The sequence below is a fragment of the Primulina eburnea genome, chromosome 15 (assembly GCF_022965805.1).
Source record: "Primulina eburnea isolate SZY01 chromosome 15, ASM2296580v1, whole genome shotgun sequence".
NCBI lineage: Eukaryota > Viridiplantae > Streptophyta > Magnoliopsida > Lamiales > Gesneriaceae > Primulina > Primulina eburnea.
The window spans coordinates 9,867,633-9,939,721 of NC_133115.1; the positions used below are offsets into that span (position 1 = coordinate 9,867,633).

Below are 72,089 nucleotides of genomic sequence, written 5' to 3' on the forward strand. Positions count from 1 at the left end.
AGTTGAAAAATCCTTTGGCCTGGATTTCATCTCTTTTCATGATGAAAAATGAACCTCAAAACTTCAAGGAAGCAATGAGTTAATCTGAGGGACCTCTATGGAAAGAGGCTATCAATTCCGAAATGGAATCTATTTTACAAAATCATATGTGAGAATTAGTAAATCTTCCTCCAGGAAGCAAACCACTAGGCTTTAAATGGGTTTTCAAAAGGAAACTGAAACCAGATGGAACCATAGATAAGTATAAATCCAGATTGATAATCAAAGGTTACCATCAACGTGAATTGATTGATTACTTTGACACATATTCTCCTGTATCGAGAATAACCTCTATTCGTGTGATACTCGCGATTGGTGCTTTCCGAAATCTTGAAGTACACCAAATGGACGTAAAGACAGCTTTTCTAAATAGAGATTTAGAAGAGAAAATTTACATGGAACAACATGAAGGATTTTCTGCGACTGAGCAAGAAAACAAGGTTTATAAACTGGTGAAGTCTCTATATGGCTTAAGGCAAGCACCAAACCAATATCACGAAAAATTTGATAAAGCCATGATAAAAAAATGGATTTAAATTCAATGAATGTGACAAATGTGCATACATAAAAAACACTGAAAATGGATATGTCATTTTATGTCTTTAGTAGATGACATACTTATTATTGGTAGTATTGATGAGATGATAAAATCTACCAATAAGTTACTGAACTCAAGATTTGGCATGAAAGATTTGAGCTTAGCCGATGTATAATTTGGAATAAAAATTCATAGAACATCAGCATGGCTAGTTCTAAGTCAGTCACATTATGTGGACAAATACTTGAGAAATTCAATGATGATGACGACTATGCATTGGTTAGAACCCCGATAGATACCAGTCAACATCTATCAAAGAATCGAGGTGAGAGTATGTCTCAATTACAATATTTTCAAGTCATTGGAAGTCTAATGTACTTATGAGTTGTACAAGACCAGACATAGCTTATGCAGTAAGCAAATTGAGTAGATTCACGAGTAATCCAGGAGTTGAACACTGGAAAGCAATTATCAGAATGCTAAGATACTTAAGGTTCACTTGTGATAATGGGCTGCACTATATCAGATATCCTGCTGTTATTGAATGATACAGTGATGCAAATTGGATATCTAATATGAAAGACTCAAAATCAACAAATGGATTTGTATTCACTTTAGAAGGTGCAGAAATTGTGTGGAAATCTTCTAAACAAACTGTAATAGCCAGATCCACGATGGAATATGAGTTTATAGCTCTTGACAAGTGTGCTGAAGAGGCTGAATGGATGCGTCACTTCTTAGAAGATGTTCCAGAATGGGAAAAACCAGTGCCGGCTATATGCATACATTGTGATAGCCAATATGCAATTGGAAGGGCACAAAATAAAATGTATAATGGTAAGTCTAGGCATATACGTCGTAGACACAATGCCATTAGACAACTATTCTGAACTGGAGTTATCTCTGTTGACTATGTAAAGTCAAAGGATAATATAGCGGATCCGCTAACCAAAAGATTAAACAGAGAGTTTGTTGGATCGTTTGCAGAGCACCTTGAGGTGCTTCAAACAAAATATTATCCAAGAGCTGTAATAGCTCGTGTTCTAAGAATATATACATCGATAAATTAGATCGAGTTTGGTATAGAACCAAGCGGAAAACACTCGAAATAATTATTCGTTAAGAAACACTGATATATTTGTATATCTTGTGTAACTGAATAACCAAAAGACTAGATTAGTTTTTTGGTTATTTAGTTACACAAGATATACAAATAGTTTTTACATTTATTAGTTCAGTTATGGTGAGAACTGAACCAACGTATGCTCTAACTAGTTAAATCAGTTTGAAAACAATAGTTAAATAGTTAAATACACAAGATATGTTTATGGATGTTCGGAGACTTCAACTGCTCCTACATCATCCCTTCTACCACCTCGGGTAGGATTCAGTAGAAGATTTTGATCGATACAAATATTTGTACAGACCCACCCAGCTTAGGACTTAACCACTGCCTAACTGAACTCCTAGACTAGACTGAAGGCATCACCTTCCAGTCAACACTTCTTTAACGTCTATGTGAGAAAGATTACATACACAAGTTTAACGTTTTTGTACAAGCCTATAGAATAAATTGGTGCGAAGGAAAACCCAACCTACGCTGACTGGAGATCCCAAGAACTAGGTTCAATGGGACAACCTAATCGCACTAATTTGGTTTATCATTGTGGGGGCTATCCCTAGTCAATTCTTTATGAAACAGTGAATGTTAAGGATAAGCTTACGACCTTTAATGATTTTGATGAGAATATAGAATCACCTATGTGAGAGAGAAGTGGGGCCGCTTTGAATGAATTGTAAGGCTCAATTCTAGACCCTATCGCAGAACCAGGCGTGTGTTCATGGCCATATCGAACACAATCATGAGAACTGAATAGTACCAGTGAGAGTCTTGTGTGAAGTATATCTTAATTTATATAAACGACAGAACAGTTCAAGGACATCATGTCTACTGATCAGCTAGTAAAGCAAATATATTTCATGAGGGAAGGTTCAAAGAGTAACACCTACCTATCCTATGCAGGATTCAACTATAGAACTTTGTCACCAAGATTTGTATCAATTTTCATTCTTGTGGAGGATTGTTGGAAATTTTAATCAAATTTAGAGGTTGAATAAAAATTATGTCTCATGAATGTGAGAGTGTCTTTTGGCTCTCCACATTCTTGAGTTAATTGAAAAATTTTGGCTCTTCATATTCTTGAGTTAATGGGAAGATTAATTGAGTTAATTAATCTGACATGACTCTTGGTGTGGATTTTGGAGCTTATAAATAGTGTGTACATTTTCTCATTTCAAATATAGAAAAAATTTATCTCTTTCAAGCACTCTATTGCATTTCATATTGTTTTATTTCCATTTGGCCTCTATTAAATCTCGGTGATTAAGTAAATATACGTTTTCAGTTTGTCGTAGTAGTGTCTCGTGCTAAGTCACTGCTGGTTGTTCCATTGTATCCTAGGAAACAGACGTCCGCTGAAACCTCGAAGCACATACCAGAGAAGGCGAATCTGTTTTAAGAAAACTGTACATGCTACATGCCTCGGTTTGGTTTTGCTTTCTTTTACACAATAGTCAAACTGTAAACATCACATTTGTTTCGGTTATTGCTTTATTTATTCAAGTTCGTTTCTATGCTACTGTTGTTAGCATTTATTCTAACAAGAAGCCCAAAGACATAATAGAGAGGCCCTAAAAAGATAGAGGGGGAACCGACCAGAAAGGACAGAGGACTAGATGAAAAAGGAAAACCCTATTTGGCGGTGTTCTCAGTACACGCCTTGAAGGTCCCGAAAGATCGATCAGTGCATATCTATGACGAGGTAAAGATTGTCCCACAGCCTCACGGTCCTACTAGGACTCAGGAGAAACCCTGAAATTCTGCACGTACCAATGGGAGTGCTATCACAGTACTAGTGAATGCAAGCAGTTGAAGAGTGTTCATTCCCGACCGGATCATGTCGAGGTCAGTATATCAGTAAAGAGAGATCGGGGAAACCTTTTGACATCTCATTAATGTTCTTTTCTCTTAAAGTGAGTTGATCATTCAGCCCGGGTATCAGTTTCCCAGCCTCCACCATTTCAGAGAAGAAACACCTACTTGATCCGAGTAAATCGTCCACCTAGCTCGTCCGATTTACCCCACCATCATCAATCTACATCTATATTTATTTTCTATTCACAATTTTAAAACTATTTTCTATATAACAACGAATAGTTTTTGAATAATCCGGGTTTGATTATTTGTAAATTTGATAAAGCCAAAGACATATCATCCATTAAACTATATTTTGTGGGTTCAATTTAAATGGCTTATTGGATGAACCTTTTATAAACATAATCGAATTTAAAAAAAAAAAAACGAATTCATTTAATTGCATTTTTCCAAGTAAAAATCGAATTAGTAAGTTTTTATTTATTTTTTATTTTTTTCAAGAATTTAATGCAATCTAAGCTGAATATCTGAAAACAATATTAGTATTCTTGATTTCTGATTTTAACATCTCTTTTTTGAACTTGATTTTTTTGAGGGCATTTTTGAACTTGATTTTAACCTTTTTCTAAAAGGTGTAAAATTAATTTAATAATAATCAATACTTGAGATTGTCCTGATTGAATAATTCTCTTTTGATACGATCTTACTCTTCTATTTTCATGAGGAGTAAGTCTCTCGTAAGACTGTATCTTAAATTTATATTCGTGAGATGAGTGGATCGGTCAATATTTACAAAAAAAAAGTAGTATTGTTAGCATAAAAAATATTAATTTTTATGATTCGGGTCGGTTTTGAGATCCGTCACACAAAAATAATCGGTGACATGACAGTCTCATAAGAGTTCTTGTATTCTATGTGAGACGGATCAATTCGAACTATACTTAAAGTGAAAAATAATGCTAAAAACATTTTCATGGATCAGACCAAGTTTGTGATTCATCTCACAAAATACCGTATACAAAGGACTGGATCTAACTTGGAAATTAGGCTACAAGAAAGTGACCAAGAGAAACTGATCAAATGACTTCTTAGTGAAGAAGGCACATGCTAGCTCGGCAGTATTCAACCTGATTTCCAGATGATAATTAGCATACATTATTTGCAGCAATTAATACCGAATTATTAGATGAAGTACGTACGTCTGCTGTAGAATGAAATAAATATTTAAATTTACAGGGAAACTCTCCTAACTTTCTAACACAATTAGATGATATTCTCTACAAAAAAAAAAAAAAATTGTTTAGCGACGGATTTTGCGCATTTTGGCTTAGGTCTTGCAAAATTTTCTTTCGATCATAATTTGCCAAAATATTGATATGGCTTCGGATACATCAACAATTTGATTATCACGTCAACACTTTCCAATATTATTTCCGTATTTCAATGTAAAAGTACTAAAAGAAAAAATAAATAAATAAACAAACAAAATTCTACGACTAATACCCAATTTTGACTATTTAAAGGATCAAAAAACCCTAAACATGCAAATTTGGATAACATATTTGACTACAATTTGTAGTAAAAAAAAATTGATCTCCATCTTGTAAGTATTTTTTGGGGGTGAGACTATTCTGATATGACACCGAACATTATTGATATCAAGACTCAGGCGGAAAATTGCCAAAAACAAATTTAAAGGACGAATACCAAATTTCGACCACTCATATCAATAAAAAAATAGACAAATGCACACAATGATTTTGACTATTATCCTTATGTCTAATGATTTTGTCACAAGCTCTAATATGTGTTAATAATCTATATGTATATAAAAATCAAATGATTTTCCAATCGCAAAGCAAGTGCAAGTTCAAGCTCAAACTCTTTTTGCTCCAAATGTACTCAAATTCAAAATAACTTATAATTTTAAATACACGATAATTAATTGGCCGACCTAGGAGTGGAAAATAGTTGGGTCAAGCCAAAAATTCTAAAATAACGTGATTTTTCTATAAATTTTTTTTTATATTTTGCATTACAATTTTTTAAATAATAAAAATATTATATTTTGTCAATTATAAAATTTTATTTAATTTTTAATTCATCCAAATTGAAAGTTTTGGCCACACCCCTAGCGACCCTTCTAGTTATACAATCTATACTTGAATAAAAATCTAACATTATTGTTTGTTGATTTGGATTGATTAAACCCAGGTAGGGGCCAAAGTCATAATAAAGGGAAGAATCTTGCCAAGGGACATGATATATGTTGAGTAGGTCAATACTAATTAGAGTTGTCTATGTACTACATCTATTCTCGAATGATCGGCTCAGTCTATGTTACACTAAATATACTATAATTGATTTGAATTCAAATAAAAATATTGCGAGGTTCAATTGATTTTCTTGTCTAAAATCATACTATGTGTAGCATAAACAGACCATAAATGATAATATTAACATATACGAAAAAATTTATGTGAAACGATCTCACAGACTGTATTTTGTGAGACAGATCTCTTATTTGGGTTATCCATGAAAAAGTATTACTTCTTATGCTAAGAGTATTACTTTTATTGTGAATATCGGTAAAAATTCGTGAGACTATATTTGCCTCTCAAACCCTGAAAGAGACCGGACTTCTTTCATTCCTTGGCAACAACGAAGATTAATAAATGAGTTGATTTTCAAGTCATCTCCGATATGGAAAATTCGACCCTAGCTCTCCTTATGCAAGATCCAATCGTCTTTGTTTGTCAAAGTATGTGAGGTTCATAGCGGAATCCACATTTTAAAAAAAAAGTTGGTTAAAATCACTACAAAAAAAAATTCTAGTTGCTAAAACCGTCGCAAATCAAATTAACGACGTAAATTAACACAGTCGCTAGAGTCACCATCGCAAACATATTGCGATGGTTTTTCAAAACTCCTCGCTAATTAGCGACGGTTTTGAGTAGATAAACTGTCGCTATTAGAATAAGAACTGTCGCTAGTTAGTGATGATTTAAACAAAACTGTCGCTAATTAGCGACAGGTCTCGACGGCTCCCTTGTACCGTTGCTAACAAGCGACATTTTTGCTTAAATCGTGGCTATTTAGCGACAGTTTTAATTAAACAGTCGCTAATCAGCGACCTTTTATAAACTCTCGCTAAAATTTGCGATGGTTTTAATAAAACGTAGTAATTTAAATTGCGATTTTGCGACGGTTTTGAATAAAATGTAACAATTTAAATTGCGATTTTGCGACGGTTTGTTCAAAACCGTCGCTAACACCTAATTTTTTTGTAGTGAAAACAAGTCGCATATGTTATACAAAATATATGGAATAAACAGAAAGGTATACTAAAACCAACGAACTAGTAGTATGAACAAAACAGTAGCACAATGCTTAAAATAAAGCAAACCGAGGCCTGTATGAAAATACAGTGTCCTTAAAACAGATTCGTCCCCTCCGGGATGTGCTTCGAGGATGAACTTGGACGTCTGTTTCCCAGGATACAACGGAACAACCAGCAGTGACTTAGCACGAGACACTACTACGACGAACTGAAAGCGTACCTTTACTTTATCACCGAGATTTAACGGAGGCCAAAAGAAAAGCTAACAATATGAAATGCAAGAGAATACTTGAGAGAAAAGATTTTCATGCACTTGAAATGATGAAATGAGCACACTATTTATAAGCCCCCAAAAAGCATACCAAGAGTCATGGAAGATTAATTAACTCAATTAATCTTCCCATTAACTCAAGAATATGAAGAGCCACAAGTTTTCAAGTAACTCAAGAATGTGGAAAGTCAAAAGACATTCCACAATAATGAGCTACAACCAACTTAAGAATGTGGAGAACCAAAAGGCACTCCCACATTCATGACATATAATTTTTATTCAAATTTCCAACAATCCCCCACATGAATGAAAATTGATATAAATCTCGGTGACAAAGTTCTACAGTTGAATCTTGCATAGGATAGGTAGGTGTTATCCTTTGAACCTTCCCTCATGAAATATATTTGCTTTAATAGCTGACCAGTAGACATGATGTCCTTGAACTGTTCTGCCGTTTATGTAAATTATGATATATTTCACACAAGACTCTCCCTGATACTATTCAGTTCTCATGATTGTGTTCGTTTTGGTCATGAACACACGCCTGGTTCTGCGAGAGGGTCTAGAATTGAGCCTTGCAATTCCTTCGAAGCGGCCCCACTTCTCTCTCACATAGGTGATTCTATATTCTTCTCATCAGAATCATTAAAAGCCGTAGCTTATCCTCAACATTCATTGTTTCATAATAGGAATGGACTAGGGATAGCCCCCACAGTGATTCTCCAAATTAATGCGATTAGGTTGTCCCATTGAACCTAGTTCTTGGGATCTCCAGTCAGCGTAGGTTGGGTTTTCCTTCGCATCAATTTATTCTATAGGCTTGAGCCCCGTTCCCCTTGACGATTTCGCAACTAACTCTCTGTTTAACCCTTTAGTGAGCGGATCCGCTATATTATCTTTTGACTTTACATAGTCAACATAGATAACTCCAGTTGAGAGTAGTTGTCTAATGGTATTGTGTCTACGACGTATATGCCTAGACTTACCATTATACATTGTATTTTGTGCCCTTCCAATTGCAGATTGGCTATCACAATGTATGCATATAGCCGGGCCATCGCAAGTATCACACGGATAGAGGTTATTCTCGATACAGGAGAATATGTGTCAAAGTAATCAAACCCCTCACGTTGATGGTAACCTTTAATTACCAATCTGGCTTTATACTTATCTATTGTTCCATCTGATTTCTTTTTCCTTTTGAAAACCCATTTACAGCCTAGTGGTTTGCTTCCCGGAGGAAGATTTACTAATTCCCACGTATGGTTTTGTAAAATGGATTCCATTTCGGAATTGATAGCCTCTTTCCATAGAGGTCCCTCAGATGAACTAATTGCTTCCTTGAAGCTTTGAGGTTCACTTTCCATCATGAAAGTGATGAAATCCGGACCAAAGGATTTCTCAGTCCTAGCTCTCTTGCTACGTCTAGGTTCAATGTCTTGATGAAGCTCTTGTTCTTCATCAATTGTTTCATATAATCTTTTGGATGAACTTGGTTCTTCCTTAGATTTGCATGGAAACATGTGTTCAAAGAACGAAGCATTTCTTGATTCCATTATCGTATTCTTGTGAATATCAGGCATTTGAGATTCATGTACAAGAAAACGATACGCACTACTATTTTGAGCATATCCAATGAAAATGCAATCCACAGTTTTTGGTCCTATCCTTACCTTCTTTGGAGTGGGTACTGCTACCTTGGCAAGGCACCCCCACACTCGCAAGTATTGGTAAGAAGGACTTCTACCTTTCCATAACTCGTATGGGCTTTTATCTAGCTTCTTTCGGGGCACCTTATTTAAAAGGTAATTTGCTGTTAGAACAGCTTCCCCCCACATGTTCTGTGGTAAACCAGAACTTAATAGCAACGCATTCATCATTTCTTTCAATGTGCGATTCTTTCTCTCTGCAATGCCATTTTGCTGAGGAGAATAAGGTGCAGTTCTTTCGTGTTTGATACCATGTTGAGCACAAAACTCAGCAAACGGTGATTCATATTCACCTCCACGATCACTTCTTAGCACCTTAATTTTCTTGCTAAGTTGATTTTCAACTTCACTCTTATATTGGACAAATTTGTCAATAACTTCATCCTTACTTTTGAGGAGATACACATAACAAAATTTTGTGCTATCGTCAACAAAAGTAATGAAGTATTTATTTCCACCACGAGTTTGTACACCTTTTAAATCACATACATCACTGTGAATTATATCAAGTGGTTCACTATTTCTTTCAATAGTTCGAAAAGATGATCTTGTTAGTTTTGCCTCAACACAAGTTTCACATTTGTGTTGTTTGTCAATTTGGAATGCAGGAATGCTTTTCATGTTAATTAATCTACGAATTGTATAATAATTAACGTGTCCAAGTCTACCATGCCATAAACAAGAAGACTCAAGCAAGTAAGCAAAAGTGTTAACTTTATTCATCACGGGCTTAATAGCCATTACATTTAGTTTGAATAAACCATTACAAACATAACCTTTGCCAACAAACATTCCACTCTTTGACAAAACCACCTTATCTGACTCGAAGACAATGCGGAAACCGTGCTTGTTAAGAAGCGACCCGGACACCAAGTTCTTGCGAATGTCCGGTACATACAACACATTGTTTAGAGTCAGTTCTTTTCCAGATGTCATCTTCAGAACAACTTTCCCTTGACCCTTGATTTCAGAAGTGGCGGAATTTCCCATGAATAGTTTTTCACCATTCTCAAATTCCTCAAGAGTAGCAAACATCTCCTTGTCGGAGCAAACATGGCGAGTGGCACCAGTGTCGATCCACCACTCCCTGGTGTTCGAACCCACCAGATTAACCTCTGATATTACAGCACAGAGATTCATGTTCGAAACCTCATGAGCAATGTTCTCTACCACATTCGCCTCTCGGTTTCTCATCGGCTTCTTACATTCAGATGCCTTGTGACCCATACCATCACAGTTGTAGCATTTTCCGGAGAACTTTTTCTTTGACACGCCTCCTTTGGGTCCCATGTTCAACCTTTTGCTGGAGGAGGAAAATGTTCTCTTTTTCGAGCTTTGGCCATGCTCGAAACATTTGCCTTAGCGGCAACAGGAGAAAATAATCGTCTTTCCGAACTCTTGTTGTCTTCCTCGATGCGAAGTCGAACAATGAGCTCTTCAACATTCATCTCCTTTCGCTTGTGCTTCAAGTAGTTCTTGAAATCCTTCCAAGCTGGTGGTAGCTTCTCAACAATAGCAGCCACTTGGAATGATTCGCTCAAAGTCATCCCCTCACCGTGAATCTCGTGAAGAATCACTTGGAGTTCTTGAACTTGGCTTATAACCGGCTTTGAATCCACCATTTTAAAGTCCAGAAAGCGACCAACAAGAAACTTCTTGGCCCCGGCATCCTCGGTTTTGTACTTTCTGTCAAGGGATTCCCACAGCTCTTTAGCCGTTTTCTTTTCGCAAAACACGTTGTAGAGCGAATCTGCCAATCCGTTTAGTACATAGTTTCGGCACAAGAAATCAGAATGATTCCATGCCTCAACCGCACTAACAGATTCAACATCTCCCTCACCCTCGTTGAGTTTAGGAGCATCCTCCGTGAGGAATCTAGCCAGGTTCAGCATCGTCAAGTAAAACAGCATCTTCTGCTGCCACCTTTTGAAGTCCACACCAGTAAACTTCTCAGGTTTTTCACCGTGACTTGCTGGAACAGTAACCGCAGCAGCACGTGGGGTACCATGAGGGACAACTTGAGGAGGGACAACATGACCAGTTTCCCTTTGCACGTTGGTTTCAGTAGCCATATCTGAAACAACACGTAATGAGTAATCTGTTTTAAGATTGTTATACAAAATATATGGAATAAACAGAAAGGTATACTAAAACCAACAAACTAGTAGTATGAACAAAACAGTAGCACAATGCTTAAAATAAAGCAAACCGAGGCCTGTATGAAAATACAGTGTCCTTAAAACAGATTTGTCTCCTCCGGGATGTGCTTCGAGGATGAACTTGGACGTCTGTTTCCCAGGATACAACGGAACAACCAGCAGTGACTTAGCACGAGACACTACTACGACGAACTGAAAGCGTACCTTTACTTTATCACCGAGATTTAACGGAGGCCAAAAGAAAAGCTAACAATATGAAATGCAAGAGAATACTTGAGAGAAAAGATTTTCATGCACTTGAAATGATGAAATGAGCACACTATTTATAAGCCCCCAAAAAGCATACCAAGAGTCATGGAAGATTAATTAACTCAATTAATCTTCCCATTAACTCAAGAATATGAAGAGCCACAAGTTTTCAAGTAACTCAAGAATGTGGAAAGTCAAAAGACATTCCACAATAATGAGCCACAACCAACTTAAGAATGTGGAGAACCAAAAGGCACTCCCACATTCATGACATATAATTTTTATTCAAATTTCCAACAGCATATACGCAGTTAGGACAATGTCCTGACTCCTAATGTTAAGATGGAATCAACCCTCCGATATAATTCAAATATATCATCCAAGTAAGAAAGGGGTTCGCTAAAAATGCTAAGTTTATACTATACAACCAATGATGATAATATTACGATTTGGCGATGTCATGAATATGTGGTAAGCATCGATCCTAAAACCAAATGGCAAAAAATAGAACAAGGGAAAATTGGGTTTTGTTTCTTTAGATAATTTAAGACAAGAACATTTAGTATGGGCTCGTTTATTTCTCAACAAGTAGACAAAATAAATAAACGTATGGAGATGAAAAATTGCCCTACAATGGTACTGCTAAATGACTTAAATTGTGACCACTTTTGCTTGAAAGTATTGAAGATGCCAGCTAGTGAGTCTGGCGCCAATTCCCTTCTAGGACAATGTAGGACATCGTGCGATTTGAATTTTTTAGCCATGTCTATTTCATGGTAACTTGTAATTTTACATTTAAATTATGTTTTGGACACATATGGCCAGTTTTAATAATTGCATATATGGGTAAATTTTATTTTTTTTTACTGTCACATTTTTGAAGAATATATTCTTGTTTTACTATTATCTCATATCATACTATCAGTTAAAAATGAAAAGGATGGTACTGCGAATAGTCTCATTTGGTAACTTTGCATGATTATTTTACAAATCGACGGTATAGGTATAATATTTTATTTAGCAGAACTCATAATATATTGTCATATGTCGTAAGAATGGAAGATGATGGGTTTTTTTTTTTTTTGAATTTTTAATTTCGCGGGAATAAAAAACTCATGGAAGTGAGACGAAGTAGATTGGGAAAGATGCACATTTGAAATGGAATAGAGAAAGGGACAACTGATTCATGTTACATAAAAACTCTTATGAGACCGTCTCAGATGTTAATTTTGTGAGACAGATCTGTTACTTGATCTGATTCGTGAAAAATATTAATTTTTATGCTTAAAGTATTGCTTTTTACTCTATTTATGGATCGGGTCGATCCGTCTCATAAGAAATCTACTCTTCATGTTGTCCCAACCACCACCACCGGAGAACATGTTGGATTTAACTGAAAATATGCTACTTGATATCTCTACTTAATTGAGTACTTGCCCTTTTTTGTCCTACTTATAATATCTTGTGTCATTTACGTCTATGGGGTTAATTGATATATTCAGAATTACGTGAATCTCAAAGGAGGGAAAATAATTTTGTAGTGAGTGTTCATTCCAAAACCATCTTTTCTTATGAAATTCGAAACTTTTAATTCCATCAAGCCATTAATAGTCACTGAGCTTCTTCCCGAAAAAGATGCCTGGAATCCACGCATCTTTGAAGGCAGAAATGTTTTAGCGAACAACTACAACCAAGCCTCTACAATGGTAACACCGTTGTAGTGTTGAAATGTTTGCTCCAATGCAATTCTACATTTGACGCTGGAATAGGTTGACTCCAATTCTCACTCCAGACAGTGCCGCGCCACATATATATATATATATATATTTGAAATTTTTTATATTAGTTTAATTTTTTGATTAAATAATAAAATTTATAAAATAAAATAAATATTAAATTAATTTTTTTTAATTTTAATAATAAAAACTTTAATACTTTGATTTAAAATTAATTAAGTATAAAAATATAAATTTTTAAAAAAACCCAAATTAAATTATTAATGCGTTAAAAACGGTACAAATTACGAACAACCAACAACAATACGAAACAAAAAATAACAACAACAACAACTACTAATAAACAACAAATTATGAAACATAAAAAGATTACATAAAAAATAGATGTTTAGTAATAAGGTAAACCAGAACCCTATCCTCCAATATCTCCCAAATAAGATCCAAAGTTGTCATTATCTCGACGTTCAGCTTCAAGTATTTTTTGCAAAATTTTTTGTTGTTGAGTTCTAGTGTACTCAGGCAGAGTTGGATCAGTAATTTTGGTCAAATCTTTGTATAAAATTCTATCATACATTTTTCTTTCCTCATGTTCAAGTCTATAAAAAATGATGATAGTTATTTTATACCACGGAGTGATGGTTTTGGATGATTTGGGCTATCAACTAATAAAAAAACAACAGCTGCAATTCGATTATTAGCATACGGCTTACCTGCGGATGCGGCTGATGAATAAATCAAAATAAGAGAGTCAACTGTGATTAAATGCTTGCAACACTTTTTCCGAGTAGTGGTGGAAGTTTTTGCAAACCAGTACTTGCGATCTCCAAATGCCAATGATGTTGCTCGACTCTTATATATTGGTAAACAACGAGGCTTCTCGGGGATGTTGGGAAGTCTCGATTGTATGCATTAGAAATGGAAAAATTGCACTACTGCTTGGGCCGGACAATATACAGGTTGTAGTGGGTCACCAATAATTATTTTTGAAGTAGTGGCCGATTATGATCTTTGGATATGTCATGTGTATTTTGATATGCCTGGTTCAAATAGCGACATCAATGTTTTGGAGGCATCCACTTTGTTTTCCGATTTAGCTCAAGGCATTGCTCCACCTGCTCAGTATACTGTCTGTGGAAAAGAATACGATACTGACTATTACTTAGCCGATGGTATATACCCAAAGTGGTCAACTATTGTGCAAACTATTCGTGACCCACTTTGACCGAAAAAGAGATATTTTGCTATGAAACAAGAGTCATGCAGAAAAGATGTGGAGCGTGCATTTGGAGTTCTTCAATCTCGATTTGCGATTGTGGCATCTCCAGCACGATATTGGCATAAAAACGATTTACATTACATAATGAAAGCTTGAACTATCATGCACAACATGATTATTGAAGATGAACGTGATCTTAGTGCACCAATTCAAGATGCCATGGAAGCACCGACTCCAGACGTTGAAATTGTGGTTAGGGGTGGGCACGGGTGAGGTTTTTCGGGTAGTTCGGGTCGGGTACCCGATTTTTTCGGGTAGCATTTTAATTACCCGAACCCGATCCGATTTAGGCCACTACCTGAATTTTTGGGTACCCAATAATTTCGGGTTCGGGTAAGGGTCGGGTTCGGTTCTTTTTTTGACAAAGTAACATTTTATCATTTTGTGTCTAACAAATAATATATGACGAGAAAATAGGCTTATCAAAATAATATTGTCTCGTAATGTGTACAAAAGTTACACAACAAATATTTATCTCAAAACTTAGAATGAATATTATAATTAACAAATCTTTAAATCGAGCATAAACTATTGAAATCCAACTTTGATCTTAACAAAAAAAAAAAAAAAAACCAGAATCAACTTCTTGTTTGACTTTCAAAATATCATCTGGAATGTTTCATCACCTACATAAAGATGTAAATTTATTAACAAAAAAATAAACATCATAAAAAAAAATAAAGTGTACCAACAATTCATGTTTTTCATCAATGCAGGAAACAAAATTCATAATATAAATAATAATGAGTTTCACATGCATAAACTTCCAAACTTGAATTGATTACATTTTTCAAGTGTTGTAGTTGTAGTTGTATCTTGAGAGAAGATTGCCACAACCTCTAGCACATTGTGAGGGACAAATTCTTCTTAAGGAGAAAGTGTTCAACACTTGTCTCTACAAAGCCATATTCTTTGTTTTCTTCTTACTTCTCCTCTCATTTTGAATACCACAAACAACACAATATAGAGTACTAATTTTATAACATATTAAAATTAATTAAACAAAAAATAATTGTTCTCGTAATTGACAGACTTTTTTAATAAAAAAATTTGAATTATATACTTTGGTAATATTCATAATTTATAAACTTTCAATTTTTTTTAAAAAGATATTTGATAAGGTAAAACTGGTCCAATTGATGAACTCTTGAATTTTCTATAATCTCACTTTCTGAGTTTGATAACCGTTCTAAGTAGAAGTCTCGCGAGGTGCTTTGGCTTTGGCCTTTGGAATGAATTTTGGAATTCTGAAACGTAGAATTATAAGCTTGGCCTTTGGACTTTGGCCTTTCCAATTTATTAAAGTGGACCGGTCATTAGAACCCCATATGTTTTTTTTAAAAAAAATCGGGTACCCGATCGGGTAATTCGGGTACCAACTCTATACCCGAACCCGATCCGACTAAAAAATATTCAGGTTCAGGTACTACCCGAACCCGACTATTTACACTATTTTACCCGAAAATTGCACCCGATCGGGATTCGGGTCGGGTGGAACCCGAAAAACCCGACCCAATTGCCCACCCTTAATTGTGGTCAATGACGAAAATGCAAGATTTCAAGAATTTCTAGTTCGTTATAAAATAATAAAAAATAGCGATGCTCACTATGAACTACGAAATGCATTAATTGAGTATTTGTGGGAACAATATAGTTATTTGAATATTTAATGTTGTGTTTGTATTATATTATTCATTTAATATTAAATGCTCGTGTTTTTTTTTTTTTTTTACTTCCAATGACTTGTATATTTTTTTCAAAGAATATTTTGATTAATTTTTTTATATGACACATTTAATTTATATAATTTAATTTTTTATGCGAAATAATTAATTCTAATTTTAATATATAAATTATAAGCTTTAATTATTATCGTACTATCAAACTATAAATATTTATTAAGAAATATAAATATTAATGTTGAAATAAAAAAGAATATTCTGAGAATATTCGATTGTAGTGCGAAATGTAGTGCAATGAGTTGGATATGACTTTGGTGAAATACTAATGTAGCGCGAAATGTAGTGCAATGAGTTGGAGATGGCCTTACTAGCCACAAAAGTCCTGTAGCAATCATTTCTCTTCAATTTGTTGTTGGCCGTCTAAACCGAGACACATAACTTACTATTTTTAAAACACATATCACAAGATAATAATATCATTTTACACAGTAGCAAATTAAAGAGTATATCAACAAATATTAACCGATTTTCCGAAGATAAGAAGAATGCACTAATCTTAAATCGTCATGAAATAATGAGCTCCTACCACATTCATCCTCAAGAGTTTCCAAAAATTAGATGAATTTCATATAGATTCTTAAACTAAACTTTAATCGCGATCGTGTTACGCCCAAGCCCGTAGCACATAACACCGTCGCTTTATCATCATCATCATAGCATATTCTTGCTAGTTGCGGGGTCAGCTACATGGATATTAGTTCTCCAAACTTAGTGATTTACTTATATGTAATATCTTAAATCAAGATCTACGATATCCCCTTTAACCAACTTTATCAAAGTTTTCAATAGTCAACCCCTCCTTTACTCTTTTCTTTAACTGTCAATCTAAGATATATCGAATTAGAACTGTGTTTGGACTACTCTTCACATGACTAAACCATTGTAGATGTCTCTCCTTAATCTTAATCTTATCTACTATAGAGGCTACACATAAATAGCTCACAATCATTTCATTCCTAATTCTATCATTGCATGTTTTTGTCACACATCTATCTTAACATATGCATCTATGCTACCGTCAACTAAATGCTTATGTAGTCCTGTAGTGGCCCAATACTTTGAGCTATAAATCATAGCTGGTCCAACAATAGTCTTATAACATTTTACTTTCCATTTCACATGCATCTTTCTATAGCCCAAGACACCTGATGCAATCCTCCATTTCATCCATCATGCTTTAATTCTATGGTATATATCCTCTCTAATGTTCCCAGTCTTTTGATAATAGATCCTAAATAGCGAAAAGCTTCACACTCTGTGACTTCTCGACTGTCAGTCTCAATTGGACGTTTTATAAAAAATAAAATTAAAAAAAAAACAAGAAACCTCATAGTAAATTATACAACCAAACCAACATATTTCATAAATAAAACATTATCATTATAATGACAAAATAAAACAATTGATTGCGAAAGCGTAAAATTTTAAATAGCATGATACTCACATAACTTAAATATGCAGTAAAAACATTGTGAACGCCTGTAATTTCAAGCAAACAATCATGGTCATACAAAAATCAACAATGGTCCAGTTATTTAGTTCGAAAATTTGTACCATGTTGACAAACATTTCAGCCATAATTCTCATCCATACATGCCATTTACAAGATTTAAAATAGAAAGTGAAGAGGCAAGAGAGAAGCATATTCAGCTGAATAAACATGGACCTGAAACAACCCATTAAAATGTGAGTTAATGGAATTAAGAGGATATAAATGACCATAACTAGATGACTCTTTAGCTTAATATATGAAGAATACAAATAGAGGCTCAAGGTTAGACAAGAAACACAAAAATAAAAAAAATCATCTCTAAAATATTCATAATTTTCGAGAATTACCAGCTGCAAGGATAAAAAAATTTATTATGTGATTTTTTTTCAAGAATTTTGAGCAAAAATGCTGTCAAAGAAGCAAGCTAAAGTTATGTCCAAACATCATTTGAATATACATAAAAAGTTATAGTTATTTTCAAGCCAAGACCACAAAATTTTTGTTACATTTTTTTATTCATGAACAATCAGGTAAGTGAATTTTCTATTTTATCCCGTATTATTTGTTTTAAAATCGATCAACATGTAGTTTATACAATTCTTGAAAATCTGTATATTTGAAGCACTAAATTTTATGAACAAATGAAAGGAATATATATTCTGATCATACATGATTCCTGCTTTCTGTCTTACACTTTAAAGAATTAAAATATAGGAGACTGATATCAGTTAGCCATGAAATTCATAATCTGTTCAGTGCATAATTTTTATACTTGTTTATTTATGAAAATAAGTATTTATGTATCTTTTATTGATGTTATATTTGAAATTTCCGTTGAAAAATAATTTTAAAGACTGAAGATTCCTTCGCTTACTAAGTGACTACCATATAACTCACCTCCTCTCAGATAAGAACAAGGAACAGTTAAAGGATGAGGAACAAACCAAATTTTGGGGATGGTGAAGAAAAATAAGACCACTGCCATTGTTTAATATTGTTTGCGTTAGATTATTTTTTGCATTACGGTATTGTAAAACATTTTGTTATGATTTGAAATGTTGTTTTGAAGTTGTAAAAACAATATTCAAGATTGTTGTTAACAATTGTGTGATTATTAAAAAACATCGGTGTCACATGCCTCAGTTTTGAGGCATGATATTTAAGTTGTATTAGAGACAGGTCCATAATCCAGTTGGGAAAGTTCGTGCACCTTAGCACTTATTTTAGTTTTAAATTGTGCAGACATGGCGCTTAAGAATCATCTACTAGGTGCCTCATTGCTAGAAATTCGAGCTACAGGAACCTCAGCGCCTTTAAAAGGCACCACAATACCAGAAACCTAAGGAACAACACCTCAATAGCACCAGGAGGCGCCTGAATGCCAAAATTCGCAGCATTGATGCCTCAACACCACTTGCCAGGTAGCTAAGAGCCTATTTTTTGCTCCAAATTTTGAAATTTTGTAGGACGCATAATTTTGCGTAGAAAATTCGAAATTCGATCGCGTAAAAGTTTCCGAAAACCTTACGATGTAGGCTATCCATCTATACCAAAATTGCCAAACTTTCCATTTTTAAAAATTCCACAAAAAGTTTTGTTCGACCCATGTATTACACTGAAATACATGAAACTACTTTTGTTAGAGTGCTCTAAGCCCATAGTCTTGATGAAAGCATGATAATAAAAGAAGAATTATTTGAGAATCCGTATCTTTCTTACAATATTGAATAGATTATTATCTTATAACGAATAAGTTATTATTTTTTGGTATTTATGTAAACAAGATATATATATACATATATATATATATATATATATATATATATATATATATATATATATATATATTGATATTGATTAAGTTCCAAGATTCTATATGAGTTTAAAGTTTTGATATAGAAACCGTGATAATTTCAAGATAGAATAAAATCAATATCAGTACACTTATATTAAGTGCCGACTTGAGTCAAATTACGACGGTGGAGTTTGATGTTATTCTTGGGGTAAATTAGTTAACCAATAACCAAGTTTTCATAGATTGGCATGGAAAGACAGTGGCCCTCAAGTCTCAAAGTTTAGAAGAACTCTTATTCCATGGCAAGACCAAAGAACAAAAGGCTTTCCTTTCCGCTTCCCAGACATAAAAAGCCATGAAAAGCGGAAAAGATGTTTACCTTGCAATGATAAGTGATGTTGAAGAAGGATCTGGCCCAAAACTAGAGGATATTTTAGAAGTTCGAGATTGTTCCCCGATGATTTACCATGCACTCCTCATGTACAAGAAATTGAGTGAGATCAGCCTGATGCTGGTTGCAATACCCATTTCAAAGCACCATACAGAATGACTCCAACAGAACTTAAAGAGAAAATTTAAGAGCTAGTTTACAAGAAACATATTCTATCAAGTGCTTCATCATGGGGAGCACATCTCTTATTCATCAAGAAGAAATACGGAAGCATGAGAATTGAATAGGATCAAAATTAAGAACAAGTACCCCCCAAGAACTTATTAACTTTGACCAACTGAAAGGAGCTAAAGTTTTCTCAAATCTTGAATTGCAGTAAAGATATTAGCAACTGAAGATTAAGGCAAAAAATGTTCCTAAACCTACCTTCAAAACGAAATATGGGCATGATGAATGAATAGTGATAACTTTAGTTTACGAATGTCCATGCAACTTTCATGGATCTCATTAATCAGGTATTCAAGTAAATCCTTGAAAAGTTTTGTGGCTTTATTGATGACAATCTTTTCTACTCTCCAAGTTCAGGAAATGTGAATTTTTCTGCTAGATAATGTGACATTCTCGGGTCACATATTATCTGCTGAAGGCGTATCAATTGATCTGAACATTAGCTACCACGCAGGGAAATCCAATAAGTTAGCCAATGCCCTAAGTCACAAGGACATGGGGAAGATAACCCTCACATCATTATCTGCTGAACCATGTTTACACGGAAGGGTAAAGATAATTCAGGACCATGATATCGATTTGAAAAAACTAAAAGCTCAAGTTAAGTAAGGAAAGGATCTTAAATTCAAGACCATTCACAGCGGCATCCTTTGGATTCAACATAGATTGTGCATGCCAAAAATTGAAAGATTACGATAGTAAGTCATGATAGAAACACAGAAATCAAAATTTGCAGTTCATCCCTGAGGCACCAAGATGCAAAAGTATTTAAAGAAATTTTATGGTGGAACAAAATGATGAGATACACCGCAAAGTGTTTCTCTAGATTTCAAGTATGTCAGCAAATAAAAGCTGAAAACCAAAGACCTAGAAGGCCAGAATGGAAATGGAAGCACATTTCTATGGATTTTGTAGTAGGTTTACCATAGTCACGTCAGAGTCATGACAGAATATGAGTGATTAATTATTCCATATGTCAAAGTACAATTATCCAACCATACTGAAGAGAACCTACCTTGGGGTTAGAAGACAAAATGCAAGAAGTATATCCTTACCTCTTCGAAAGATAAGCCACCTAAAGTTTTGAGGCTTAAACTTACAATAATGAGGGAGAAATACGAAGACCAGAACTTTCAAGCAAACAATCATGGTCATATAAAAATCAACAATGGTCCAGCTATTTAATTAAAAAATTTGTACCATATTGACCAGGCACTTCAGCCATTATTATCAGTCATTACCTGCCATTTACAAGCCTTATAATCGAAAATGAAGAGGATATGGAAGGGAATATTAAACTGAATAAACTTGTATTTGAAATAGGCCATTAAAAGTGTCAGTTAATGGAATTAAGGAGGGACAAATGACCATAAATAGATGAATCTTCAGCTGAATACATGAAGAGTATAAATAGAGGCTCAAGGTTAGACAAGAAACACACACAAAAACCTCTCCAAAAGCTTTAGAATTTTCGAGTACCACCAGCTGCAAGGAAAACAAAATTTTGCAGCGATTTCTTCAAGAATTTTGAGCAAAAATGTTCAAATAATCAAGCCAAAGTTTTGTTCAAACTTCGTTCAAATACGCAAAAAAGTTCTAGTTATTTTTTAGCTAAGAAAAAAATTTCTATCACATTTTTATTCAAGAACAATCAGGTAAGTGAGCTTTCTATTTTAACTAGTATTATTTGTTTTAAAATAGACCATCATGTATATTTTTAAGATTCTTGAAAATATGTATATTTGAAGAATTAAAGTTTATGAACAAATATTAGGAATATATATTCTGATTATACCTGATTTTTTATTCCGCCTCACCCTTTAGAAGTTTAAAATATATGGACTGATGTCAGTTAATCATTAAATTCATAATCTGTTCAGTGCATAGTTTTGATATATGTTTATTTATGAAAATAAGTATTTCTGTATATCTATTATTACTGTTACAATTGAAATTTTCATTGAAAAATGATTTTTAAAGCTGAGATGATTCTCTCGCTTACCAAGTGATTACCATATCACTCACTAATGCATATCCTCTTAAATAAGAAATGAGGAAAAGTTAAAGGATGATGAACATACCAAGTTCCGGGGTTGGTGAAGAAAAATAAAACCACTGTCATTGTTTAGTTTAATTTACGTTAGATTATATTTTATATTCCACTGTTGTAAAACATTATGTTATGATTTGAAATGTTTTGAAGTTGTAAAGAAAATATTCTATTTTATGAAATAAATAGAGTGGTTTGGAAATTTTGCACTTCTGATGCTTGTTGTTTATGATTGTGTGATTGTTTAACAATTTCGATGACACACGCTTCGGTCTCGGGGAGTGACAAACATGAACATGACTTCATCACCAACCCCAAAACATATTATACTTCTCTTCATCTAGTTTTTCTTTATTCTTATTTGGGAATAGAATATAAGGGGTGGGTGCTTGGGGAAATACTTTGCAACAACATATAATTTTTTTTTTATAAAATTGTATATATTTAATTTTCGAAACATATCATGATAGAACTTATTCTTCAGCAGAATATATCATAGACAAAATATAATCGTATATCAACGAAATTTAATCTAATTTCTTCATGGATTACTGACCAGTCCTCCATATGTTACTCGTCTGAGGATTGAGACCGTATAATGGTTTTAATCACACCGTGTAAGTGTCATATTATATCATATTTTAGAATCATATCGATTTTGAATCATAAAATACTTAAAACCATACTTTTCATTCAATGAAAGCATGTTCAATCGATTTAAAACTTATATATAATTTGAAAACAATAGGCCCAATTTACTGGTGTTGCTTAAAAAAATTTTGGTGGTTTCGAATGGATTTCGTCTTCTTTGTTAACAATCATGGTTATAAAATTTTCAAGTTAACAATCATGGTTATAAAATTTGTTCCATATTGACCAAGCATTTCAGCCATTACATGCCATTTACAAGCCTTATAATCGAAAAATTTGAGGCAATGGAAGGTAATATTCAGCTGAATAAACTTGGACCTGAAAGATGCCATTAAAAGTGTGAGTTAATGGCAATAAAAAAATGATCATAATTAGAGGAATCTTCAGCTGAATACATGAAGACTATAAATAGAGGCTCAAGGTTAGACAAGAAACACACCAAAAAACCTCTTCAAATGCTTCAGAATTTTCGAGTACCACCAGCTGCAAGGGGAACAAAATTTTGCTGCGAAGCAAATGCTGTCAAATAATCAAGCCAAAGTTCTGTTAAAACTTCATTTGAATACACACAAAAATTCTAGTTATTTTCAAGCCAAGAATTTTTTTTTTCTATCACGCTTTTTATTCAAGAACAATCAGTTAAGTGAGCTTTCTGTTTTAACTAGTATTATTTGTTTTAAAATAGACCAACACATATATTTATAAGATTCTTGAAAATATGTATTTGAACTGAAGTTTATAAACAAATAGTAAAAATATTCTGATTATACCTGATTTCCTATTGCTGCCTCACCCTTTAGGAGTTTAAAATACAAGAGACTGATATCAGTTAATCATTAAATTCATAATCTGTTTAGTGCATAATTTTGATATATGTTTATTTATAACTTAAAATAAGTATTTCTATATATCTAATATCATTGTTATATTTGAAATTTTCATTGAAAAATGATTATGAATTTAAAATCTAAGATGATTCCCTCGCTTACCAAGTGACGACTACATCACTCACTAACTCATCTCCTCTTAGATAAGAATGAGGAAAAGTTAAAGGACGAGAAAAAGACCAAGTTTCGAGGATGGTGAAGAAAATTAAGACCACTGTCGTTGTTTAGTTTCATTTACGTTAGATTATATTTTGTATTTCACTGCTATAAAACATTATGTTATAATTTGAAATTTTGTTTTGAAATTGTAAAGACAATATTCTATTTTATCAAATAAACATAGTGTTTTGGAAATTTTACATATCTGATGCTTGTTGTTTATGATTGTGTGATTGTTAAACAATTTCGATGACACACTTCGGTCTCTGGGAGTGACAAACATAAACATGACTTCATCACCAACCCCAAAACATATTATACTTCTCTTCATGTAGTTTTTCTTTATTCTTATTTGGGAATAGAATATAAGGGGTGTGTGCTTGGGGAAATACTCAGCAAATAGGATTCAAATACAACATATAATTTTTTTTATAAAATTGTATAAATTTAATTTTTGAAACATATATTATTTGGGAATAGAATATAAGGGGTGTGTGCTTGGGGAAATACTCAGCAAATAGGATTCGATCGAATACAACATATAATTTTTTTTATAAAATTGTATACATTTAATTTTCGAAACATATCATGATAAAACTTATTCTTCAGCATAATATATCATAGACAAAATATAATCGTATATCACCAAAATTTAATCTAACTTCTTCATGGATTACTGACCAGTCCTCCATATGTTACTTGTGTGAGGATTGAGACCGTATAATAGTTTTAATCCCACCGTGTAATTGTCATATCATATAATATTTTAGAATTCTTTTTTCATATCGATTTTGAATCATAAAAATACTGAAAACTATACTTTTCATTTCAATGAAAGCATATTCAATCGATTTAAAACATATATATAATTTGAAAACAATAGGCCCAATTTACCAGAGTTGCTTCACAAAATTTTGGTGGTTTCGAATGGATTTCGTCTTCTTGAATGTTGCTTCATTTTGCATGTGTGCTGCTTTTGGAAAATGGATGTGAAATATGTATGCACGATGCTCAACGATGTGTGGATGCTTGCTCGAAATTTATGGTATTTTCATATTCTCTTCTTATTGGAAGTTTTGTTAGCGAAAACAATTCTTTTACTAAATGCAACTGAAATTGAAAGATGAAAATATAGTGTTAAGATTGGTTTGAGATTTCCTTCAAAGTTCTTCAAGGTTGGTTAACAATCGCTTTAGCTATTCTCGATCAAAACTGACCAATCGATTAACTTTATGATAAAATACGAAAATAACTTGAGCTGATACGATGAATATTTTTGTTGAAATGATATAAAAAGCATGAATTAGATAAATAGTGTGTGTGTGTATGTCTCCGAACTGATTATCAAAAACAGGTAAAAAGTTACACGAATTTGTTTATGAAATTTTAATGACCAAATCCCTATATGTCTCTCATTTCTCCTTTTCGAGAAGGTTCTACTAAAAGATTTTAATTATACAATCATGTTGTATAAACTCAATCTAAATAAAGTCACACTCTCACCATACTCAGTCATAGGGACGACAATTCCTAATTGACCAACTACCGATCTGACAGATGACATTGGTGATCAACTCAAACTTCTACAACGTTCTTCTTTATTTTCAGAGTTGAATCGGTTTTGAATGTTAACACGGGGTGTAGCAACAAGTTGTTGCAGGATGAGCACAATGATCATCGTGGATCTGATGTAGACGTTGAAATATTACTGTGATGATCAAGGTGCTCCTTGGTTAAACAAAAATGCGAGCACGTAGATGGATGTATCTCCTCTTCAGAAGATGAAGATCCATGGTGATTCGAGAATGTTGATGTATTGTTATAATGTTGATGAATCTTTCATCATGTTCTTGATCACCCTCTCCTTCTCCTTCGTCGGGATTTATCCTTTTTATATCAGTCTTTTCTAACGGTTATATTTGATCATTTCGATATCCTATACCGTTAAGGTTGAGGTACTATGTTCTTCACTATAGCCGCATTAAATGCTTTTGTGATTTTTGTTCAACTACTATTTTAACTTTGTGAAGTTTATCGATTATGACTTGTTTGAACTTGTTGCTTGGAACCGATAACTAGCCCATGGCATATTTCCTATCTACTAGTTACTCTGCACACGCTTTGCGTGTGTGTACAATCTTTTTTATCATTATCGATGTATTGCGTGTTTGTACAATCTTTTTTATCATTATCGATGGACTAAAGTAAAAATTAACAAATAATGGAGGGACTAAATTGATATTTGAATGATTGAAATAAAAATAAAAGTGTGTGTTGAAATAAAAAAAAAAACAAAAAAAACAAAAGTGTAATATTACTATAACTGTAAGGGTAAAACTGGAAAAAAAAAGATGGTGTCCTCCTTGACAGTTTTTATAAGGTGCTCAACCTTAATAAATAATATAGATATAGATTAGTTATTTGTTTATTTAGATCAAAATTTAATATCCATCATAGAGCTTATTATCCAAATGACATCTAATTTGTCATGACATTTTACCATATCCTAGAACAAAGCTTGAAACCAAAACAAACATCAAAACAAAACTTTAGAGGTAGCGAATTTAGCCCATTCTGCCTTTGTCCTCCAAAAACTTAATATAAGTAGAAAAATAAGATGACATTTACAAAGCATCATGATTTATTAATCATATAATAAAACAAATAATAAACAATCATATCTCAAATGAAACATAAAAAATGTCTAATGGATATCTCATAAAACAATAATGAAATGAGCCATAAGTAGTGAAATGAAATAATAAAAAGAGGAAATTTTAAAATTTAACTCCACAAATTAAATCTATTATTTCTATTAAATATACAAAATCATAGATGTGCAAAACGAGAGAAAAATAGTTATGTTTGAATTGACGGATTTAAGATAAGAGATTTCAAATTCTTTGACTTATTTAGATGCACAAAATTGAATGTTGTATTGGATTGATGATTTTTGATTTGGAGGGAGAGATATCATTTGGAAAAGATTTAAGGTACATATTTCTAATATATTCATTCAAATGATACCTAGTTTGAATGTATTTGAAATTCACAATAATTATTATTGAAATTGTAAAACTTAATATGAAGTCAAAATAAAGTTCACTTGATTTTTGTCCATCCAAAAAAGTCAAGTTTAGTTTGGATTGATGAATTTTGATTTGTGGAAGGATTTCAAATCAAAACATTTGAAATTCAATAAATTTAAATGACTGTATTGAAGAATGACTGACATCATCTGCACAATTGGGATACTAGTACATTTATGAGTATTATCTCTACTTATTGATACTGGAGACCAACATATATAAAAAGAGATGCATCAGAATTGAAGAAGACTATTGATAGATTGAACATCATAAAAAAATTCTCAAAATACTCAGCATCTCTCAAGCAGATTTATCATAAGCTGATTTGCACACACACAAAGTTCAATCAAATCAATTAAAGATCATCTTGTACACACATTTTTTCTCATTTATCATTTGTATACACAAATTTTATGGTACTGTGAGAATTTTTGTAACTGCCAGAAGCTTGTTTCTAAATTAACTGAGTTAAGAAAAAATTACTAGGAGTTTCAGCATAACAGAGTTGGTGAATGGAGTTGAAATGAGTTTATACATGGGGTTGTACCGATCAAATATTCTAATGAAATCCTTTTGGAAATAGAAGAAAAAGATAAATAAAAGCTTAGTCTTCAAACTCCCATTAACAAATTATTTTGATAGGATCGATTAGGGGGGGTAATCGTTGAGCTACAATAGCTCGGTTCTTGAAATATTGAACACCGATGAATTAAATCAAGTTTGGTTAAAAACCAAGCGGAAGATACTCGAAATAATCCTTCGTAGAAACCGATTAAATAATTTGTAAACCATTTAAAATATATGCAAGTTGAATGAGTAAAAGTATTTCAGTTGAAGCATTTTATCAAACACTTGGTATGCAATATTTTGGTATTTGAAGAAGACATAAAATGCTTCAACAATGCATCTATAAAAACAGTGAAAATGATAAGTAAATGCAATAAAAAAATAGACACGAATTTGTTTATGGATGTTCGGAGATTTCAAACACTCCTACGTCACCCCTTCTTCCCCTTGGGAAGGATCCACTAGAAGACTTTGATTCATACAACTCTTTGTACAAACCCGATCCGGAAGGGCAGCACCCAACTAGAACTCCTAGCACTCAAGATTGTAGGCAGCACCTCACAATCAGCATATTGTTTAATGTCTCATATGCAAAGACTACAAACACAATGTTTTACGTCTTTGTGTAAAGACTCACTCAACTAAACTTGTAAGCTCAACTCTCTCATATATGTGTGAGTGATTGTGTGTGCAGGAATTTATCTTTTACAGTGCACATCTCAAATGTATCCTCACACAAGGGCTTGTGCTCTCAACTAGCTGATTTCTTCATGCTAACTGCCCATGCTTTGAATCCCCTTCCAAAGCTCTTATTTGATCTTCAAGATGTTGTATTTATAAGCCCCAATACTGATATATACGTTGGACACAAGAATATGACCGTTGAGAAAGTTTCTGTACTGTTTCTGGAGTTGCAACGGTCAAATTCGCTTTGCTGGACATTTTCCCGAGCTTAAACTGGTTGGTCAACGGTTTCAAACTGGTCAGCGGTTGAACTGGTCAGCGGTTGAAAACTGGTCAGCGGTTCAAACTGGTCAGCATCTCAACTGCAGGTCAACTGGTGTGCTGTGCAGAACCAGTAGCTTCATCGTCATTTATCAGCATCGTAAGCTTCGATTCAGACTTTGACTTATAAGAATGATTTGTAGATCTTTGTCTTATCTTTCCAACGCATACTGAATCGCTTCGTTTCGATAACCGAGCTGAGAGATATGACCAAAATACCACAGCTGCTCAAAGCCAACTGATTGTTGTTTTCGTGCAATCAGTTCGTCACTTCAGCGATCAGTTAGCCCTTGATAACATCCGATTTTGCCCAACTAACGTGAAATACGATTTGTTCCAAATTGAGTTTTCTAATCACTCCAATTCGCGGATTGTCATTTGGATCATACAGTTGAGATATATCTTCAAAACACCGAAGCTCGCCAGAAATTTAGTTTGTGCAAAATTCAGTTTCAGCTTGCTTCTTGTGTTTGCAACTTCACACTTGAGTAAATATGTTAGAAACACAATAACAAGTTTTGTTAACATTAAAATCAAGATTGCGAACTTGAAAAGTTCCAACAATCTCCCCCTTTTTGATGATCACAAAACTTGGATAAACAATCAACTCAACTAACATATTTCTCCCCCTTTTTGTGTGAATCAAAAAGTCATATTTTCAAAACATTTTAAACAAAATTTTCTCCCCCTCAATATTTAAAAATAATAACTCCATTAAAATCTTAATGAGGTCTCCCCCTATATTTTTGAAATTTTGAAAAATGTAAAAGAAGAGAGATAACTCACCAATTTTCTTCATGGCTCATTTTCTGCTGCAGCACATATGCTCTGTCTTCCACGAATAAACTGTATTTTCTCGTGCATAATTAGGCTACAAATTTTATACCGCTGTAAACCTCTATGAGTCTAGTTTGCAACGCAAAAAGCGGTTCGTCATTTGGACACTCGAGCAAGGAGATATGCCATTTTTCCCACGGTCGCTGCAAGCTGCGCGAAAATTCAGTTTTGCATATATATGTGTAAAAAATCTGAAATTTTGAATTTTAAACATCAAAATCAGTTTCAATATTCTTTCAAGAACAACCCGCTCTGATACCAATTGATAGGATCGATTAGGGGGGGTAATCGTTGAGCTACAATAGCTCGGTTCTTGAAATATTGAACACCGATGAATTAAATCAAGTTTGGTTAAAAACCAAGCGGAAGATACTCGAAATAATCCTTCGTAGAAACCGATTAAATAATTTGTAAACCATTTAAAATATATGCAAGTTGAATGAGTAAAAGTATTTCAGTTGAAGCATTTTATCAAACACTTGGTATGCAATATTTTGGTATTTGAAGAAGACATAAAATGCTTCAACAATGCATCTATAAAAACAGTGAAAATGATAAGTAAATGCAATAAAAAAATAGACACGAATTTGTTTATGGATGTTCGGAGATTTCAAACACTCCTACGTCACCCCTTCTTCCCCTTGGGAAGGATCCACTAGAAGACTTTGATTCATACAACTCTTTGTACAAACCCGATCCGGAAGGGCAGCACCCAACTAGAACTCCTAGCACTCAAGATTGTAGGCAGCACCTCACAATCAGCATATTGTTTAATGTCTCATATGCAAAGACTACAAACACAATGTTTTACGTCTTTGTGTAAAGACTCACTCAACTAAACTTGTAAGCTCAACTCTCTCATATATGTGTGAGTGATTGTGTGTGCAGGAATTTATCTTTTACAGTGCACATCTCAAATGTATCCTCACACAAGGGCTTGTGCTCTCAACTAGCTGATTTCTTCATGCTAACTGCCCATGCTTTGAATCCCCTTCCAAAGCTCTTATTTGATCTTCAAGATGTTGTATTTATAAGCCCCAATACTGATATATACGTTGGACACAAGAATATGACCGTTGAGAAAGTTTCTGTACTGTTTCTGGAGTTGCAACGGTCAAATTCGCTTTGCTGGACATTTTCCCGAGCTTAAACTGGTTGGTCAACGGTTTCAAACTGGTCAGCGGTTGAACTGGTCAGCGGTTGAAAACTGGTCAGCGGTTCAAACTGGTCAGCATCTCAACTGCAGGTCAACTGGTGTGCTGTGCAGAACCAGTAGCTTCATCGTCATTTATCAGCATCGTAAGCTTCGATTCAGACTTTGACTTATAAGAATGATTTGTAGATCTTTGTCTTATCTTTCCAACGCATACTGAATCGCTTCGTTTCGATAACCGAGCTGAGAGATATGACCAAAATACCACAGCTGCTCAAAGCCAACTGATTGTTGTTTTCGTGCAATCAGTTCGTCACTTCAGCGATCAGTTAGCCCTTGATAACATCCGATTTTGCCCAACTAACGTGAAATACGATTTGTTCCAAATTGAGTTTTCTAATCACTCCAATTCGCGGATTGTCATTTGGATCATACAGTTGAGATATATCTTCAAAACACCGAAGCTCGCCAGAAATTTAGTTTGTGCAAAATTCAGTTTCAGCTTGCTTCTTGTGTTTGCAACTTCACACTTGAGTAAATATGTTAGAAACACAATAACAAGTTTTGTTAACATTAAAATCAAGATTGCGAACTTGAAAAGTTCCAACATATTTCCTCTTTTATTTTCAGTCATCTTAGATGTCCTATCTTTCATTACTTGTGTTGTTCATTCATTTACTCGAACAGATCTGTTAAACTCAATAATATCTTATTTATTTAGTACTTTGAATTGCTTCTGCACTTAGTATTACAGTAGTTCATTTTACTCAGTCTGATCGGAATATTAAATTGGATTTTTTACTCAGCTTAAGTTTTGCATTATTTGTCATATTTATATAACAGTTCATTCATCTCTCTAAACTGTTATTTTCTATCATAACAAAACCTTTTTCTTAACATATATACATTTCATAATAAATGTGTAACGTATAAAATATTTAAATAATCAAAGGTATGTCATTTACTAAATTACAAGTTTTGTGTAACTTCAATCTTTTAAATTATACAACAATACAAGTTTCATTTGTCGATTCCTCTCCTGATAGAGACAATTATTGCATATTAATAATTTCACCCTCAACAATTTCTCTCTATACAATCCATGTGAATCGAGTTCATGATATTGATTTTGAGATCAATTGTACGTAGAATCAAACACTTGTTGCTTTATAAAAATTTATCACTAACAGTACATTTGCAATTCCTATCTATTAAATTATACAACAACAACACAAGCTTATGAGTCGATCTCTTTATTAGCAGAAACAATTATTGAAGAACTATAACGCTCTTTACCGACTTGACAAATGCAAAATAAGATGACTAGTTAATCATATTGAAATATATTGATGAGTTTGAGTACATAACGTGGAATGGTCAAATTAGAAAAGTAATTTAAATTTATGAAAATATCTTTTTCTCTTTATGATAATATGTAATTAGTTGATGCCACTGCATTAGATTTGTTAGTAAAGTACTACCAATGGGTTTTTAATTTGTATTTCTTAGGGATTTTCGCATTTGGATACATGAAATATTTAATTTTCATTTTTAGGAAATATTTCCAATAAAAAAATTCAATATTCCAAACTAAATTTATTTTTTCAGTTATTGCATAATTAATCATCATTCAATTCGTAAAAAAAAATGTATCCTTTTCCCTAATCTTGATTGAGGAACGACTTTTCCTAATTCCACTTTGTCATATTAATTAGTGACTCTTCCACTTACGGAAAAAGAACACGAAATATGACAAATCTATCTGCCCCAATAATAAATAAACAATTAATTATGCTGAAGAAATCATAATTATGATCTTGTGTTCATATTATATATACAATAAATTTTGATATGTATACTAAAATTTAAAATTAGGAGATGATTTTTTCTTTCAAAATAAATTCAAGAAATAAAGTGTTATTCATTATGTAGGGTACGTAGATATATATCATGTCTTAATCATGAATACAATAATTAGCCTTAGTTTAATTATCAAAATTATTGTAATAATAATAATCCAACGACTAAAGTGTTTATTCATTTTATTGCTTCATTTCTTATTCATGATGAGTTGTGAAATAAGCCCACCATTATGGAAGTCGCAAGAAAAAGTAGCTACTCAAGTGATCCATTATTATAATTAAAACCTTATATATATATATATATATATATATATATATATATATATATATATATATATATATAGTGGACGTCTATTACAAAAATAAGAAATAATATCATGACATTAGTGCTATAAATAGTTAAAAAAACTAGGTACCAGCAATATAGGTGGCTTGTATATCATTCAATATATTATTCAAAATTTTTTTTTAATACAAGATTCAAAATTTTAGATTTTTTTAAGCCCGATATTTTAGATTCATTAACATTACAAATTATTGATAATATTTATAAAGAAGATACGCGTACAATTAGATAAATAATCTCTGTCCCATCTAACAAAGGTTTATATTTGTTTTCACACATGCATATTAAGAAAATTATTGGAAAATTTTTTTACAAAGAAACTTTTCATTTTACCCTTATTTAATGATTTTTTTATAGAGTAAACAAATAATTTAGAGTAGTTAATGCATTTAATAATAATGATAGATTGGTAAAATAATAGAGAAAATAATACTAAAAGTGAAAACTGAATTGTATAATGGCCAAACTTTCAATAACTCCCCGCATCCCTTTTCAACTTTATCTTTACTCCATATCCCTTCAATTCTTTGTTTTAGTTCCCCAATATTATAAAATTTCCAATAATACCATTATCATTTTATTTTAGTAATTGATTTTTCTTTTAAATTAATGGCTCATCATGCTTCCGTAAAATAAATTAAATCTTATACCTTTTTGACCGGAGTGCCACCGGGTTTTACCCACCGTATTTTATGAACTGCTCCTCACAGTACAACCATGCGGTCGCAACCGATGGCTACTGACGCAGATTCCTTCAGCAGCACTTGGCACAACTCTAATTCATTTCCTACCTTAGAGTGTACAGTAAAAAATAAAATTTTGAAAATAATACATGAGAGGGGCTAAGAGCAAAGATCTCTTTATTCAAACACAAACATTTATTAATACATAGTAATCTCCTGTAGAGGAGGAGAAACTTGTTGAGCTACTAATAGTAGCTGAACTCTCTACACACATATAATTGAAAAAAAATTATTACAAATGGTTTGAAGAAAAATGAAGAGGTTGATCGATGTCTTCATCTTCATTCTGCTTCCTTATTTATAGAAGGCTCATTCGGATTTGAAACTCGGACTTCAAATATTGATAAGCCTTTACAGCTTGTATATGGACCATGTAGTGGTTGAGTGGTCCCTTCTTGGCCTGTCTTTTTCTAGATTATTAATCTAGAATTAACTTCTCATCTTCTTTTATTTTCCTGAGAGCACCTGCCTCTTTTATCTTATAATTGATTCTTCTTTAAGAGCATCTGCCTTTAAGAGCATCTAATCTCCTTTTTCCTGGAAATGTTGGACTAGCCATTTAAGAGCATCTGCCTCTTTTCTCTTATAATTGATTCTTCTTTTCAAGACTTTCAGATATACACGGTGCATCTTCAAGTTTTGATTTCGGTGTGTTTAACTGGTTCCATTTGCCCTTATTTATAGTGTAAAGTTTGGGTCCATTTTTCTTGTTTTCTTTATTGGATTCCTGTTTTAAATAAAGTATCCAATTTTCTTTCATCTTTTACCACTTATTATTAGTGATTCTTATGTCCTTTTTCCACCGATTATTGGTGGTACGTACTGTCATACCACTCACATGGTGGGTTTTCTTTTGGTTAGTGGGCTAGTCACATGTCCACAATTAACTTTGTCGAGGAATCTTTGGATTTCGGTCCATCCCCACTTGTGCTTGTGTCGGTAAAGTGTTTCAGATCAGATCTCGGTTTGAATCCTTTACCGAATTTAGGTTCCTTCTGGCTTTGGCATTTTGGACAGATGTTTTCAGATTATCTTCCTACATGTGCCATGTTACAGAATTTCCGACGAGTTTCTTTACTTGCCGGCAACTTGCTATTCCACAAAAGATTTCTCTTTTTCTCGAATAAATCTTCTGCAAAACTTGTTGTTTTTCCTGTCATGGTGTTTAGCAGGATGATCCGTTCACTGAATGATTATAAAATTTGAACGGAAACTTGACTTTGTCTATCTCAGTGAGACAGACCCATAAACCCCAAGCTCTTCTGGTAGAAATATCATCTTCAGTAATTGAAGCAACCAGGGGTGTTTCTTCTGTCGCAGGGTCATTGATAAATTTCTGAAATTTGTATCAGGCCTCCTTAACTTGATGAAATGAAAGGCTTCATGTGAGCCTTTCCCTGCTGGTTCTGGTGTTGCACTGAAAAAATATAGCTCCAAAACATCTTCTCTGGACAAATAATCATTATTCGCCCAAGTCTCGTGAACAGCTTCCTGGATCCATTTGGGTAGTCCTGAAATCTCTGGAAAGCTAGGTGATGTGGTATATAATGAGGCAAGAGCCCCAAATTCATATCAGGCTTTGACCTCCTTGAGATATGAATTGGGTTTCATCCATACCCTAAGATATTTTCCTGAAACATCAACTCTATTGGTAGCTGGGTTAATGCCTACTCTTGTTTTTAATTTCTCTCAATTCTGTTGGTAAACCTGAAATGGAGAAATTGTAACTTCATTAGTACCAACCTTAGTTTTGCCTTTGTCAGTTCGAGGCCTAAGGTTGATCTCTCCCTCTTCAATCCCCGAGGTGAATGGTTGACTTGAAGACTCAAGATAAGGATCTGGAGTCTCAATTTTTTTTTTGTTTTGACCGACTCATCTGGAGATGATCTCGACTTAACACTTGTGCTAGGGGTATTTGAATCCCCTGCTCCAGGTATAGAGTCCTATACTCGAAAACTCTCCATTTAGAAAACCAGTGGCTTCTCAATGCCTTGGAGGATAGGCATTTGTGTTACAGACCATAACTGAGTATAAGCCTGTAAACATCCTGTAATTCGATCAGAGACAACTCTCTTATCGGCTTGTTGTAGTCTTCCCGCAACTTCTGCGTTTAAGACCAGCTTGTTAAACTCGTTTTGAAGCATTTCAAAGTGTTCCCTCAAATGCCTCTACATCTTGATGATGACATCGATATCACAGCTATCCATCTCTTGTTAAAAAATCTGCAAGAATATTTTCATGAGATTTTATTATCACAATATCAAAAATATAATTTTGACATAGAGCTTGCCATCTTAATAATCTGGTTTTCTCAGGTTTAGATGCGATTCTATTCCTTAAGAAAGCTTTTACCTGTGTATTATCAACTTTCAAAATGAATTTCTTTGCAAGTCAAAACAATGGCCATTTTTCAAAAGCCCTTTTAACTGCATAGAATTCTTTCTCGTTGATATGTCATCTTATGGCTTCTGCATCGGAGAATAAACCACTACAATACGTGCATGGCTGTTCTCCATCTGGTGTGAGCTTTGTAAATACTGCAGCCCACCAATGATCACTAGCATCGGTATACAATACCAGATCATCTTCATCTTGAGGAATAGCCATTTTCGGAAGATTTTTACAAATTTCCTTTAAATGGATAAGTCCTTCTGTGTGTTCTTTTGTCCATATAAATCTTGCTTCCTTTTTCAATAATGGACTGAACACCTTTCTATGTTTTGTTAGGTTTTTAATAAACATTCCAGCAAAATTAGCAACTCTTAGAAAACTTTGAAGTTGTTTCTTTTCTTTTAATTCGTTTGGAAAATTTTGCACTTTCTCAACTATATGATCTTGCAAAATTATTCTACATTCATCGATTTCTATCCCTAGAAATTCGATCTTTCTTGTGGCAATGACTGCTTTCTTTCTGATAGAACCAGTCCTTCTTGTTTGCAAACATTAGAGAAAATTTCTAAATGCTTGACATGTTCTTCCATATTTCTGGATGCTATTACAACATTATCAATATAGAAAAACATAAATTTAAGATAATCTTTAAAAAGATTATCAATCTTTCTTTGAAATATCTGAGGTGAATTAGTGAATCCCATTGGTAATACTTCTCAAATATAATGTCTTTGTGGTGTTGAGAAAGCTGTGAATTTATTGATTTCTTCCTACATCCGAATTTGATAGAATCTGGACTTACAATCGAATTTAGAGAATATATTGGCGTTGCGTATGCAACTAATCAAGTGTTCTGTACTAGGTATGAAATACCCATTAAACTCCAGAATTTTATTAATTTCTTGATAATTAATAACCAGTCTGGGTTTTCCTCTTTTTATCTCACCATGATTTCTTATCAGAAAACCTTGGGATAGGCTTGCTGTGGGGAATTCACGAGTGGTAGGTGAACTGATAATTTCCCAACAAATTCATTTCTCATTTGATTTAATCCAAATTAATCATTGCTATCTTGAACACATTTTCGTTTGCATTTTAATTATTTGAATTGTTTATTCTACATTAGTTCAATCATCAAATCAATTTATCGTTGCTAAAGAAATTTTACTTGAAAATAAAAAGAGTGTGACGCAGTCCTTGTGGATCGATACTCGTACTCACTTACGTTTATTATAACTTGAATATCGTGCACTTGCGATATTTAAATCGAGCTTTCATTTATAAAATAAATTTTGGGACTATTCACTGTGCAAGTTTTGCTCGATCAAGTTGCCGGGGACTGTTGATTCACAATTTTTTATTTTTCATTTAAATTCTTTAGTATTATTTATTTTATTGTTATTTGATACTCTCATTGTGTTGCAAATTTTTCTTGCGGTGCATGCGAAGATCACTCGAGTTTAAGCTTGAGCCTTTTGACCCCGAAATTGAACGCACAGCTAGACGTCGACTACAGCAGCAAAGAGCAATGGAAAGAATGGAAGGCGATCAACAAAGAGAGGAGCCAAGGCGTATACCGATGTTGGATTATGCACAGCCGTCTCTTGATGGAGCACGTCCAAGCATCGTTAGACCAGTCATCCGAGTCAATCAGTTTGAGATCAAGCCAGCTATCATTCAGATGATTCAGAACACTGTCCAATTTGGGGGAAGTGCACTTGACGATCCTAATTCTCATATAGCTGACTTTCTTGAAATTTGTGATACTTTTAAGTTTAATGGCGTGTCTGATGATGCTGTTCGTTTGCGTTTATTTCCATTTTCACTGAGAGATAAAGCTAAGTCGTGGTTAAACTGTTTGCCTGTAGGATATGGCAAAGGCATTCCTGATCAAGTACTTTCCTCCGTCGAAGACTATGAAGCTTAGAGCCGACATTACTACTTTTGCTCAATATGAGAACGAGTCAATTTACGAGGCATGGGAGCGCTACAAGGACTTGTTGAGGAGATGTCCACACCATGAGCTGCCGCTTGGGTTAGTTGTTCAAACTTTCTACTACGGTCTGATTACTCCAAACCGTACCATGATAGATGATGCTGCATGTGGTAATTTACTGAGAAAAACGGCTGAGGAAGGATATGAGTTATTGGAGGAAATGGCTGCTAGTAGCTATCATCCTCAGTCTGATAGGCAGAGACGAGGTGCTGGAGTTAATCAAGTTAATGATCTGGCGGCAGTTTCAGCACAGTTAGAGGCGTTGAATAAAAAGATTGATGTGATGAGCATGAGTGGGTCGGCTATGCGTCTGCAAGAAATTTTCTGTAATAAGTGTGTGGGTGAGCATGATGTGCAGGATTGCCAAGATGGAAATCCATTCTATGTGCATGAGGGAGCACCGGTAAAACAAGTGGGATTCCAAAACCGTCCTAGAAATGACCCTTATTCGGACACATTTAATCCGGGATGGAGGAATCACCCAAACTTTTCATGGGGAGGTCAAAACAACCAAAATCGCCAACAAAGAGGTCCACCATATGGGATGCACCAAGGATTCCAGCCAGTACCGCCTCGGGAGGAGAAATCAAATTTAGAGCAAATGATGACTAAATTTATTTCTGCAACAGAGACGAGATTTCAGAACCAAGATGCATCCATAAAGGGGTTAGAGAATCAAATTGGACAATTGGCTAAGTTGATTGCTAATAGGGAGCAATGAGCTTTGCCAAGCAACACGGAAGTTAACCCAAGAGAACATGTGAAGGCTGTGGAATTGTGTAGTGGAAAAGCACTCAAGTCTAATGAGGAAAAGACCGAGCACGGTGAGGATGAGGTGGAAAATCGAGGAGGTAAGTCTTCTAAATCTACATCTACACCTATTGCACAGAATAAAATTGTTATCCCCCCACCTTTTCCTGCAGCAATGAAGAAAGCTAAATTAGATGCACAATTTGGTAAATTTCTTGAGATATTTAAAAAACTGCATATTAACATTCCTTTTGCTGATGCTTTATTGAATATGCCAAGTTATGCTAAATTTCTAAAAGACATCTTAGCTAATAAGAGGAAGTTGGAGGATCCCATGACGGTAAAATTGACTGAGAATTGCTCTGCATTGGTACAAAACCAGATCCCACCAAAGCTAAAGGATCCAGGGAGTTTTTCTATCCCTTGCATGATTGGTGATGTTGTCTTTTCTAAAGCTTTATGTGATCTTGGTACGAGCATTAATCTTATACCATTATCTGTATTCAGGAAACTTGGATTGGGCGAGCCTAAACCCACACAGATGTCCTTGCAACTAGCTGACGATCTGTCAAACATCCACGAGGAGTCAAAGAAGATGTGTTGGTGAAAGTGGGAAAGTTTACATTTCCTACAGATTTTGTGGTGCTTGACATGGAAGAGGATAGGGAGATGCCTTTGATTTTAGGGAGACCATTCCTTTCAACTGGCAAGGCCGTGATTGAAGTGCAAGAAGGGAAGTTGAGATTGAGAGTGGGAAAGGAAGAAATCACATTTAATGTTTTTAACGCTCTTAAGCACCCACTGCACACTAATGATTGTTTTATAGTTGAGTCATCAGATTCACTTGTGTGTCAATTTGTGCAGGATGCTATAAAGGATTCATTGGAAGTCACCCTCACCACTGAAGTGAAGGATGAACCTGATGAAGAAATATCTGAGAGAGGAGCATACTTTAATGTCAACCATCCATGGACGAAGCCAGTGAGAATGAAATTGGATGAATTGGGAGCTCGAAGAGACCTGACCCCTCGGAAGTCAAGCGTTAAGGAACCGCCGACATGTGCTATGCGAGATGGGAAAAAGGAGCCGTTCATAGTCCACGCTCAAAGGTTGAAGCACTATATCGGTGGCACAATTGAGCCACAAATTGGAGTCACTCGGCTCCATGACAGTCTTTGAGGACATGGGTGAAAAGTCGAGCTCTAGACTATAAATTGAGAACTACTTCTACTCCTTATGTTGAGTTTATCTTTTTCCTTTATTCATTAATCGCATCATTTGCATTTAGGTAGTTGCATGGCATGACATTCATTGTTTTTATTTTTTTATTTATTTCTTTTTTTTCGAGAATGTCTCGCTAGGGCGGTCAAAACTGACCGCCCCAGCGAGCCCTCGTTGTTTTTCAAAAACATAGTCGCCGAAAACACCTCGCTAGGGTGGTCACTTTTGACCGCCCCCGCGAGCGATTTTTTTTTAAAATGGTTTTATGGCGAGAACCACTCGCTAGGGCGGTCCAAAGTGACCGCCCAGCGAGAACTCGTATTTTTCAAATAAGTTTTCGGCAAGAACCCCTCGCTAGGGCGGTCAAAACTGACCGCCCCAGCGAGCACTCGTATGTTTCAAATAATTTGTCACCGAAAACCACTCGCTAGGGCGGACACTTTTGACCGCCCTAGCGAGTCGCGCAGTCTATAAAAAAAAAAAATTTCCCTTTTCTTTTTATTCTCTTTGCTTATTCTGTCGTTGCATTTGCATTCATGAGTTTTTTGGTTTTTAGTGTTTGTTTCGTTTTGTGCACTGAGGGCATTGCACAACTCTAGTATGAGGGGGGTAGATTGTTTTGGTTGTTTAGTTAATTGGTTTAGTTTCGTTGCATTTCTTTTGTTTGGTGTCGTTTATGGTGAGAAGACATAGTTTATGAGCCAATGATGATGTTGAATTGATAGTTTACAAAAGTATTGATTGGGTCACTTCGTGAATGGTACTCTTGATTGTTAAAGCATGAATTTTGGTACAAAATTTGAACTTTTTGAGCACATATGTGTGGGGACTAGAATTTTGTAGGAATAATGGTGAAATTTGAAAGTTTTGTGTGGTTAACTTGAAAGGCACCATTTATGAGTTGATTTAGCATGTAAACCCGTGAAAATAAGTCGCTAATTGGGACCTTGAATGAGAAAATTTGATTTGCCTTGAACTTTACATTTACCTCCTTTCCAATGCACTGAATTAAAATGTCATACTCCTAACCAGCTGTAATCCAAAGTATTATATTCTTAGCCTAGGGAGAACATGTGTGAAAATTGTGCATTTAAAAAAAAACAGAAAAAGAGAAGAAAGAAGGAGATGTAAGGTGAGGGGGAGCCGAAATAAAAGGAATGAAATTCTATTCCTAGGCTAAAAGTTGGAGATGTAAGGAGACGAGGAAAGTCAGACGAAAAGTCTTGACGATTGCACAATGAAAATGATCGGTGTACTCCCAACTTTTAGCCACTTGAGCTTATTTTCCTTCTTTTCGACACCCTTATCTGCACTTAAAAGTTGAATAAAGTTCAATTTATGGCTAGTGATAAATGGACACGGGGATGCATGCTAGTGAGACTTGTATTGAAGTGTTAATTGAGTGACTCGCATGATTTGATAATTGATCTATTTGAAGTACGAATGACTAGACCCATCATGACACACACACACGTTCAAATTAGTGTCGAGATTTATGTGTAGATGAGAATGAGTATTCGGTTGCGATTTGACTTGATTATGATTGGTAGTGGGAAAGTAAACTGAGGCATGAACATAAACGTTGTTAACTCACCATTGACATTTACTTGTGTTAGTTATTTCTTATTTGAGTAATTTTGTGGTTGTTGAGTTTGTTTAGTATCTCGTGCTTTAACCTATTTTACTCGAGGGCGAGCAAAAGGTTATATGAGGGGGTTGATAGGACTCGTTTTTACGTGTTTTTAGTGTTGGTTTTGAGTCGCATTCATGCATCATATTAGTTTGTTTTAGTTTAATTTAGCATTTTTCTATCATTATTTAGCATATGACTGATCTCGTGTAGTTGGTGGTTATTTTGTAGGAATTGAACCAAAAAGTGGGAGAATATTTGCCGAAGCATCGAGAAGGACTCGCCAGGGCGGTCAAAATTGACCGCCCCTGCGAGCATGTTGGCATGGCCGAGGAATTTTCTGCGAGAACCTCTCGCTAGGGCGGACACTTTTGACCGCCCTAGCGAGCCGCGAGATTTGAAAAGATTTGTTTCATTTTTTATGGACTCTATCCTACACCATAGACCTAATACACGAGAGGGGCGCGGTTTTTCAGTCGGACATCATTATTTTCATCATATTTTCTTGGAGAAAAGGCTAGGAGCAAAGGAGATTTCGAAGACCTCGAGATTTCCACGCGTCGTGGCCGTCATCCGTCGTCATCTTTAGTATTTTCATTATTCAGTTTTTAATTCTTAGATTGTTGTTGGTTTTTATTATGAATTTTAGTAGCTAAACTCTAGATTTGTTGGGATTGAGGGGATCCTACCCCGTACTCGTTGTTTAACATTATTTATCGACGGTTTTATTAGTGATTTGTTTATGCTATTGTTCTTTCTTGTTTCAATCGAAGCCTAGCTAACTTCCTTTGATTATTTCATGTTGTTAATGATTTCGATAGAATAATTAACAATACGATCAAATAGTATAAACCACGGATTTACAATTTTAGTAGATATACGGAATTGAGTACGTGTCGATAGTGATAGTTCACCCGGATGAAAGCTAGTGGATTCCATAGAATGTAATGCAATCTTGAACTGTTAAATATTTGAGGACACTTGAGTACTGCATGTTTTTGATTAGTATTAATATAGCTCGACAGAGTATATTAATTAGTCTAGGGAATTCCGTCGAATGCACGAGTAAAAGTCGAGTGTAGTTAGCTAAACACGAGTGGTAGGTGAACTGATAATTTCCAACAAATTCATTTCTCATTTGATTTAATCCAAATTAATCATTGCTCTCTTGAACACATTTTCGTTTGCATTTTAATTATTTGAATTGTTTATTCTACATTAGTTCAATCAGCAAATCAATTTATCGTTGCTAAAGAAATTTTACTTGAAAATAAAAAGAGTGTGACGCAGTCCTTGTGGATCGATATTCGTACTCACTTACGTTTATTATAACTTGACTATCGTGCACTTGCGATATTAAAATCGAGCTTTCATTTATAAAATAAATTTTGGGACTATTCACTGTGCAAGTTTTGCTCGATCATTTTGATGTACAGATTTCAGCCCCTGAATCAATATAAGCAGCAAAGTATCATGCCTTATATTGTTCATATAACATTCCTACTGGAATGTATCTGGAAAATGGACTTGTGGTCATTGAATTTTCCACATCTTATCCTCTGCCATAAATTCCATTTCATGTTCTAAACGTTTCCAAGGTTTGTGTTCCTCGAGAAACTTTAGTCCAAAAATCAGTCGATCTAATTCTTTCCTTGGAATTCCTTGGATACGGACTTCCAATTCTCCGATATTAATCAGTCCTTGATAAGTTCCTATCGTAGGTTGTTTCAAATAGTATATGGTATTACAAGGAAATTGATTCCTTTGCTTCGTAATATCAAATACTATTTCTACTTCCTTCCACCCTTCAGGGCATCTAAGTTTTCCTCTTGTAGAGAAACTTTTTAGATTCTGTTGGGTTTCTATGACAGGCCTTTTATCCCGTCTATAGCTGGGTTTCTATGACAGGCCTTTTATCCCACCTATAGCTCGTAATTCTATCTCCTTGAAAAGATAGTCTTCTTGAATTCAATCTAAGACTTTGATTCCTTTGTAGAATCGGTTTGTCTTGTATTTGGATATATGTTTCCTGTATTAAAGGAAACTCAACTCTTTCTGGATAAATTGTCTGAGCAACTTTTCCGAATATCTCAAGAATTTCAATAAACTCGTTTGTAATAAACAACTCTGAATGATGTGTATTAGGATAGAGCATATGAAATCTGATAGGTAATAGAGTATGGTCTATTACCTTCTTTCATCAGCCTTTTTTCCTTGAAGTTCTGATGCAATGTCAAGGCTCTGCTAAAATCTCGATCTGCCAAGTTGTAGGCTATCCTTGGATAAATTACTCCTACAATCCTTCCTGCACAGAGATTTCTTGAGATTGTTCCCATTACTGAATCTTGTAGATTCCCCATTCTTTTATCGCACATATCAATATCAATAGGTGAATCTATTCTTTCTTTGAAAGTAGCTTTTTTCATTATTTGGATTGCTCCAATATGAATCCAGGACATAGTCTTTGCTACTTCTATATTGAGTTTTTGTAATTCCTCCTTAATTTCTTCAGAAGAGATTAACTGCATCTCCATTCTATTTATTGTAAGTTCCATAGGGATTGCCATTTCCCATCTAGAAACTTTATAGATTAGGTGATGCTTTCTGTTTCTTAGGCCAAGACTTCCTAAGAATTTTTATACCTGTCCTGCAGAGAAACCTTGATATATCTGTAGACTCAGATTTTCTCTCATGATTCTTTGAACCATATTATGAGATATTGTTGTCTGGCTAAAGAAACCAGACAGTTCTTCATGTGTTTCGTGTCAAAACACCTCGTTCTCACTCAGATTCCGATTCTGCTCCATCACATTCTTCCTGACTTAAGACTTCTTTTTCTTCATATATACTTTTATCTGAGGCAATGTCCTCAAATCGGTATACTTGAATAAGATCTTGGTAATAAACTGCTTCTTCAATATCCGGAGTAGGATCGAAGCGTTTAATACCTCTCTTTTCATTTTCTGGACAGTTGGTCGAGATATGACCTCTTGCTCCACATGTCCAACAATTACAATCTTTGAAACTTTCATTAGCCCGAGTATGAGCTCTTTTGAAATTTTTCTTCGTAGGTGTTTTCCCTGTACTTCGAGATGAACTTGATGCTTGGGACAATATCCTACTCCTTGATGGTCCACTTCTTTGTCCAGATTTGTAAGATCTGGCTTTCTGTCTAGACCAAACAGATCTTGATTTCCAAGAACTTCTTCCACTTTGGGCATACAGATGAGTCCTAAAACTTTTCCTTTTATGCTTCTGTGGTTTACTTCCAATAATAGTTGAAAGATCATTTTCCTTACAACATAAAGGAGTACGTTTGTTAATACCCCTTAAACGTTTGTATTTCTTCTGTAATGCTGCCATATGACATCATTCTGCCAATTTTCCTTTGAGGAAAGAAGCTCTTCGTGCTAATGTATCTGGATTTCCAGGTATGTATTCTCTTATGAGCATTTCTCCCCAAGGACTTGGCATTTTTGAGAAGAAAAGCTGGATAGCTATATCTTCTTCGACTCCTGAAATCCATCTATATTTAGTGAATAACATAATGTATTCATCCACCAAACATATGTCATATAATTCCAGACTATACAGATCTTGAGTATATTTCTTCTTCTTCTCTGTCTCTTGACTATTGAAATAGTCTATCCTTATAAAGTGTGCTTTAAATAGGGTAGCCATTTTTCCAGCGATCGCACTAAGAGATTCACCAGCCAGGACTGACTCCTTCATGTCTAATGAAGTCATGTCCCAAGCAATTTTTACTGATCCCATAAAACTCATTTCTAAAAGTTTAATGAATCCTTCTTTGTTGAGATCAAGTGTCCGTGCTGCGATTCTCATAGCAGATGTCCAATCATTTATGAGATCTTCTCTGTTTTTGAAATCTAATACTTCAAGGTTGAGCATAACCCCGTAAGGATGTATAAGTTCTAAAACAGTTTTTCCCCAGGGTGTTTGGTGCAAGAGAATTTGATTTCTCCTTGTCCTTGTCCCTGCTGGGTGTGATTATCCACTAGTGTGAAAATCAGTTTGAGATTCTCTCATGTTTACATTTTGAGATCCCACACTTTCCCTTGGTGGTTCCTGAGAAGGTGACCAGGTTATAGCAGGTGGTGTTTCACCCACTGCTGTGTTCATCTTTAGATCTACTACTTTGAGATTTGCGAAAGATTCCGCAAGCTCTTGTAGATCCTCCAGACCAATCCTTTCTAAAGTTGTCATCAGATTAATTTCTTTTCTGAGATAGTCTTAATTAGATTGATCATATTTTCTTCTTCAGTCAAAGGTTTTGACACCACTCTGGCCTTCCCTTGTTTCTGTAACAAAGGTTCGGTACCAAATGATGGTGGTAACCATCCTCCTGAAGTTATTTTACTAGAACTTGGTTGTTGTTCTAGTTTCTGATTTTTGTTTGAAGGATTTTCAAGGATTTTCTCAACTCTTTGTGGTACAAAATATAGCATATTATCATAATTTTGTACTGTCTTCTGAATTTCCCTAAGATCTGAAGAGATCTTAGAGGAATCTGGAACTATCTCCAGAAACTTATTTGTTTGAATCATAAGTTTACCTGAGGATGCAGTAGCTTCCCTTTCTACTTCTGATATCTAACCATAGTTAGATACACTTGTTTATATTCCAAAATATTGGAATATTCCTTGTAAATTATTTTTCTCGAACCGAAGTTCGGATTCATAATTTTTTCGAAATTCTCCTCCTCAAACATTTTGTTACTTTATAATAATAAATCTCGTGTTTGAAATAAATTAACCTTATGCTCTGATACCATTTTGAAAGCGCGGAGGATCAATTAAAATTAATAGAGAATAAGGGGTATTTTTGTCTTTTTTAAACTTATAGGGAGTTTAAACAAATGTTTTTAGGTATAGGGAGTTGGAATAAATTTGAGTTGGGTGTTAAGGATTTATTTACAATTTACCCTTATATAATTGGGATGAATGAAAAAGAGATGTGGTTACAATATCATAATTGGGTTGACCAGGCCGGCTTGATGAGTGAGATGTTGGTCTTCGAGCCTACTACGCCCTCTAATGCTGGCTCTGTAGACAATGTATCTGGGAACGTATTGCTATGGAGATTAAAGGTCAAGCCAGGGTTTCTCCACTTTCAAGGGCAGGACATAACCATACGTGAAACTTCCGCCTCATATGACTCCTCTAGGGATGGAGATAAGCCCAAGTTTGTGTGGTTAAGGTTGTTGTACGCGATCAATCTAATGTAGCCAAGGAACTTTGATTAATAGAGGTACAACCCAAAATAATAATAATAACTCTCCTATACATATAATGTGTTCTCCGGCTTGTGTTTCAATGACGGGTAACGCAGTCAAACTACCCGTGCCTATCTAGGAATCATTCATACTATTCCAATTTAGCTAATGATCAAGAAAATCTGTATTTTTCTGCAGATGATGATAATGTCCGCTCTTGGTGTGCTAGGACTTGTTCATGAATTCTCAGGATAGATGAGTAAATTTCCGGTTTATTTCACCATCACGACTAGTGAATCATTAAGATTCATTTGTTTCCAACTGAACCTGTGACCCTGAGTGTGACCAAAGAAGAGTCACTATATGTACACATGTCTGATCCCACATGTACACCAAGAACACTCCAAGAAACACCAGTGACTTCATTAAAACTCCAAATTGGAGCAAATAAAAATACACTGGAGAATTGTACCTATAAAGAGATTATAAAGATACAAAAGAAGATAAATAATTTTTCCCTCAAATGAATCTAGATCTAAGGTAGGGGAGCCCTGAATAATCTAAACGACAAAAGATAGAGTATACTTGGGCAGGGAAGGTCATAACTCTAGGATGTATCGCTTATGAGCATGAAAACACGTCGTCATCCCCTCTGCAGCTGAATTCCCCTTTGGAATATATGAGAAAGATGCATCGGCCGCCCCCTCAAAAGAATATGGGCCTTAGTAACAATATGGTCCATATCCCATTGACACCTCCGTGAAAAAAGAATCATAATGACCATCTGAGAATAGGTTTCATTCCAAATGAGAAAAATGCTAAGATCAGATGAAACATCTACTACTTAAAAATGCTACTAATTTTTTTCCACAAGCTCATTTTCGAAAATTCAAAAATATGTATGCATACAACACTGCTGAAAATTTCACCTCTCAAAAATAATAGTAACCATCTACCGGATGAAAATACTGCAGTTTAAAAATAAAACAAATATGAACGAGTAAAAATCTTGATAACCAATAACACAATAAAATGTATGAGTAAAAATATTCATGTACACTCCTATCTCATAAACATGATATGCGGAAGAAATAAGGTCCTCAGGTTCACGTGCGCACATCCAACTCCGCCTACTCAGTTTTCGGCACCTCCAACCTCCTTATCAAAATGCTCACCTGCATCATTCATATTAAGTGAGTCTAAAAATCAACACACCTGTAACGTTAATACCAAATACATATACATAACACGAAACACTAAAAAATACTGTAATAAAAATATGTTTCATGATCTTAAGAGCATGAACGTAAACATATCATAAAAGCATAATGTGTCAAAACACCTCATCATATCATTATACACTTGTTCATATTCTTAATCGAGTTCAGTTCGTTAGTTGTGACTTTCGTATCAGTTCTAATTGTATCAGCTCTATTCGTTGGATCCATCTACATATAACTGTGGTACCCGGCGACGGGGACATCGGTATTACCCATCCACTGAGTCTTGGACTTACAGCTAATCGTATACATTTATCGCCAACCACAACCAACTTCCATCCTTCAAAAATACATCACTTATCAAAATCATACATATACGTAATTTTCATAATTTCATAAAAATTCATATACGTGATACATAACATTTAAAAATATGATAAATTTGTGCTCAGGACGCTGTCATGACTAAAAACTCGACTCAGGTGCAAAATGATCATTTTGCCCCTGGAAACCCTAAATGACCATTTTACCCCTGGACCTCCAAATTTCGACCCGAAGCCAACCAAATTCCTTAAAACACCTCAAAACATAATAGCAGCATTCTTAGATGTAAACTTGAGCTCGTTCCAAAACTTATATGACTCATTTTAAAACTTGGATCGGGCTCCCGATTTTAACCCGAATCAACCTGAATTTCAACCACTTTTCCCAACTTGAAATATGACTTAAACCTATAAATCCAGCACCTAAACCTCACATTCAAGTCCACTTAAGCCCCTCAAACAGCCATGAAAGTTATTGGATTTTTCGGCCCTTTGCTAATGCACAAACTCTAATGCACCAAGCCACAAACCTTCGGCTCTAGCCCACTCTAAGCCAGACCAGCTTCGAACCAGCATACCTTAGGAGCAAGACCAAGCCTAGGACCCCTTCTCTGGACCAATCATCCGAGCCTACAGCCCCCTGCACTCAACTTCACGTGAAACGGCCGGAAGCCCTAACATCGAACCAACCGAGCCGCCTTTCAACCCAGCCCTTCGAACAGCTTATGGACCACGACCAGCCGCTCCAAGCCCTCTCCCAGCCCAGTCACGGACCCAAGAGGGTTTGCTTCATGGCTGGAATCGAACCATGAACGGTTGCACATCCCCAAACTCTCGATCTAGCCGCAACCATCCCAAAACAACCTAGGTTCAATCGGCCCTCACCACGGCTCGACTCCAGCCCTTATTTACCTAAAGCCTTGATGTGTTCAGCCCCCTAGGATCATGATTCGGCAACCCCTTACACAAACACAAGGAAAAACATGAGTATGAGTTAAAAGAAAGCATATTTCATGACAAACCTTTGCACAAGTGATGCTATATGATAAACCAACGAATTCTTCATGTAAATACATATACATCAGCTTATATATATGGTGTAAATGATGAGAAAAAGAGATACATGGTGCGCCTTAAGAATTTGTGTTCAAAAACTTGAAGATATGCGCGTAGGACCAGCACCAGAGGAGCGGGGAAGAAACATTCTTGAAGCCTAGGGAGAAAAGCCGAGCTGCTGTTGGTTTTACTTGAGGGTGAAGGCTGCTCAATCAGGGGAGGGGCGGCCACTAGGTATAATTAGGTTTAGGGTTTGCTAGGATAGTGTTTAAGTAGAGTATTAATGCACTAATGGGTCATAATTAAAAACTAATGGATTAAACGGGTTTTGGGCCTATTAAGAACTAAAAAAAATCCATCAAGCCCAATAATACTCCTGAAAAATATTTCTTTTGGTACGTTTTTGAAAATATTGTCCGAGCCCTCAAAAAGTCATCCGAATCTTTAAAATTGCGTACCGGTTAAAAATATAATCCGACGAGTAAAAATACCCAACCAATGTCTATTTTCAAATATCATACTTAAATACACCTCATACTAAATAATTAAAATTAATTATTCAATAAAAATATTTTTCCTGATTATCCCCGGTCTCCGTTACCCGTTCGAGCGCGAAATGAAACTTAAAATCCTAATGCATGAAACTTTAAAATATACATGCAATAACACCTAACCATGCAATATTCATGCATTAAATATATAAAAATCATTAAACACATATTTTATAAAATCTTACACTGCATGCAGTCGGATTACGTAGTTTGAATTTACTAAACTTTACATCAGAACAGACAAAAATACCCTCAAAACCGTCCAAAACTCTGCCCGAACATTCGACTCAACTCCAATAAATTCACTGCAAGAAAGAACAATATGACCCAAAAAGTCCCAAACAACAACAGGGAGTAACAAACTCGAATAACTTGTATCTTTATAACATCTTACTCGAATTTCTTAACAAAAATTAAGGAGCGCTATCTACCCACTATGAAAAAGTAGAAATTTTAGTTACTCTTCTGCACGACATTGGTCTATTTTCATCCGATACCCAACCATTTTAACTTGGGTATGTTGAAATAGGTATCTAGTTGGATATTAATATTAAATTTTGTAATCGTACTTGGGTAATGGCCCTTATAGGACTCGACCCATTTAAAATTAAATATTAATATTCATGCATTATCTATTATATGTACATTATCTATTATATTATATGTTTATACTTACAGTTCTAGTCATATCATGTTCATCCTTGATCGAATGATGCAAATAATAAATATTTTTAAATTTAGTTTTATACTAATACAAATAGTAGGTCTCTTGAGATAGTCTCACATATTTTCATCTGTGAGACGAGTCAACCATAGCCATATTTACAATAATAAATAACATTTTTGACATAAAAAGTAACATTTTTTTCAAATGTGACCCAAATAAGAAATCCGTTTCACAAAATTGACTAATGAGACCGTCTCACAAAATTTTTTCGTAATATAAAAAGGTTATATCAATGCTAATTTATAGGTAATAATTATTTGAAAATGAAAATATATTTCTATTATTTAACATAAATTACAAGTTCTCAGAACGAGTACTTTAAGGAATGGTTGACGCCCCGGCAGGATAAGGCCCAATTTAGCAGTAATACTATAAAAATTAACATTTGTATTTTCTTATCTTATCTTTTTTTTTTTTTAAAAAAAAAAAAGGTAAAAGTAGGTGCAATAAATTATATATTGCCAGAGTTGGCTGTTAAGTTAATTATAGTAAGAATACAAGTTGAAGCTAACAAGGGTCAACCAAATGATTAAGAATAAATGTTCATACATAAACATGTGTCCAATGTTATTTTCCCTTCATTTTCTATTTATATAATGTATGCAACAACAAAAAATGAAGTGCAAATAAGATCGCTCAGTGTTCGTGTATTTGAACGTTAAAAAGGACTGCAGAATATATTTGTGCTCTCTTGAAAGTGTATTACAACCATCATTTCTACCTCAAACTCTCCACTCGTATAATATGACACTATGACGAGAAATGTAAATAACGAGCGGAAAAAAATCACATCGGAAGCAATGCCATATGATCATCTAAAAACTACACATATTCCACTGGTCAGATGTTCTGTGCCATTATTCAACAGCAAAGTCAGGCTCAGGCGGCTTTTGCAATTTGATCATCCTACTAGACTTCGACTCGCGGGACCTGCGAACTCCACGTAGCGCGTTAGCCGCAAATCTTGATGCCAACATTGTAGCCCCCAGTCCTGATGTAGTACGACTGATCAATCGAATTTTAGCTGCTGCTTCTTCTTCTTCTTGTTCGTCTTCATCATCATCATATTCTTCTATCGAACTTTCATCGTCAGTTTCATGGCGATGAAGTTCGGCCATCTTCCTCCTCCAATACCGACGCCACGTAGCTTGGATAAAGGTGGCAGCCCAGGTCCTCCATTGCTGTGAGTAGAAACGGAAGGTATGTTGAACCTGTCGACTATGAATACGTCTAAACTGACTGGTTATAAATTTGAGTTCATCTGCTATTAAAGCAAATGCCTCTACTTCTGTTAAAGCTTTCACAGTACGAGTAGAAGGTGGAAAGTTGGCACCGGATTTAGGATCCAAAGCCCATGTCAGAAGTTCTTCTCCGCAAAAATCGCCTTCTTTCAGGAAACCACGGTTAAAGAAACCAGACCTTCCGCCATCTGTCGTCACACTCTCCAGTCGACCACGGATAATAAAGAGCATTTCGTCAACAGGGTCCCCTTCACGAAGTATATATGTTTTTTCTGTGTATAAACTTGGTTTTAGCCTTTCACAGATAGCGTCAAGCAATCTATCATCCATGTTTGCAAAGAGAGGAACCTGAACATCAAGACATGAAAATTTTATCTTCAGTGATTCTATTCAGCATGATGATGGCACAAATGTAATGGGCTAGAGCATTTGTAGAGCAATTGATTTTGAATCTTACCACCACATATAAGGCGCAATTGATTTTGAATCTTACCACCACATATAAGGCTGAAATTCCGCAAACAAATTTTTTTTTCTCTTAACGAGAGTTGTTGAATTAGATTTCTTCTTAAAGAAACAACTACGAGCGTATAAATACTAGATTAAAATGTTTATACATACCCTTCTGACCAAATTTAAACAGAGATGTCGCTTGATATCTCTTCTAAGATCTTTTGGTAGATTTTGAACCAAGCTCTCCTCATCAACTCCTCTAGTTTCCAGCCATTTGTACTGATCGTAGCGCCTTACTCTTTCCCTGAGTTCTTGTGGCAGTACTCTGTGATGCATCCATTGCTCAGAATCGCGTCTCTTGATCCTCATTTCCTCAAGCCTAACTGTGAGAGACTGGAGATATGTCTGTAGCATAAACAAGGTCCGCAGAATTGAGCACTCGGCCATGAAATATTTTGACAGTTGTGACCAAGATCATAGAAATATCTTTAGAACATGAAGAATACTGTGAGCTTGACATAAAAAGTCAGTAAAACAATGGGAGTTCCAATATTCACTACTATCGTGGCTGTGTGCCAGATTTTGAACTACTCTTTTGATTGTAACCATGAAAAAGGAAACATGCTGGAAACGACAAGTCACCACAGAATAAATATGATTCTTCGATGAGAATTAGATATTGATTTGTCTTTTTTACCCTAAAGTGGAAGTTTTGCCTCCAATTTATTTACTAGGATGTTAAACATGGGGCCCTGTAGTAATCCGTTTCTCAGGCACTAATCAAAGATTTTGATTCTGTCCCTTAGCAAGACTGAAATGGAACTTTCAACAGAGCAAGTTTAGTTGCAATTATGCATCAATAATAAAATGTTGGTGTACAAACCTGCATATTACCAATCAGAAGAGCAAAGAGGAGGAGCCCAAAAATAGCTACTGCGATGGAAAATAGAACTTCTCCTGGGTACGTACTGGTTTGAAGCCCCTGACCAAGTGTACTACAGATAGAGAAACAAGACTAGTCATTCTAAATCAGCTTCTTACAGACATAATGCTAACAAGTTTCTAAAGTGTATCAAATTCATTCAATCCAGATAATGAATTATAAACCAGAAGTCTAGTGCACCACATAGAAGGCTATGAGGAATATGAAAGAAATAAAGGACCTTAAATTCTGTAGGCCCCACCACAAACAATAGAAGTATTTTGAGACAAAATGCTGGGATCCAAGAATACCAGATGAGAGAGCTTGTGCATATATTCCATACTTAAACTGTGGTGTTTCATCATCTGTTACAGCACATTTTGGGTCAAGGATAGCCTTGCTGTTGTTTATCCATTCAGTCATGTTTGAAACCCCATCTGAGCAATAAAGAAAATTTGGGTTACAGCTTCCACTTTCCCTGCAAGCTTCATCCCAGCATGCACCTTTGCGTTCAATTGCTAGTAGGTACCATAAAGCTCCAACAATCTGTCACGCCATTAGCAGCATATTAGGTGAATGCTTTCCTGGAGCTTTCTACTGGTGTCAATACTATAAAGTGTGTTATGCAAAAGTAGAGTTGATAAGCAAGCTCGAGAGTTCATATTGAAGTCTATGACACTGGTATCAGAAATGTCAACCTCAATATAAAAAAAATTAAAAGGAATTTTTACCGCTTGCATAAAAACTCAATGTGCACCTACAATATTTGAGTCGTATATTGTTTTACACGTGTATGATACAGTGGCACATATGCGCACACACATATATAGACAGATGCCTCTGCACACCCATCCTTACTTATTTTTATGTGTGAACATGCATGTGAGTAACACAATAAAGTACATTTGTACGGGTGGAAAATGTGGGAGGAGCATCATGATGATCTTCACAACCAACCAAGAACATGAAACATAAAGTATCAAATAGTTGTTCTGTGGAGTTTTCCGACTTCATTGTCATATTTCTTAAATGCTCAATTCTTTAGTTGTGTATTTCCATTAAGAATTATATCTTTTATGTAGACAGACGTAGCATTTACTCAAAACAAATATCAAGTATTCTTAGCATGAGTAAGTACTGATCATTATGCAAATAACAGCATAAATGTTTTTTTTAAAAAACTTTGCATTTCATACACTCCATTAGATGCAAGTTGTTTGGAATATTTATAAAAACTTATGGCAAACATCGCGATTATAGGGAGGTAAAATTTTCAAAATTTATGTGCTTCCCTACAGCCCAAAAAATGACTGACTGGACATCGGTAATGCTCTATACCATTAATCTGGGGCTGTCATCCTTTGAAGAAAGTCTTACCTGACTAGTCTTGAGCAATATTTTCTTATTTAAACATGTGTTTTGAAAGATTATCGTTCTTGAAAATTAATTGGAATAATTTACAATAAATACTCACTTTTTTGACACAAACTTGACTGAATTCCGAACTACAATAAATTATCAGCATGCCAGCACAATATTGAAGCTACTTACATGACTAGCAAGCATAAACCATAATAAATAATATGCTGCACCAGCCCATGCAGTTTCAGCAAACACACCGGCTGTCTTCTTTAACTCGGAAGTCAGAGGCAAAAACCGCACAAATCTAGGTATGTATTGAAGAAATACAATAATCACTAGCGCTTGTTTTGTCCCCATTACATCTGAACCTCTTGATCCGTTCAAGAACCTCCAAACTACAATCTGCAGATGACATGAAAAGCCAAATATTGGTTCTCAGTAAGAACTAACAGTAAAAGGACAGATCACAGAAATTAGCACCACATAGCATGTTCTCTTAAGCCAATAAAAATTGCTTGCAAGTATGCATTTATTTTTCCTCTCATTCTCTGTCACAGACATAGACACACACACGGAGGGTTGGTGGACAAGACTGACTGAAAATTTTTCATGGCTATGCCTATAACAATCCTGATTTCACTGTCACATATAATAGTGATTTTCCTGTTCTTGTATCTACAAGCTTTGGGGCTAAACTCAATGGACACAAGTGACAATGAATCAAAGCGTTTTTACGTAGTTGGAAAAGGTTTAATTTTGGATACATGTCCACATGTTCACAACAAAAGGACATGCACTTCGTAAATCAAATGATAAAACAATAAATGACATTCATGCTTTTCGAATAAATGGCATCTTATGACTGAAACAATGCAAGCATTACTTTGAAGAGTATAGTTTCTAAAATGTTAGCATTTTAACACACCTGAGGAAGAGGAAGTACAGAGAAAAGATCCACAAAAAAATAACGATGTAGGTATCGGCTAGCTATTTCTTTGGGATCAATAACCAGCTCCCCTCGCCCAAAAACCCGAGATGAAGGTGCAATATAAGCTGTTCGGAATTGCAGAACCATACGAACAATGTAAAACGCATCAATGATGGTTCTCAAAGTTGTGGTTGTGTATGCAAGACTATTTTGAATATGAAGGCACATTTGATCATCCTCGAAAACGGGAAGATACAAAAACAAAGGATCTATTGATACTGCAAATATGCAGGAGATAACCAAAAGCTTATTCCAAAGAAGAAGACTCTTGTCTTGAGGATCAAATATTTTTCTATCAGAAACTTTGAGATCCTCCGGAAATACTGCTTTTGTAACCCCTGATTTTAACGATCGGCCAAGTGTGATAAGTCCTTCGGATCCTCTTTGGAATCCCACTCGTAATGACTTTGATCCACTGTTTTTGTTACGTCCAGGAGCAGTCAAACCCTCCAAGCTAAACCCACACCTGTTCTTTCCAGCCATGTCGGATCTAAAAGATAATGATGAGTTCAAGTCATCCAACCTACAACACAACAAAACACGAACAAAATAATTAGATGTCTGTTCACAGAAATCTAGATGTTAATTAAAAACTGGCAAGTGGGAAGTAAAACACCGATGTGTAAAGGTCCCATATTACAAAGGTGGGCAATAGAAGCATTGATATACTGACAAAATGGCTCGATTGTGCACTATATCCATCAACTTCAAGAAAATATAGAAACGATAATAGAAACTTCTAACCTCCTGTAAAAGAAATTGTACATTACATACCTTACAAATTTCTCCTTTTGACCGCCTATATATTGCGACTTAAAACCAGATTCAAACATTATGTCCAGAAACAAAGATAGAGAGTGAGTATCAATTCCTCTAGAAATGAACCAAAATCATCCTGATCTCACAACAATCGTGAAACATCATGTCAAGGAAACCTGTGACCAAAATATAGAATAATCACTGAAACTAGAAAGCTGTATATAATCAAGCAAAATAAATCAGATGTACTCATGGCATACGATCAGGGGAAACAAAAAAGAAAATTATGCACCTTTTTTGTCACAAGGTATTAATAACAAACTGCAATTTTTTTCTTAATGAGGAAACTTAGCCAATTTTAAGTGGGAGAACAACGAATTTTAGGAAATGGAAGACATCGTATGATTTTGCTCTAGTACATACTTGATCCAAAGGGCTAAACAATTTAATTTAAATAAATAAATTGGGAAATAAAAAACCTTCGATCATCCAATGCCTCGTCATAATTGATCATACTAACTAGAGCACAAACACAAACTAAAAAAATTTGAATTTACGAATCATAATAAACAACAGATTCCCGAACAAAACCCATCCTAACATTAATGTACGAAATTGAATCGCCCTTATATTTCACTAAAAAAAAGTTTTGTTGCATCGATCTTGCTCCGTTGAACAATTCAGCGAGAAATGTAATGAGAATTTGATCGGATAAACTTACAGTGATCCATTCTTCAATTTCGACGTCTTTGGACGGGAAAGATTCAGATTTTTTTCCCTGGTAAATGTGAGAATGAGAGACGAAGAGACATTTTCGCGCCACAGCAGTTACGAATTTCTCATAGCTTTTTGGTATTTCATCATTCGGGTAATACACGACTTTAGCCTCCATTAGTTCCGTATATAGCAGTTGAAACAGCACATGTATTTTGAACCATAACATCAACACAAATTTATATAATGTCCTTTTTAAAAAAAAAAAAAAAATTATTAAAAAATTAACCACAATAGTAAGTCTATATTGAGACTATCAGTCTATATCAGCAATAATAAATAATATTTTTGATCTAAAAAAATAATATTTTTTCTTTTGTATTGAATCGGATTAGAAATTCGTCTAAAAATGAAATGTTTGTTGGTAAATATTATGTAAGCGATGATCTATTCAAACTCAATGTAATGGTTGTTAAATATGTAATTAATGAAATGAATTATCCTTTTTACTTACTCGTGTCTTCCAATTTGTAGTATGTTAGACTAGGAAATGTTCATTATGGTATTATTCATAGATTAATAGCTTAAAAAGCATTCTTACATTCTGAATCGGTAAAAAACACAAATTCTAAACTTGTGTTGAAGAAAAACTAAGAAGATCATATTTCCAAACCACTAAAAGAAATAATGAACGTCTTGATCTAATTCACATATTTATGTTATTTAAAAGGAGTGCAAACACGTGGCAGAAATAAATATTTTATTACTTTGTCGATGATAGAACAAGATTTTGTTGTGTATCTTCTCAAAAGTATAGATGATTCCTTAGAAAATTTGTCATGTACAAAAGTGAAGTTGAGAATCAACTTAACAAGAAAATTAAGTTGTTAAGAAGTGATCATGGAGGTGAATATGAATCACTATTTACTGAGTTTTATGATCAACATAGTATCATACATGAAAGAACTGAACTTATTCTCTTCCGTAAAATGACATTGCAGAGAGAAAGAATCGTACTTTGAAAGAAATAATGAATGCAATGTTATTGAGTTATGTTTTACCACAGAATATGTGGGGAGAAGCTGTTCTAACAATAAATTACCTATTAAATAAGGTGCGCGGAAAGAAACAAGATAAAAGTTCATATGATTTATGAGAAAAAAAGAACTCATTCCTGCTAATGCTTGTGAGTCTAAAGGTGTCTTGAACATGTGTTTACACGCAAATCTAAGAAATAACCAAATTCTTCTAAAATATTATATGAGACTATGGAAAAAGAACAAGAAAATCATTATGAGGTTGAACACCTACGGAGCAAGAAAGCTATAGTAGAAAAATCATTTGGTCCGGATTTTATTATATTCATTATAGAAAGTGAAGCTCAAAGATTCAAAGAAGTAGTGAATCCGTCTAAGAGGCTTATAAATGGATTTTATTACTTTCACTAGGTTGTAAATCAATTTTCAAGCGGATTGGTAATCAAGGGTTACCATCAATGTGAATGTCTTAATTAGTTCGAGACTTATTTTCCTGTAATGATAATAACTTTTATCCGTGTGATACTTGTGATTGATGTCTTGCAGAATCTTGAACTACACAAAATAGAGGTAAAAACTACTTTTCTAAATGGATATTTAGAAGAGAAAATTATATGGAAGGATTTGGGTTTTTTTGCGCTTGGGCAAGAAAACAAGGTTTGTAAACTTGTAAAGTATCTATATGGCTTAAAACAAATACCAAAATGACTCAAAAAATTTGATAAAGTCATGATAAAAATTGGATATAAAATAAGTGAATGTGAAAATATATATACATGAAGGACACTAAAAATGGCTATATCATTTTATGTCTTTACATAGATGATATGCTTATCATCAGAAGTAATGATAATATGATTAAATCCAATAAGAAGGTCCTGAATTCAAGATTCGGCATAAAAGACATGAGACTAGCAAATGTAATCTTTGGAATTAAACTCCATAAAACATCAGAAGGGCTAGTTCTAAGTCAATCCCATTATGTTGACAAAATTCTTGAAAAATTCAATAAGAATGATTCTCCATTGGCTAGAACTTCGATAGATATGAGTCTACATCTATCAAAGGATCGAGGCGAGAGTATCTCTACATTAGAATACTCTCGAGTTGGAGTCAGCTACGTCAATTCTTAGAAAATGATCTTGGATGGGCGAAACCTATGTCGACTATATGTATACATTGTGCTAGCCAATTTGTAATCGGAAGGGCAAAAAACAATATGAATAATGGTAAGTCTAGACGTATACACTACAAGAAATTTCAGAATCAACAACACACATACGGCAACGGTTCTAACTAAAACTGTTGTTAAGCAAAAGACAACGATTTTTATAAAACCGTTGTCTTTTGGGGGTCAAAGAACGGTTTTTAGGGTCAATGACAACGGTTCCATAAAACCGTTGTCTTTGAGCATTTATGACAACGGTTTCATGAACCGTTGTCTATTAGCGTGTTTTTTAGGACAATCGACAGCGGTCTTTAGCGACGGGTTTGTTAAAACCGTCGCTAAATATTGCGACAGTTTTAAAGAAACTGTCGCTAATGTCAGATTAGCGACATGTTAAATACAACTGTCGCTCAAAGTCGCGACGGATTAAAACAAAACCGTCGCTAATTTAAAATTAGCGACCGTTTGTTTATCACTGTCGCAATAATTAGCGACGGTTTTACTAAACCCGTCGCTAATTTCAAAAATTCGACACTTTTGAAAATACCGCCTAAAATTCTCTCCATTTTCTTCCACTCACTCTCTATAAATACCAGCAAGTTCGCTACATTTTCTTCCACCCACTTCACAACACTTAAAATTTTTCTCTCTTACACAATTTTACAAATTCACAACACTTAAAATTTTATCTCTTACACGATTTTACCACTTCACAACAATTAAATTTTTTATCTATTTTACCAATTCACAACAATTAAAATTTTTATCTCTTACACGATTTTATCACTTCACAACACTTAAAATTTTTATCTATTTTGCCAATTCCAACATAGATTTATTAAATTATTAATTTTTTTTTATTTTACCTAAAATATTAGCAACGGAATGCATACAGTAACCGTCGCTAAATAGCGACGGTTATCTCATGTGTGAAAGAAATCTTAATTTATAAAAATGACAGAACAATTCAAGGACATCATATCTACATGCCAGCTAAAAAAAAATATTTCACAAGGAAAAGTTCAAAGAATAACACCTACTTATCATATGTAAGATTTAACTGTAGAGTTTTATCAACAAGATTTTTTGTCAATTTTCATTCATGTGGATGATAGTTGGAAAATGCAATTTAAATTAAAGTTTTAGTGTGAAATGTGAGAGTGTTTTTTGGCTCTCCACATTTTTGAGTTAATATGGACAGTTGGCTCTCTACATTCTTTATAGACTTTGGTGCGCCTTTTTAAGTCCTCTGCTACAACATTGAAATCTTCATTGATGCTCGCCCTTCACTATTTTGCTTCCTCAATCTTCATGCATTCACGTTGGAGCGATTGAAAAGCACCACCCCAACGTGAAATTTTCTGTCCTATTTCATCAATTCTCACCGCTTTCCATCTTTTTCACCTAAAATTCAATTGATGCACTTGAGAAGTCACCCTAAGCATGAATTAGCAACAAAATGAAGAAAATATGGACTCAACACGAAAACGTATTCAAAAAACAACTGAAATCAATGTAATAAAATATTCAACTACGACCCCTATCAAGCTATCGAGCTCCCCATGCTAATCTTTTGCTTTTACTCGAGCTAAATATGCTACAGAACCCAACAAACAACAACAACCACCAATTCAATTGTGATTTCATTGCTTTCATTTTCACACCTCAGTGACTCTTTGAGATTCTTACCATCAATCAAGTAACAACACATGTCATCGCACATCCCTTGAAGTATATACGCTAAATTTTTGCATTGAACGTGAATGTGTTTATGTGTGTGTTACGTTGTTTATATTATCATATAGTTCAAATAGATTAATTGTCCAAATTACAAGTATCTAAATCGACAATTTAGTGAAAGTATCCCTCTCATACACCCCTTCTTCACTAGTTACTCACCATCAAAACAAAAATCATTAGGAATTCTTTATGGTTCACCTGAGGCTACCAAATAAAACAAGGACTGAACAAAAGGATGAGGGTACATAGCTCATTTTCATTTATGCACGATTAGATTTTGCATCTGATATTCCTCTATTCCATGCAATACCTTTTTTTAGCCTAGAAATAAGATTTCATTCTTTTATTTGGCTCTACTTCACCTTACATCTCCTTTTTCAAAAGTTCATTTTTTCAAGAAACTCTTTCTTTTACAAGTGCAATTTTTCACATATGTACCCCTATATGACGTTAATAAGTGGCTTTTGGTTTCAATTTTCTAAAGGTACAATATTTAAGGCTCGATAAGGATGAGTTAAAAAGTTCATATTTCAAGGTAGGCTCAACTAATTCAATAATCCAAGAAATTTTTTTGTATCATTTTCATGCGGCTGGTAAGTACTTCGTTTCAGAGGACATATATTCAAGTTTAATGAACACTTCATGCTTCTCAAATTTCCCGCAAAAAATTCGAATTTCACTATTTCTCGTACACTTGTTCCAACATATGTGTTTAAAATTATTCAACATTCACACAAAAAATACATGATTTAAAAACAGGTGTATTCTAAACTAATAAAGTGACTAAAATCAACGAGCATGTATGTCATCAATTCATGTTCATCATTGGCCAACAATTACCAATCTCATCACCACCAACTGCTTGTCTTATGACTCAACCAAACCAATGCATAACAATTGGACGCTAAAAATGTAAAATAAAAAGATTATCCACATCCCCATACTTAATTCAAGCAATGTCCCCATTGCACTAAAGGACACAAAATGCAAAACAAAAAAAGATACACCATGAAACATAAAAGAAAAAGAGTATCCCCCTCCTCATACTAAAGTCGTCCAATATCCCCATTGCACTAGACGACACAAAATGCATAACAGGAAAAAAAGACACCATGAAAAATACGAAAAATATTAAATAAAACTGAAAATAAAAGAGACAAAGAAGGCTTACCTGATCACTGCTCAGCCTTGTCTGGTGGTGGTACTCCTACCTCACTATCCCGTGGATGTGGAAACGCATATTGGAACTGAAAATGTGGAGGGTATGCTGGTGGTTGTGGATAGGTGAATAGATCAAACCCCACTTGTTTTTCCATGACCCCGCATCAAGGAATCCATCGATTCATATAGGCGTTATTGGGTTCTTGGTACTGTTTCTGGTAAGCCGCAAAAGCACAAAGTTCGTCAACCTTGTCATTAACTGGCGTCTTTGGAGTTGTGGTGACAGTGGTGGTAGGGTGGGTCCTTCTTATATTTCTTCCTCCTCTAGGACTTCCAAGGCACTTTTCTCCCTCTTGATCTTGATCCAGGAGTCATCGATTGGTTTCATTGGTTGCATCCATTCCCCGTCCTCATTAATGATGACCCCCGCTCAAGCACATAATTTGGTAATGATCATGGGGAAAACAAGCCAATATTCGTACAGTGGATAAAATTTTGAATATGTAGGAAGATTAATTTTTTCACATTGATTGGAACACCTATCACCAGTGCATATATAACATTAGCTCTATTTTTTTAACATCGCTTGTGTGTGAGACGGGCATCAGATGCTTTGACATAAAAGCATATGATAAAAAGGGCTCAAACACTAAGAACTTCTCAAGAAAGCAACTATAGGAATTCAGATCCTTCCAAATATAATACGGACAAGATAAAGTTTGGATGATCAAATTATACTATGGGTTTGCCATAAAATCCTCAAACAATGCCTCATATACCTCAGACGTGCTTAAATATTCATTGATTGTTTTGGAGTCAAATGAAATTAACATACCCCTAACCACTGTCTTGTTGTCGGTCTTCTCTGATAAATTTGCATAAAACTCTCGAACCACCAGAATTAAAGCAGCCTTAGGTTGAGCACAGAAAATTTATCACCCCCTCTCAACAAATCTCTTTTGAACTGCTAATTCCTTGGGAGAAAATTAAAACTCCGCTCAAAAGTGAGACGCCTATTTATTTTGTCATGTTCAAACCTCGTTCTAAAAATCTCATTTAAAAATCACTCAATTCATGAGATGAAGAAGAAGATATGTGTGTTACCTTCACTTTCTTATGTGTCATAAATGAACCTCATAGTGATATGGGGAAGAAGAACTGCAACTAGACTAGTATGGAGAGGAAGAACTGGAGTGATTCCTTCAAATCGAGAGAAAGAGGATGACTGACGACCTGTGCCAACAAATTGAGCGCGAAAGAGTGAAATTTTATATAGGACGTCGAGATTTCAGAGAGAAAAAAGATATGGAGAAAGGAGAGAAACATTTATATAAAGTACGGTGTGTTAAGGCAGTCGAAAATGACCGCCCTAGAGCGCCTATTAAAATTTTTTGTCACGTCAACAATGCATGTCATGCTGGGGTGGTCGAAAGAGTTCCCTCTAGCACAAATTCACAAAAATATTTCGAGGACAGGGGTAGTTGCACTGGGGCGGTCTAAAATGACCACCTAGAGCAAGGAAATCTGTCTCACCCATCTTTTTTTATAACGAAGAAAAAAAAAAAAACAAAAAAACAGCCAAATTTAACCAGAGAAAATTAAAATATCTAATGCAATGTGGAAATTAAAAGTAGAATGGAAGAAATTTAGTTATTGATAAGTGCATTTTATGCACTTACATTATTCCTATACTTCATATAGATTGTTAGTCTTTTTGAGCGGAATTACGCGCTATTGTTGTTTTCTGGTGTGATTGCAGGAATCTAGGTGCGGCTACAATATGTGTGTGAAAACGAGCTAAAATGGCGCCTAGAAGTAGAAGTGGGAGAAAACACAAGATCTGAAATGCAGTGAGACTCGCGCATATGCGCGAGTAAGATCGCGCATATGCACGAGCAATGCCCAAAGCGAGGTGAATTACAGTGGGTCTCCCGCATATGCGCCGCTCATGGCGCGCATATGCGCGAGAGACAAGAAGCAAGACCAGAGAGCAGCGCGCATATGCGCCGCTCATGATATACGCGCGCAAGAAAAAGGCACGCACAGGAGACCCGCGCATATGCGCGAGTCTGTGTCGCGCATATACGCGCGGCGCAACCTTTCGGAATTAAATAGGTTTTCGCGTGGATTTTTAAGGGTTCCGAAATATTTTAGAGGCAGTCGTCATACCACTGGAGAAAAGGAGATTAAAAGTCAGAGCCCGGAGCACGGGACGCGAAGAACGACGATAGAAAACGTTGAATCCGGACACGGAGACGCACTTTCATCTCTCGCCAACACGTTCTTAATTCGGTTTCTTACTTTTACGTTTTTAATGATTACAAACAGGTTTTGTATTGATTTAAATTCGAGTATGAACTAATTTTATATTCTAGAGATTGATGTAGTCTTGGTTGAACCTATGTTAATGACATTTTGAATTTTCATGAATTAATTCGTCGTGTTTATTTGTGATTTCTCGTGATTAATGCTTTTGGATTACTGGCCATAATTCGATTGATCAAATAATTAAGATCTAACAATCGAGAGAGGGGATTGAAATTAGGACAGGAGAAATCACATCGTTAGATATTTATAACGTGCAAAAGACGTATAACTCTGACGAATCCATAAGAGGATCTTGGTTGCATTTATTACGTATTGCTTGATTTTGAATAGACATATTAAAATCGGTAATAGGTAATACAGTTCTATTTATCACTCGACAGAGGGAATAGAAAACAAATTGCGAGTTCTTGGTTAGTAAATACGATGCAATTTAATAACATGTTAGTTAATTTTGATTTAGCATAGGGGAAGCCAGACGAAATCATATCTCTAGATTTATTTCCTCAGTGAATTTTCTACTGCGTACTAGAATTACATGAATTGTTATTTTATTTGAATTTATTATAAACCAACCATTTGATCTGTCTAAATAAAGTCGAGCTATGTCAATTATGGTAATTAATATACAATTTTAAATAATTACTCTTCGTGGGATCGATATCTGTACTCAAACCAGTACTAAAACTTGACACCGTATACTTGCGGTATTGAAAATACGCAACAGTTATCAGTTTATATTTAGAGCTCAATTAATTCCCCACCTCATTCCTGACTGCCTTGGAACCGTGTGGTCTCTATATGTGACTCCACTGCATCAGCCAAATAGTGCTTGAATCTCTGGGCATTGACAGTAAAATTCTCATCTTTTTCATATTTCAAAATTATAACTCTTGACGAGTATACCTTACTGACGACAATAGGTATAGACCATCTTGACGTGATATTCCTTGGGAATAACCTCATTCTGGAGTTGTACAGGTGAACTGCATCACCTTCCTTGAATTATCTATGCATGATGCACTTTTCGTGGGTCTTTTTGTCTGTTCTTTGTATGACAGTGCCGAGTCATAGGCTTGAACCCTAAATTTCTTCATTTAGTCTAATTGTAGAGATGACAGTAATCAACACATAATCAACCGCAACAAAAATATTTTTTTGTAGGCTTAAGTAAGAAACAGTCCAATAAAATCCACACATCATACATCAGTCGATGATGTTATTTAATGGTATTTCATAAAATTTAGAGATGTTACCTGTGTAATTACATCTATCACAAGAAAGAACATATGCGCGAGCATCCTTAAAAATACTAGGCCAATAAAAGCCACATTCAAGTACATTTTCCATTGTTCTTGTTGGCCCAAAATGTCAACCTATCTCGTGAAAAGTTAAAATTTTCAGCACAAAATTACTGGCCATAATCCTTAGGATATGTGCAGTGTGTTCTTAAGGGTATTAAAAACACAAAAGTAATATCTTTGTCTCCACCCAGCATTAAAATTATTCAAATAAGGGTTGTTTCTAGGACAATTATAGCTATCCACATGATTCATTAGCACCCCATCAGGCACATATAAAGGATTTCCATTTTGACAATCATTCGTGGAGTGGTCACCATCATAACATCACAAAATACCTCTTGAATATTCATAGCAGTGTCACCCATACTCAAACTATCACAATCTTGTTGTTCAAAGCCTCAATCTATGCGAACATAGCAGTAAAATCATACACTTGATTCATTCCCATAGGTATTGTAATACCTGATTACTCGTACAAATGATAATAATGCGTTTATGTCGTTTATTATGTAGTTATTTAGCTCATTAGATTTCACGTGATGATTGAGGTATCAATATTGAGATTGAACATGATTTTTATATTGTTCATGGTGTATTGAGAATGAATATATGTCTAAATAGTGATAGTAAGATGTGTAGGTAGAAATAGTGTAATGAAGTTGGTAGGAAATGAGAGGAAAATATGGCTGTTTTTACGAGTTTTAGCATAATCATTTGAATATTGATCCAAATTATGTGAGGTCATAATCATTATAAATCTAAGATATCATGCTACAACTTTCATGTTTTGGGTTTTGTCCAAATCATTGTGGAAGAGCCAAAAGTAACCCAAAGTGTCGTGTTTACCGTCATTCTCACTGACACATGTTAGGAGAATAAGCATAACTCTTTCCTCAGACCTCCAAAAGACATGAAATCAATTGGAGATTCAAGCCAAGATATAAGGCTACAACTTTATGTTTATACGTTTTCAAATTATGAAGGGAAGAGTTGTTTCTGGAGCAATCTTTGATGAAGTAGTGAGCAGAGGCAGAACAAGTGGCGCACGAGCGATAGAAAATGACCGCCCGAGCGCCGCTATGTATAAGGAAAGATAAACTTCGAAATTCTGGACATATTTATCAGTTCTTTCCTTCCCTTTTCATAGCAAAAAGTTATGCTACCCAGAGCCAACAGAAAAACTATGCTGATGTGCGATGTCGTCGATTGAAATTTCAGGTTGGTGACCATGTATTTGTAAAGATATCACCATTGAAGGGCATTTTGCGTTTTGGTAAGAAGGGAAAATTGAGTCCAAGATATATCGGTCCATTTGAAATCTTGGAAAGAATAGGAGACATAGCCTACCGAGTTGCTTTACCACCGAACTTATCAAATGTTCGTAACGTTTTTTGTGTTTCCTTGCTACGGAAATATTTGGCCTATCCTTCTCACGTTCTTCATTACGAACGATTGGATTTTGCATCGACTCTCTCGTATGAAGAACGGCCGGTCCAAATCCTCGATAGGAAATCAAAAGTGTTACGAGGCAAGGAAATACCCTTGGTAAAAGTGTTATGTCGCAATCATGCATTTGAAGAAGCAACTTGGGAACGAGAAGACGAGATTCAACAGAGATATCCTTAACTATATGGTATGTCAAATTTCGAGGACAAAATTCTTTGAAGGAAGGGAGAATTTTAATGCCTGGTTACTCATACAAATGATAATAATGTGTTTATGTCGTTTATTATGTAGTTATTTAGCTCATTAGATTTCACGTGATGATTGAGGTATCAATATTGAGATTGAACATGATTTTTATATTGTTCATGGTGTATTGAGAATGAATATATGTCTAAATAGTGATAGTAACATGTGTAGGTAGAAATTGTGTAATGAAGTTGGTAGGATATGAGAGGAAAATATGGCGGTTTTTACGAGTTTTAGCATAATCATTTGAATATTGATCCAAATTATATGAGGCCATAACCATTAGAAATCTAAGATATAATTCTACAACTTTCATTTTTTGGGTTTTGTCCAAATCATTGTGGAAGACAAGCCAAAAGTACCCCGAAGTGTGTCGTGTATACCATTATTCCCTCACTGACACATGTTAGGAGAATAAGCATAACTATTTCCTCATACCTCCAAATGACATGAAACCAATTGGAGATTCAAGCCAAGACATAGATCTAAAACATTCATGTTTACCACTTTTTTCAAATTATGAAGGGAAGAGCTGTTTCTGGAGAGATCTTTGATGAAGCAGTGTGCAGAGGCAGAACAGGTGGCGCCCGAGCAGTAGAAAATGATAGCCCGAGCGTAGGTGCACTTCAAGCCCACCAATTTTACAGAATGTTTGGCACCCGAGCGGTAGAAAATGACCGCCCAAGTGCCGTTGTGTGTAAGAAAAGATAAACTTCGACATTCTGGACATCTTTATCATTTCTTTCCTTCCCTTTTCACAGCAAAGCACGAAAGAAAAACCAAGAAATTTTCCTCCAAAGCTTCTCTTTCATTCCTTTCATTATTTTGAAGTTAGATTTTAGTTCTCCATCACAAGAGCATCCTAGATTTGTAAGTTTTTATCCTTTTAATGGTTGTTATACATGTAGAAGACCATATAGATATAGTGATTGGATTTTTGATATATTTGATAGTATAGGAGCGAGATACATCGTCTCAAACCAGTGTTTTTACGCTTGGACTGTAAGTTGGCATGTTCTTAAAGTAATACATGAGTAATATTATGATTTCAAATACTTTCCATTGATTATTGCTATATGTACATTGTTAGTATCTTATTGATGAAAACATAACATCATATTCCATTGTTATGTATTAAATACGAAAGAAACTCATGAATATTGAAGATGGGTGCTATGTTATGAACATAAATATGAAAGGAAAATGACTGATTTTTATATGATATAGAGCTTGTTGACATCATTGGTGGTTTTAAGTCCACCAAACCTATTGGCCAATATATGTTCATGGGGCGTGGGGTTGCCAAAGGTTGCTCCCTGACGTCCAACACAGTAGTAGCTATATAATAAAGCAAGCACAGTAGTACATGTCAACTAATGAGGCTCAAATACAAAAATGAACATGAATATATGTTATGATATGACATGGTTTAAAGATTCATTGTTGTCACGACTTGATATGTACGTTCTTTCTACGCATATTGATATGTATAAGTGCCAACTTATTGAGTTTTATAAACTCACGTAGCTCATGTATTACAGGATCAGGTAATGAAGATACATAGGATGTCGGTTCGCCAATGGATGCTTGTGACGTGCCTCACCTCGACAAGAACCGGGACTTATTATTGTATAGCTTCCGCATATGTATTGTACTAAAATATGTCAGGGTTTGAACAAGTTTTACGATGGTTAGGATGATACAAAGTATGCTTGTAAATGAGAATATGTATATGTATAACAATATGATGTATGATTGTGTATGAAAATATGCTTGAGGTTGTTGCTTGAGTTGAGTTTTTGGCTTTTACAAAATATAAGGATATCATGCCAAAAAAATTTTATAAACCGTCAAAGTGATGCCCCTTGTTTGATTTGCTTCATACTATAGTTATATCATTCAAACCTTATTTTGATTAGGGTAATTATGCTAAGTATAGAGTAAGGGTGTGACAGGTATCCTCTAATTATTCCTCTCGAACTGAGGACGACAACTACAAGCAGTCATCTCCTCCACTAACCCATAACCCTCTTTCGTTGTTTTCCGCAAGAAAGTTCCACAGGTTGCAGCATCTATCATAGTGCGATTAGTAAAAAAATCTGTACCACAAAGGCAGTTCATGATGTGGGCATCTTCGTAACAGATCTTTGTCGCGCTCTCATGCCTCATATAATTATTCTTGCTCATATTGGGAGAATGTGGTGATGTCAGCTCTTAAATTCATTGTCTTTGATAGTGGGAAGTACTTGTAAGAAATGCCTTGGTCATATATTCCCACTTAGTAATAGAACCTACATGCAAATAATTTATTCATGCTTTAGCTTTATCTCTCAAAGAAAAAATAAAAATATGCAAGAAAATTTTGGGAGTGCAATTTTGAAATATAGACATGTATAAGAATTTATTTTCGAGTTATAATAAATTCAAAAATATTAAATAATACATCGTATTGGAGATTCCAAGCCAACAAATACATGAAATTCAAAATCCATGGCAAATCATGAATTAATTTCAATTAAGGCTGGATATCAATCAACATTAGAAGGAAATATTGCATACAATTCAGCTTTCTCAACAAGGAAGCTAGCAAATTTGCAATACACTCCAGATACATCACGAACCTGTACAAGAAAGCAGTCTACGTTCATCCATCCAGTCCAGAAGCGATAAATTCGAAAATTTCAATGTATATACACGAAATCTTATTAATTATGGCTCGATTTTAAGTATGGAATAGATAACTCAAATTATGGAATGATTATCTCAAAATTTTGGAAGGAATATCAATCGAATTACAGTAAGATTTTCATCTCACCCCTATAAATACCAACCCATTTCATTTGAAAACTTCACACCTCAAATTCGAAATTTCTCTCTTGAATTTTCGAAACTCTCCTCTCCAATTTCTGCCAAGTAGCGAAGCTCTGCCGCAATCCGGACCGAGAAAGAAGTTCGATCACCCAGCGCAGCAACCCTCCACATTTTGTTTTAGCCTTCAAAATACGGTAGGTGGGTTTTTGCTGTATTATAATTTGCACAATTTTCCTTTGTAAGTGGGCTTTTGTTATTATATATTCTTTCCTAAGTGAGATTTTGTTTGTCACACTTGTTCTTTGGAGTAGGCTTACGTTTTAAAATATATATATATAATTTGTGTACGAATCTCCTTTCAGTTTTTGAAAGTTTGTTCGAGCATAGTTACTTGTTCATCATATATTTTCTTCAAGATTTGTCAAATTATATGTTCAAAGCACTGTTAGTATTCGATTGGATATAGGAAAGGATTTCCGAACTATGACCCTTATACGATGAGATGGTAACCGTTGTACGGCCTCACTCCATAGAGGATTAATATTAGGGATGTAAACAAATCAAACCGTTCGCGAGCTATTCGGAGCTCGGCTCGATAAAAAGCTTGTTTGAGTTCGTTTGTTAATCATATCAAACCAAGCTCAAGCTCGATTTTGAGCTCGAGAACTTAATCAAATCAAGATCAAGCCTAAGCTTATTCGGCTCGTGAGCTCGCAAACATGTTCGTTAATAGGCTCGCGAGCTCGAACTCGACTCGTTTAGGTAGCTCATAAGCTCGAGCTTGACTCATTTGTTGAGTTGACAAATAAAAATATTAGTACTAATAAAAGTTAAACTTTTATGTCTAATATAAAATTAGTTCATAGATATATTTAATTTTAACAAGCTCGAATCAAGCTCAAATTCGAGCTCAATTGTCAGGCTTGTTAAATATGATAAACGAGCTATTAATAAACCAAGCTCGAGCCCGGCTTGATTAACATGATAAACGAGCTTTTAACGAGTCGAACTCGTGCTTTTCACAAGCTTTGTAATTTCAAGACAAGTCGAATTCTAGCCTGATGATAAAAGCTCGAATAAAGCTCGAGCTTGAGCTCGAGCTCTATCAATTTTAAACGAGTCAAACTCAAGCCAGATGATAAAAGCTCGAATCAAGCTCGAGCTGGAGCTTGAATTAATCTTAAACGAGCCAAGCTCAAGCCTGATAATGTTCGGCTTGGTTTGGATCATTTACATCCCTAATTAATATATTGGACATTGTCTCACTCGTTAGAGGATTAACATATAAGAGAATGATATCAGGAAACCATTGAAATGAGATAACTTTTAGTGCTTTATGAGTGTGCTAAACGAATATGTTATACGAGCATGATATGTTATGATTATGAAGTATGAATATCCATTATGATTCAAGTTATGATATGCTATGTAAAATTTGAATTCAAGTATATGTATTTGTTGCTATATGTCTCGAACGACCTCCACTCGCTGAGTATTTCCCAAAAAAATTCATCCCTTACTTCCTCCCTACCCAGATAAGAACGAAGAACAAATGGATGAAGAGAAGCAAGACCAATTTTGGGGATGGTAGATCCCGTATTATTCCAAAAGTTTTAAAACTTAGTTTATGTTTATCGCTTCCGTATATATTTTTTTATTTAAGTTGTAAAGATGACGATTTTATGGTTTTATGAATAATATACTGGTTTTGGTTTATACTGTGCTACGAGAGTTGTTGTTTTCAAATGTGTGGTTGTAAAATAACGCCGGTGTCGATTAATTCCGGTCTCGGGGCGTGACAAATAGTATCATTAGAAACTTCGTTATGTTTAAAAGTGTCGCAAATTTCGAGAAAATTTGTTATGTGATTGTTTGGATAATCCAGCATTGTTCCCCAAAACTAACATGAGTTCTGAATCATTTGGATTATGGTTTGCTTGATGTCATATTGGTTTTTTTGCACGCTAGGCCTCACTATGCTTGGATGAGCCTTGTCAAGAGAAGGTTGAGAACAATCCATCACGAGTCTAGGTACAGGCCTCTCAACGTTGTGCTCTTTGTCATG

General features: G+C 34.8%; 2 protein-coding genes and 2 non-coding genes across 5 annotated transcripts; 1 reads left to right on the top strand and 3 right to left on the bottom strand.

Moving 5' to 3' along the window:
- Nucleotides 1–10,172: 10,172 nt before the first annotated feature.
- LOC140815449 (uncharacterized) lies at nt 10,173–10,954 on the bottom strand (the record flags this gene model as incomplete). Its single annotated transcript, XM_073174556.1, has 1 exon — nt 10,173–10,954. A coding segment is annotated over exon 1 (732 nt), but the record flags the coding sequence as incomplete, so codon positions are not given.
- A 26,605-nt stretch (nt 10,955–37,559) lies between these two features.
- LOC140815767 (small nucleolar RNA R71) lies at nt 37,560–37,666 on the bottom strand. Its single transcript, XR_012114414.1, has one exon. It is a non-coding gene; the product is annotated as a small nucleolar RNA R71 (small nucleolar RNA).
- Nucleotides 37,667–50,952: 13,286 nt separating this feature from the next.
- On the bottom strand, nt 50,953–56,951 carry LOC140815055 (putative cyclic nucleotide-gated ion channel 7). 2 transcript variants are annotated; one of them, XM_073174158.1, is made up of 8 exons: nt 56,794–56,951; nt 56,088–56,248; nt 55,251–55,836; nt 54,515–54,727; nt 53,205–53,509; nt 52,925–53,036; nt 52,210–52,446; nt 50,953–51,936 (listed from the first exon to the last, which is right to left on the bottom strand). In XM_073174158.1, exons 2-8 carry the CDS (start codon nt 56,144–56,146, stop codon nt 51,205–51,207), a joined length of 2,244 nt encoding a protein of 747 aa, XP_073030259.1. In that variant the 5' UTR covers nt 56,147–56,248; nt 56,794–56,951; the 3' UTR covers nt 50,953–51,204. The 2 variants fall into 2 exon arrangements, with proteins under 2 accessions (XP_073030259.1, XP_073030260.1); XM_073174159.1 differs by lacking the exon at nt 56,794–56,951 and adding an exon at nt 56,552–56,775.
- Nucleotides 56,952–69,327: 12,376 nt separating this feature from the next.
- On the top strand, nt 69,328–69,434 carry LOC140815764 (small nucleolar RNA R71). Its single transcript, XR_012114411.1, has one exon. It is a non-coding gene; the product is annotated as a small nucleolar RNA R71 (small nucleolar RNA).
- Nucleotides 69,435–72,089: the final 2,655 nt, after the last annotated feature.

Bases quoted from the DNA above. Each gene is read 5' to 3' on its own strand.
- LOC140815055 (XM_073174158.1), bottom strand. From the start codon at position 56,146: ATGTTTGAATCTGGTTTTAAGTCGCAATATATAGGCGGTCAAAAGGAG. The intron at 55,837-56,087 runs GTATGTAATGTA...GTTGTGTTGTAG, and splicing joins CAAAAGGAGAAATTTGTAAG to GTTGGATGACTTGAACTCAT. The intron at 53,037-53,204 runs GTCCTTTATTTC...CTCTATCTGTAG, and splicing joins TGGGGCCTACAGAATTTAAG to TACACTTGGTCAGGGGCTTC.